The sequence below is a fragment of the Mizuhopecten yessoensis genome, unplaced genomic scaffold (assembly GCF_002113885.1).
Source record: "Mizuhopecten yessoensis strain PY_sf001 unplaced genomic scaffold, ASM211388v2 scaffold6211, whole genome shotgun sequence".
Classification (NCBI taxonomy): domain Eukaryota; kingdom Metazoa; phylum Mollusca; class Bivalvia; order Pectinida; family Pectinidae; genus Mizuhopecten; species Mizuhopecten yessoensis.
In genome coordinates this window covers 271,864-335,651 of record NW_018406436.1, presented here as the reverse complement: position 1 = coordinate 335,651, position 63,788 = coordinate 271,864, and the positions used below count along the sequence as shown (strand labels likewise).

At 36.9% G+C, this 63,788-nt stretch overlaps 1 protein-coding gene across 1 annotated transcript; it reads right to left on the bottom strand.

The window, feature by feature from the left end:
- Window positions 1-3,049: 3,049 nt before the first annotated feature.
- On the bottom strand, window positions 3,050-45,933 carry LOC110451833 (peroxidasin-like). Its single transcript, XM_021500044.1, has 14 exons — window positions 45,860-45,933; window positions 43,630-43,894; window positions 42,196-42,337; window positions 30,400-30,638; window positions 27,408-27,593; window positions 25,889-25,946; window positions 24,456-24,565; window positions 22,267-22,368; window positions 18,711-18,812; window positions 15,727-16,198; window positions 14,958-15,179; window positions 10,242-10,429; window positions 5,716-5,815; window positions 3,050-3,300 (listed from the first exon to the last, which is right to left on the bottom strand). Exons 2-14 carry the CDS (start codon window positions 43,889-43,891, stop codon window positions 3,228-3,230), a joined length of 2,256 nt encoding a protein of 751 aa, XP_021355719.1. The 5' UTR covers window positions 43,892-43,894; window positions 45,860-45,933; the 3' UTR covers window positions 3,050-3,227.
- Window positions 45,934-63,788: the final 17,855 nt, after the last annotated feature.

The following is a 63,788-nucleotide window of genomic DNA, read 5'->3' as shown; positions in this document are numbered from 1 at the left end:
AAAACTAGCATAGCATGGAATGAACACGCAATAGATTTGTAAACGAGTGCAACAACACAAATGTACATAGCATGGAAAAAGACACTTATCAACTAGGGAATTAATACAAATGAACATAGAATTAATACAAATGAACATAGAATTAGATTCAAAACCAGAAGTAACTAATTCTATAACTTATCAACTAGGGAAATAATACAAATGTACATAGAATTAGATTCCAAACCAGAAGTAACTAATTCTATAAAAAATAATTATGGCGGTGATCCCCTTCCATAGATGTTGACCAGTTAAACGTCCCCGCACAGGACCGTGTATGTTATTAGATGTATGTATTAGGTATTTCATCGTTCATGTTCAAATGTTTCCATTTAAAAGTCATTATTACACATGTTTTGACCGTATTCATTGCTATTTTTACTAATGTGAAGAATAATAACGGATATATTTAACATTTAATGGCCTGATCAGGATGTCCCCGCACATGACCGTGTATGTTATTAGATGTATGTATGAAGTATTTCATCGTTCATGTTCAAATGTTTCCATTTAAAAGTCATTATTACACATGTTTTGACCATATTCATTGCTAACTTTACTAATGTGAAGAATAATAACGGATATTTTTAACATTTGATGTCCTGTTCAGGATGTCCCCGCACAGGACCGTGTATGTTATTAGATGTATGTATTAGGTATTTCATCGTTCATGTTCAAATGTTTCCATTTAAAAGACATTATTACACATGTTTTGACCATATTCATTGCTAACTTTACTAATGTGAAGAAAAATAACGGATATATTTAACATTTGATTTCCTGATCAGGATGCCCGCTCAGGGCCGTGTTTTTTTGTAAGATGTATACATTCAGTATTTTGTAGTTCGAGTTGCATCTTTCTTTTTTGAAAATCATTATGACATATCTTTTAACCGTGTTCATCACTAGCTTAACTTATATGACGAAAAAGGCCGGATATTTTTAACATTTGATTTCTTCATCAGGATGACCCCGCTCAGGACAGTGTTTTTCGTCATCCATGTTACCTATTTTTTCTTTTAAAAATCATATTGACACATCTTTTAACCGTGTTCATCCCTAACTTAACTTATATGACGAAAAATAAACGGATATATTTAACATTTGATTTCCTGATCAGGATGCCCGCTCAGGGCCGTGTTTTTTTGTAAGATGTATACATTCAGTATTTTGTAGTTCGAGTTGCATCTTTCTTTTTTGAAAATCATTATGACATATCTTTTAACCGTGTTCATCACTAGCTTAACTTATATGACGAAAAAGGCCGGATATTTTTAACATTTGATTTCTTCATCAGGATGACCCCGCTCAGGACAGTGTTTTTCGTCATCCATGTTACCTATTTTTTCTTTTAAAAATCATATTGACACATCTTTTAACCGTGTTCATCCCTAACTTAACTTATATGACGAAAAATAAACGGATATATTTAACATTTGATTTCCTGATCAGGATGCCCGCTCAGGGCCGTGTTTTTTTGTAAGATGTATACATTCAGTATTTTGTAGTTCGAGTTGCATCTTTCTTTTTTGAAAATCATTATGACACATCTTTTAACCGTGTTCATCACTAGCTTAACTTATATGACGAAAAAGGCCGGATATTTTTAACATTTGATTTCTTCATCAGGATGACCCCGCTCAGGACAGTGTTTTTCGTCATCCATGTTACCTATTTTTTCTTTTAAAAATCATATTGACACATCTTTTAACCGTGTTCATCCCTAACTTAACTTATATGACGAAAAATAAACGGATATATTTAACATTTGATTTCCTGATCAGGATACCCACGCTCGGGACCGTGTATGCTATAAGATGTATATATAAAGTAATTCGGCGGGTTTTTTATGCCTCTTTTTGCATTCAAAAGTCATTACGACATCTCTTTTGACCGTATTCATTGCTATATTTATTAATGTGATATAACGGATATAACTAACATTTGATTACCTGATCAGGATGTCCCCACATAGGACCGTGTATATATTTAGTATTTCGTCGTTCATGTTACTTATTTTTATTTAAAAATCATTATGACACATCGCTTGACCGATTCATTGCTGCTGACTTAACTAATGAGAAGACTGACAATGGATATGTTTAACATTTGATTTCCTGATAAGGGTGTCCCCGCTAGCGCTCAGGACCGTGTATTTTCGTTGTTAAATGATCAAAGGGAGGTAACTGCTATATTCCTACACCGCATTATGAGTTCTGCTACACTTTTTGTATTAAAAACAATGATCATAATCACTTTGTCTTGATAATTTGATGCTGACACTTTCCCATGCTAAACATTAGTCATATATTGATACAAATCATGGCAGACTTTTGCTAAAATAAGTGTATGAAAACGCCACAATATGCAACGGTCCTTGTCAGCGACGGTCCCCGTCAGCCCCGGTTCCAGTGAGGACAGCTCAGCTGTTAGACACTGTTGAGTTAAACATTACTACTCAACAGTCGTAGCAAACACTAGTTTATCTCGTTACCTGTCAACAGTCGTAAGTTACATGTAGCAAAACTGCGCTTGTTACGTTTGGCAGTTTAGAAGCAAAACGGTCAAAACTTCTTTTTATACAATTATATAAAGAGTCGGATAACAATATTGCTAGCACGTCGTAGATCAGGTAAACAAACACTGTACATAATCAAATAGATTGTTTTGTTTTCAGTTTGACAATCTCGAAACAGTTTAGATCATATCAACTCTTGTTTTCACAGATAATTATTTCCTTCCACCCGGTTTCTATTGAAAACGGGCGTATACGTTCTTACCGTCGCCAATTCAAATCTGAACGTGAAAGTTTCTTTTTCATTTTATGTCATACTTTTTTGGTGAGGATTCCATGGGCATCGGTCTTCATGACACCTTGGCTGTTGCGAGAATATTAAACTCTACACATACAAAGGTATGGTTTTGTTATGTACAAGAAATAATATCATTATTGAACAAAACGTGTTAAAAGTGCATGTACTATTTCATAACAATAATACAGATGGCGATTTCAAATAAACTTTATTTCAAATCGTTTTGCATGCTTCATAATATTTACTAGGTATTAGACAAGAAAAAAAGCTGGAATATTGTTATAAAAACTGATAGCATAGCATTTGCAATCAAAGCATACTACTTTATTAAGTTTCTACAGGTAAGCTTCTACATAGATGAGTACGGCCTGGACATCAATCCTCCCCTTCCTTGGTCCATGGGGTCAAGTCAAGTCCAGGTATATCTGAACAGCTTTTTCTATCACCACTGGAAAATAAAACAAACAATCGGCATCAGATCTGCGCTATCGCAAATACATATAGTACCCTGCCTCCTGTACAAATGCATATAGTACCCTGCCTCCTGTACAAATACATATAGTACCCGGCCTCCTGTACAAATACATATAGTACCCGACCTCCTGTACAAATGCATATAGTACCCTGCCTCCTGTACAAATACATATAGTACCCTGCCTCCTGTACAAATACATATAGTACCTTGCCTCCTGTACAATTACACTCATGCTTGCATATTAAAAGGACGTTTAACCCTATCAAGCCTAAAATCAAAACGCCAACAGATGGAGGACGGTAAAGCAAACCACCAGAGAGTGTGGGATTCCAACACATTACAACCTAAAGTTGATAACAGTAGGTCTATATTTGTTATCTCATGTGTGACCTGTACGGTTAAAAAACGTAAGACAATTATACTGTATTTTCACAAAGTGAAATGTTCATCATATCTATCAAGATAGATGACCGCATATTTTCTAAAACATTACAAGAAAAAGATAAATTATTGACGACGCTTCTGACAAGATCATTTACTAATTGAGACGAAAAATACAAAGAATAAATCTATGTTTAATGTTCAGAATCGTTGAACATTTTCATAACAACATTAAAACTCGTTACGGGCAAAAATGCTTAGTTTCTATAAATCTGATAACAATGATCGGCTATAATATGCTATTTTCTTTAATGGAAACATCAAGATGCGTTTTATCAAGGAATTGAATTTTTCCCGGCCACTTGGAAATGGGGAAAATTGATAAATTCAGTAAAATAATGTATATTTTGACCAGGTTTTAACAACAATCCAGTCATAATATATTCACTTATCTTTGCGAAAATTCCCATCAATCAGAGTACAGTATTCGTGTCGACTATGTCTAAATACCCAACCTTTGTTTTCATGTAAAACAAATTATTACCAAGATTCATCAAAACCAAGTAATAATTATTAAGCGGAAATTAAGTGGCCTTATCTGAAAGCAGCTGCAGTTAATGCTAATTATTTCAAATTTTCAACAGAGATTTTGTCAAATTTCGGCCTTAGCCTTTATTTTGGACATATAAACATTGAAGTTAATATTATTGTGCAAAAACTATAACCCAATCATAGGTAAATATGATTGTTATTTATGTGAGGTCAACTTTTAACCAGGCTTTAATCGTTGTATAATATGCTTGGGATATTTCAGCAACTTATCCTGCGAAAATGAAAGTGTTGTTAAAATATTTTGACGTGCATATCAAAAGAAAATAAAGAAAAAGAGCTTAAGTGGAGTGAGCAAACAGGATATTTTTATCAAGGATAATCAGTATAAGGAAATTCCATAATAAGTGTTCTGTGCCAGTTTTCTGACCTGTATTTGACTTATGACCAACAGGGACGGGATACCACAACGAGTACTATAAGTGGAACAATTTTGATGTTATAGTAACATGGATGTGATTGCTGTTAGACACACTCATATAACACGGGATTTCCAAAGATGCAGTTAAATAAGACTTTGGAAAGATGTTATGGTCGTCGCTATATTGATCTCATAGGGGAAAGTCCTATATCTTTGTATGATATCATCGTCGATATTTTTTTAAATTCATTTGTGTACCTTTTTGGTTCGTTGTATAAACCACGGCTCAGAGGATGTGATATTTATTTTATTTTTACATCAGATCCGCGCCATCACATAGAGGCAATTACACCAACATACCCTCTCTATCCTGCACACATTCACGTATGCACGCATACACAACACACATGAAGGCGCGTCCTTAAATGACCTTGGCTGTTAATAAGACGTTAAACAAAATAAAACCAAAACATTGCGAATGTTGTCGATGAAGCGGGAGGCCTGACCCTTTTAGACATCATGGTCTTATTACCCTATTACTTTACACCAATTTCTCGATGTAAATCTATTCTTTGTTCATATTTTGCCCTTGTGTCTATCGATTTTAAGGTCAGGTTACGATCTGGTTGAAGCTTTGGATTCTTCTGCTGTAACTTTATATAAAAGCGGGCCAGACCCAATTATTATTTCTTAAGCGAATCAATGTCATATATGTAAATATTACTACATTGCTTTGTATTGATTCTCTTTTAGATTTCACGTCGTCACAGCAAAATATAAAACAACCTACTTATAACCAAAAAAATCGTTAAGACACATTGCCTCCCATTTTATTGCTTTAGTTCTGTACAGTTAACAGTGTTACTCCTTTTTCACTGTATTTCACACAAACACGCACGCACGAATAAACAAAAACATACACCAACATTAAACATTGAAAAACTACATTTTTTCGCAGAATCTAGGGAAGGAAAAGACCTTAACAAATCATCATTTTGGTATGGATTGCAGTTACAGTACTATGTAAGAATACTTACACTCCAGGTTGTATGAATGCATCCTCTTGTATTTCAGTTAGGCCGTAGTGCTGACAGATCAGTTTGGATAGCTTCACCTCCCTAATTGCCTCAATTTGAGCTGAATATGTATAAATTAAAGAATGTATAAGAAAACTATAGATACGGAATATCAACAAAGAAAGTGTGCCGCAACATAGGAGCTTTGCACCTTAAGCAGTAACACTGTTTTGATAACCTTCGATTCCAAATAAAACAAGGGAAGATACAAAGAAAATAATTAAAAAATCTTCGAGTTCGATTTTTTGTTCATGCAATAACAACGCAATCAATGATTTCAGCTGTTGATAGGACCTTAAGTTCTGTACAACCAACACAGAAGAGGTTATTAAGGTCAATAAAAATTAGATAAACCATGATAAAGGAAATTACATTAAAAGAACGAAATGTAAAAGACAAACGTCAAAAGATAAAGTTGCTATGGTAAGTTATATCTTACTGAACAGATGAACAGTTTTTAAGTAGGTAAACATATTTTAATGTTAATAGGACTTAGTGAAAAGAGAAAACTTGCTTTACTTGACGAACTTAAGGTGACTTATACATATATCGTTATGACCGTTAAAAGGGCTGATTTGAATAGGAATAGTTCCCGTTTGTCCATATTTCAAACCATGAAAATAGACATTGGCATGACCATTTTTACCAATATTCGTTCCTTTTTACATCAGTCATAACCAGAAAATTGCTTATCAATAACTAGCAAATATGCTTTAGGATTAGTGTTGATATTGACTTATCAGAATCATGTCATGTGCGGAAACTGTTGACGAATCAGATGGCAATATGCTATAAATACGCTCATTTGGTTCACATTAAACTTAGTTTTTGGCTTTTTGTAATATAAATATAGACCAAGTTACACAAGAAACCAGTCATATTTTCCTAAGTTATTCTGCAGAAACCGCCAACCAATTGGAGGAGTGTAGTACACTAACTAATTATGCGTGGATTTTGCTTAACTTCACACTTTCCCCCAGTCTTTGCATATTATACACGTTTACCAGGTTTTATATATAAAAAAAAAGCAAATTATCTTGCGGAAACGGAAGTGTGGCGGTTGACCAACCAGAGAACAGTATGCTTAATAATTAAACACCGAGTTTGCTCAACTTAAAACTTTGCCTCAGATGTACCGACTATTGCGAGAATACATCGATTCTTTAGTAAGTTACCTTGCAAAAACCGATATATGAACGAACGGACAGACGGATGCTTACCATAACAAAATCCGTCCCATCAGAATGTTAACAGTGGTTAAAAAAAATACATGTAGCAATATTCTTCTCGTACAACAGAGCAAAACATGCATCTCTTACAACTGCAGGCGTCCTTCATTTAGTACCAGACAACAACAGTGTCTAGTTTTCAGCTCACCTTGAGTCATAGCACAGCGTCAGTCGTTTGACCGTCTGTCTGTCCGTTATACACTTTTCCTTTTAACGACTTCTTCTAAATAACCTAAAGGTCAATAATCTTGATATTTTGCTGGTAGCTTTCTTAAATGGCGCCACATAAAGTTTGCGAATAACACTGGCCTAGATGCTTGAATTTTAGCGAATAGCTTCATGGAAACGATCCTCAAAACTTTCCGAATAAAAACACCTACATTCAAGGTCATTTCGGTTAAATATGCCAACATCTTTTAACAAATGCTCCTGATGACCCGAAATATATTCTGATGGTAGCTTTGTTGGTTGGTTCATGTACATGTAAAGTCTTAACAAGTTTAAGGATAAAAATGATTTATTTTCAATTTCAACCTTCAAACAACTTCAACTGAAGGACCGTAATGCCTTAAATTATTATATTTTGCCATAAGAGTAAGCTTCTGTAGATGGTGCCTGGGAATGGTTTGAACAAAGATGACCATTTCAATCTTTAAAACACAGCGGTCAAATTTGTAAAAAATAAAAGAATATAGGACTTCTTTAGAAGAATGAAATGTCTTGTCCTAGTTAAGCCCTTTGTCACAACATGGAAATGTTTTACATCACTTTAAAGGAACAATTTAGTGAAGTAAGGTTTATTTTTATTTTATAAACTTATCACAGAATTTTTCAGAATTATATAGTTTGATACTCCTTGTGAACAATTCATGTCGAGAAATTGAGAAGAAACGATGTTTCTTAAGCGTTGTGTATCAGTAATGAAGAAATCCTTAAATGTACAACCGTACGTTTTAGCAATAGCTGCCAGTGAATTTCTAGCTAACAAAAATATCTTTCCAGCCGAGGAGAGAAGGTGAATTCTCGTGTTTTCACCTAACTTCTTCGGAATCCGAATCAAGGGCATCTTCCAAACAACATCTCAACCATCGCTATAGATTAGAAATCTATTTTACGTCTAAACCTATTGATATCGTACTTTCTGCAGTTTGAAATTCTCCCTGCGGTACCCTCTCAGTGCTTGCATACTCTAATTAAACATGTTTGTTTTTATTCAAATCCAACTTTTAACAGAAATGTCTGATTAGATTTATGTATTATGATACTTACAATTCTTGGCTGCGATGTATAGTGTAAATTCAAAGTGACAAGAATGTGTTACCTGTGAAATCAGACTCAAAACTGACATTTTGCTGTCGGTCGACATACATGTTTACTTCCCACTGAAAGGTCCGGATATTGCACTATTTCGGTCGTAGCTATTTTTATAACTGGCTTTCTCAAAAGATAACACTGACCACACTGAAGGTTGGCTTCAGATCATGTCATTATAAACCACGTAAATATTCGTTAAGAGATATATATTTTCAGTATAAATTCGATTTTCAGGTTGTCATTTTTTAAATAGCCCCTTTAATATTCCTGCTAACCGCCATACTGTCATACTGCAATAATTTTGGTTTGGTTTGGATTAGTATTGTTAAACATCCTATCAACAGCTATGGTCGTTTAAGGACGGTCTTCCCTATGTGCAAGATGCATGCGTGTAGTGTATGCGTGTGTGTTTTGGGAGGCTGTGATATGGACGTGTTTGTCTCCTTGTTATAGCGCGGAACTGATGCCGACTTTATAGTGCTACCGCACTAAAACATACTGCCGAAGACACCCAGTAGGACACCCAACCCGGTCACATTATACTGACAACCCGCAAACTAGTCATCCCACTCTAAATTGCTGAACGTTAAGCAGGAGAAGAAACTACCATTTTTACAGACTCTGGTATGTCTTAATACTGCAACACTACATGTCCTAGCGAGTACAAGTCAGAAATAAGTCATCAATGTATTTGTATATGCAACGTATAGACATTTATATTTAACACAACTAATTGTGACAATTTGGATCTAATCCAAACCGGTATTCCTAATGTTGATGTTCAATCTTTTTAACACCACCTTACTTTTGTTTGAGGTGTAACGTCCTCACATCTTAGGGAGACAACGCCACCGACCGAAAAAGAAACTATATCGAAATTAAAGAAGGCAGGAAAGACGTGAAGCGAAAACGATCTCAAGTGTTGTAATCAGAACAGCAAATACATTTTGGTCTCCTTCAACTCCCCTGCGTAGAATGTGCAGAATGTCGATTAATTAGAGAGGTGACTTATATTTTTTATATAAAGTGTCTTATTTGCAGGTTTTTAGTATGTGTAACTATGTGAGGAATTTAATGCTAAATTTAGAGTGCTGCTTCACTGACATATCATGACGAGGGCCCCAGCACAGTACCCCACCTGACAGCAAATTTTTAATATTGTTCTGATCAGTTTTAGCTCATCTGGTCCGAAGGACCAATGTGAGCTTATGCCGTACCGTGGCGTCCGTCCGTCAACAATTTCTTCAAACGACTTCTTCTTAACCACTGATTGGAGTTTTGACTAAATTTGACTGGAAGCATCCCTAGGTAGTGGGATTCAAAATTGTACAAATGGTGGGGCCGAGACAAATGGTGTCATGATATTAGCACTGATCCCGGGATCTGCCCCACCCTTGGAACCTTTACCCCTTGGTCATTACGTTGAAACGGTTGAGATCCCCACCCCAAAACTACATATACATTTGTTGGGCATAAAGAGACAAAAGCTGTCATGATATTATAATTGACTCCGGGATCTGCCCCACCCTTGCAAACTTAACCCCTGGGTCATAACTTCGAAATGGTTAAGATCCCCATCCCAAAACTATATATAGAAATGCTGGGCATAAAGGGATAAACGCAGTCATGATATTAGAATAGATCCTCGGGTCTGGCAACAACCCATTGGGACCTAGTCGCAGCTTGGAAACATTTGAGAACCCGACCACATAAGCATACATAAAATGTCTGGGCATGAAAAATCTAATACATAATATGCTACAAGGATTAGCCTAGGGGTCTGGCCCATTCCCTTGGATCTTATTTAGACAATATTTTGCCCTGATGCTTAGATATCCAGGTAAGCGATACAGGCTCTCTGAGCCTCTTGTTCAAGTATCAAGTAAATAATATTTCAATGATCAAAATATTTTTCAAAAGAAGAAGAAAATAACATGCACTTACAACTCTTGAATGGGGCTTTAGAACCTGGAGTTGCTTTTTTATCGTTTTCATACCAGAACCGGTCACCGAACTTGATACGTTTGAATTGGTCCGCAAAGATACAAGCAAATGTTGGACCTAACTGGCCGCCTTCATCAGTAATCGTCTCTGATATTCCAGCTGGAAAAAGATCTATGTCCTTAGCCGACCTATGGAAGAAAGTATATATTAACAATATCAATACAGTGCAGTTTAGTGAATAACGTTAATATTTACGTTGGATCCGATCATCATAGGATCTTGTATATGAATACTGGCAAAATTAATTGATTCAGAAGATGTTTATTTTGCTCGTTCACCAAAATAAGGTAACGGATATGAAAACAAAGTAAACCGAAAGAACATTTATACGAAATGTTTTAATGGTAAGTGCAAGGATTGATGAAGCACAACCAACTAGTGTTTATATGTGACGTTTCGATGGTTAGTACGGTATGTACGCTGTCACGTTCATCAGACAAATGACCAGTGAAGCGTACGAGTTTTCCACAAATCGATGTCGATTCGGCTACGTTGTAAGCGTATGTACAATGAGTTGTTATACCGAAATGACCCAATTCAGCTACACTTTGTTCAATACTTGGTCATAGATGTGCGATAGTCTATGAACCGCCTCATCTCGAACTAGAACTGGCCAACTGCGGCGTATCCTGATGGCTTCCTTTATCTGCCGCTTGAACAGATTGCTATTATCCCAGTCAACATCATGTGATTGACTTGGATAACTATGTTGACTGGGATAACTCCAAATTATTGGACAGTTTAATTTTGTTTAACGTCCTATTAACAGATAAGGTCATTTAAGGACGTGGATTGGTTTGGTTTGGTTAAGTATTGTTTAACGTCCTATCAACAGCTAGGGTCATTTAAGGACGGCCTCTCCTGTGTGCAAGATACATGCGTGTGTGTTTTTTGAAGCTGCGATATGTTCGTGTTTGTGTCCCTGTGATAGCGCGGAACTGATGCCAACTTTATTAGCCCACCATCATCTGATGGTGGGCTATTCAAATCACCCTGCGTCCGTGGTCCGTGGTCCGCCTTAAACAATTCTTGTTATCAGTATTTCTCAAGAAGTAACAAAGGGGTCTTTCTCAAATTTGATATGTAGGTTTCCCTTGGTCCTTAGCTCTGCAGACTGATCGGATAAACAAAATAGCCGACAGGCAGCCATCTTGGATTTTGATAGTGAAAGTTTGTTATCGCTATTTCTCCGGAAGTACTGCAGGGATCCCCTTGGTCCTTAGCTGTGCAGGGCAACTTTTGAGACTGATCGGATAAACAACATGGCCGACAGGCAGCCATTTTGGATTTTGATAGTGAAAGTTTGTTATCGCTATTTCTCTGGAAGTAGCAAAGGGATCCTTTTTCAAATCTGATATGTAGGTTAGCTGTGCAGGGCAATTTTTGAGACTTATCGAATAAACAACATGGCCGACAGGCAGCCATCTTGGATTTTGATAGTGAAGGTTTGTAGGTTCCCCTTGGTCCTTAGCTGTGCAACAGTGCCTGAAATGGACGGTCTCCCGCTCGCCAATGGCGATTAAAAGTCTCGCTCGGACGACTAAAAGTTGTCAAAAGTGAGGTAGTCACAGGCCCAACAACAATAGTTTGGGTGACTGTTGAAAAATTTATGAATAAAAGAACTTATAGTTCCTTCCACATTAACTAGGGGGCAGTACATAATTCAGTTGTCATTACTTCGATTTGAATCAAACTGTCCGGGACTTAGAAAATGTGATGATTTTTTTTCTCTCCAGATTTTCTATATAAAATAAAGCCAGGGTGTCTTCTTTGAGGTGCGAATTTTGTGTATTTCTTTGGGGAACATGTCAGGTTTTAACTCGGGTTGAAGAATTAAAAATATAATGTTTTATTCTGTTTTACGTATTACAAACATTGTCATGTTACATGTAATTTAAATGTGCTGAAGCATTGTGTTAAATGCTGTGGAAATATTTCTTCCCAAATTCATTTGGGCCACCAATATGTCATTTGGGCCAGCGCTTCCAATTTTTTACTCGACCAAAAAATATATTTTGAGCCAGCCAATGCAGATTCCCCACCATCCTTTATTGTTCATGTTTACTTTTGAAACTGATCAGTTAAACATAATGGCCTACCGACAGCCATCTTCGATTTTTGACATTGAAGGTTTGTTAGTACTATTTCTCAGGAATATTTTCAGGGATCTTTCTCAAATTTGATATGTAGGTTCCCCTTGACCCCTCGTTGTGCATGTTATATTTGGAGACTGATCATAAAAAAAAACCGGCTAAAGCACGAACTAAGCAGATCTTTCTCATATTACAATAATCGATTCTATTTCTTTCACATTAAGTACTGTACTAGTAACTATGTGAAATGACAAACTCACTTTGAAGGTTGGCTATCATACACATCAGTATTAAGTTTAGATGAAAAGTTACCTCAAGGTGCTTTTACTGTTAACATGACTCGATCAAACAGATTAGAGGAAAAAAGAGAAAATATCGAACTGACAAAGAACTAATGAAGATGGTACAATGGTGGGAACCAAGATCCCTCTGGGATCTCTTGTAGTACTACGTCATTGAAACATACTTCCGAAGATACCCAGGAGGACACCCCACCCGGTCACATTATACTGACAACGGGTGAACCAGTCGTCCCACTCCTAAATTGCTGAGCGTTAAGCAGGAGTAGATTAAGCACGTGTCTCAATGTGTGTAGTGTATGCTTGCTTGCGTGTGTGTATGCATTAGACATGGAATGTTTGTGTGCTTGCCTCCTTGTGATATTGCGGATCTGATGCCGACTTTATATTGCTATCTCACTGAAATACCATACCGAAGGTACCAAACACAGCATTCCGCCCACTCACATTATACTGACAACGGGTGAACCAGTTGTTTTTATTCCGCTAAATGTTGAACGTTAAGCAGGGAGTGACAACTACCATTTTAAAGGACTTTGGTATGTCCCGGCCTGGGACAGATCTCATTGCCTTCATTACCTGGGCGAACGCTCAACTTTCAAGCCAAAAGTAATGTGTTGCCAAGCAAGGCGTTAGGACATAAAAGGTAGTAATAAGTTGAAAGAAAGATAAATATCTCAAATATTACAATGGACGCAGTAGATTTATTGTGGTCGCTTTTGTGTCCCCAAATAGAGGACATTAATACAAATCCCCAATTCTGCACGAGGTTCGCGCATTAGTCGCCTACTACTATACATGTAGTGGGTAACAGCAGATGTATTCTTTTCCCGATCCCCCACCTGCTGGGATGAAGTATTGGACAGAGAAATACAAAGATCCCAAATAGTATATTGATTGTAGCAGGTATAGTCGCTTTACTGTCTCGCAGACGAGTGTGCAACATGATCTATATTATATATATTTACTTTTTGCAAATCTCCTACCTGCAGGTTGTTAGCTATTATTTATTATCTAAACAGGGTAACATTTTCTTGCTATCTGTTTCAGGGACTTTTGCCATCGTGAAATTTTGAGCATATGGCTACTACAGTTGTGGGATCGCACAACGTTACACGATGTGCGGTGTGCGCACGATGTGTGCACGGTGTGTGAACGGTGTGTGCACGATGGGCGAACGATAAAAAGCTGAACGATCATTGCTTGCGCACATATGTGCGCACGATGGACGGACGTTGTGCGATAACAATCGTGGTTGGTGTAAATTGAGGAATGCCTTAACAATTTATACGGTTTCTTGTTAAACATATAAACTTGATGTTTACGTATGTTTCTATATTCTAGCAACATCTATAAACTTATCTTTCTGTCTATAAATTCTTATATTTAGGAATTGTGTTTTCTGTGTTTTTAAACAAACTTAATCGACACATGTAAAATTACAACACAACCCCGTATACAGGTAAACATAACCATTGTGTACATGTACCTGGACCGTAGTTTTCTCCCCGCCTGGGGCATTTACGTAACTCGTCGGGTAAGGCCGGGGGTGTGAAAATCCAGGTGAAGGGGAGCTATATATAGGTAAACGAATGCAAATAACAAATCCTTTTTATTACGGTCAAACGGTATCGCATATCAGCTCTGTGTGTCAGGCACTGGTCAGGTAAAACTCCGGACACTCATAAAATTGTTATTTACCTGTTCTGTTACCTTGGAGCCAAACCCTTTCTTGACAGCCTAACGGTCACTGTAATACTGTGTAATACGCATTGTGAAATTGTATAATCTTGATTATTGGGATGAGAAATTACAGATATATACACAGTGTACATTATCGCATACAAGCCTTCCGTATTTTTGTCATTCCGTAATTTTGATCTACAAACGATACCAAATCGCACAGTTGTGCGGAGAGAAGCGCACAACGGGGCGAACGATTGCTAAATCGCACAGTTGTGCGCACCATGTGTGGACGATGTGCGGACGGTGTGTGAACGATGTATGCACGGTGTGCGCACGCCATTTTTGGTGCGTTGTGCGGTCCCACAACTGTACGTAGCAGAATTAAAATTTTAGTCCCGCACAACTGACAAGCCCATTACGTGCATGAATTGGGGATTTGCGTTAGTGGCCTCTATTTTGGGAAACAAAAGCGATTGGTTTCATTATACAAACTTCTGTACTATACTATATATAGATAAGTGTTTTGTTTGGAAATAAAATCCATTTAAAAATCTTTCTATATATTAATGGATGCTTACACGCCAGGATACGCTTTCTTCAGAGCCTCCCTTACGTCAAGGGTATGATGATTCAGGCTGTCCCAGTCATCAATAGTCCCAAAGCCACATTTCTCATAAACGTCCGCATATGAAGCCAACCCATGATCACGCCCCCTCTGGATATTCAATGACATCAGATCAAGAGGGGAAGACGCATCCACGTTGGAGAAAAGGAAATCGATAAAGTCGAGGTTGATAAACCTGTAAATAAAGTGTATACTGGTATGTTTTCAATTTGAATCATTAACCATGTTACCGATAAATATCCCTGCAATCTGGTGATTGTGAAACCATAAGTTATACATTATATTTCCCATCTCTGTAAATAAGATAAAAACATTGCTTTCCATTGTTTGACGATTTAAAGACATGTTTGCACTTTAATGTTATTATACAGCATCATTGAAATTTGAAGGTAAAATATTGCAATAGGAGCTGAGTGACACTTTGTAAAGGCATTTCTGCAAAAACAAACGTTCTAGAATTATAATCTACGTCGTTATACATTTTACCTCGTTATCGAAACTGTACATGCATATTTGTTATCATCATTTTCAAAGATGTTAGAACTATTGTTGTATTTTAATGTTAAAGCTACTATGTTACATATTTCTTCTTTTTTCGAATCCCTTATTAAAACTACAAACACATTTAATCAACATGATTTTTTGTAAAGGTGAAAGCATTGTATATGATAATTATTATTTAAAGATGTTAGCATAATTATTATAATGTGTTATCATTCTACCTGTCGCTCTTTTGTGCTGGTGCTGTTGTCATCCACCTCATGACCTCTGGTGCATTCCTGAAGGTTAGATAAGGGTCCAAAAATGCGTTTCGATTCTGTTGTTCTTCCATTATGTCGAAAGAACTGTTCATTCGCTTCATGGAGCCTGTAACCAGGGTATGACCGATGCGAAGGGCCGCAGTGGCGAGTTCGTTAGTTATAGAGGGATTCAGATTTTTGTCATACCGAAACGGTCCCCCAAGGGTAAGTTTGTGTTTCCTCATCATGTCCTGTCCGATGAAGAGAGGAAGCCACTCGTTATAGGTAATCTGTTGAAGGATCGCACCAACAATCTTCCTCGCCTCCTGGTATAGCCGTTCGGGTTTCCAATTGGAATGCATGTCCTGCAGTTTCTCAACGAGATCATTGTGAACTCTCAAAAAGAGAACATGGTAAACGGTCAGATGAGAGATGTCGCTGGATCTTCTATCTCCTGCGGATTATCAAACAAAAAAAAAAGGTATCCACTGTGTAACGAAACACTTATTTTCCATGGTTAGTATAGGCTCACGGGTCTGAAGGATCAAGTTGAGTTTATGTCATACCGTGACGTCCGTCGTCCGTACGTCAACAATTTCTTTAAACGACTTCTTAACCACTCATGGAATTTAACTAAAGTTGACTTGGTTGTGGGGATTCCAAATTTTACAAATGGTGGGCCTGAACCCCAGGGGGCTGAGGGGCGCGGCCAAAAGGGGGCAATTCGACTATATTGCTATAAACGACTTCTACTGTAGAAAAATGCACTGGATATCAATCATATTTGATTGGAAGCTTTCATTGATGGTGGGGATTCAAAATTGCACAAATTGTGCGCGTGACTTCCAAGGGGGCTGAGGGGCGGGGCCAAACAAGGCTATTTAGCTATATTGCTTTAAGCGACTTTTCCTCTGGAACTACATGACGGATATCAACCATATTTGATTGGAAACATCCATTGGTTGTGGTGATTCAAAATTATAAAAATGGTGTTGCTGAGAGGCGGGGCCAATAGTGAATAATTTGGCTATATTCCTCTAAACGACTTATTCTGTAGAACCATGCACTGAATATTAATCATATTTGGTCGGAAGCATTCATTGAAGGCGGGGATTCAAAAGTGTACAAATGGTGGGGCTGACCTCCGGGCTAAGGGGCGGGACCACAAAAAAGTGAATAACCTTGAAATGGTTGAGATCCCCACCCTATAACATATATACAATTGCTGAATATAAAAAGAAGAATGCACATATGCTTGAATGCTTGGAGACATAGGCCCTGGGTCATAACGTTGAAACGGTTTAGATCCCCAAACTATGTATAAATACAATTGTTGGGCATAAAGAGACGAATGCAGTCATAATTTTATAATTGATCCCGGGATCTGGCCACAACCCCAGGGACCTAGTTTCTGAGTCACATCTATGAAACAGTTGAGATTCCCACCCCATAACCATACATAAGAATCTAATACAGAAATGTTACAAGCACTTGGATCTCGTTTGGAGAATATTTTGCCATGGTTACTTAGCTATCCAGGTGAGCGATACAGGCCCTCTGTGCCTCTTGTTATTTTAATGACTGTTATAAATAAAATAAAAAGGATTGTGAACGGCTTCGCTTGGAGTGAAAAAGAAGACCAGCCTCAGCATTAACTTCGGTACTTTAAGTCTATTAAGGATTGAAAAACAGAAAACATGGATATTTATATAGGAGCAAATTACTCATTGTGCTTCTATTTAGCTAAACCCCTGCAGGTTGGGGATCGGGAAAAGAATACACATGCTGTTACCCACTGACGTACCTGCAGGTAGGGCGTAAGAATTATACATGCATGATCGTAAGAGGCGACTAAATTTGGGATATTATTTTTTCTCTTCCTTCTAAACAACTTTCTTTTTACTAATGTCTCCCTTGACAATGCCTCACTTTTGACCTTTAGTTGAGCGTTCGACCCTGTGAGGAAGGTTCTGTCCCCTGGCCGAGACATACCAGAGTCTTTAAAAATGGTAGTTTCTACTCCTGCTTAACATTTGAGATATTTATCTTTCTTTCAACTTATTACTACCTTTTATGTCCTAACGCCTTGCTTGGCAACACATTACTTTTGGCTTGAAAGTTGAGCGGTCGCCCAGGTAATGAAGGCAATGAGATCTGTCCCAGGCCGGGACATTTTAGAGGTGGGACGACTGGTTTGCCCATTGTCAGTATATTGTGACCGGGTAGGGTGTCCTGCTGGTTGTCTTCGGCAGTATGTTTCAGTGAGGTATCACTTAAAAGTCGGCATCAATTCCGTGCTATCACAAGGAGACAAACACGAACATATCACAGCCTCCCAACCTACACACGCACTCTATATTACACGCACGCATCTTGCACACATGGGAGGCCGTCCTTGCATGACCATTGCTGTTGATAGGACGTTAAACAATGTTAAACCAAACCAAACCAGCCTGTTACCCAATGCATATATCTTAGAAGGCGAGTAATGTGTGAACCCACTGAAGAAATAAATATGCTGCACCCATTGCAGTATTTGGGATTTTTTTATCTTTCTTTTTACTTCTAACTTGCTTTTATTTTGAGCGTTCGCCCAGGTGAGGAAGGCAATAGGTTCATGTCCCCAGGCCGGGATATACCAAAGTCCTTAAAAATGGTAGTTGTTATTCCCTGCTTAACGTTCAACATTTAGGGGAATGAAAACAACTGGTCCACCCGTTGTCAGTATGTGACCAGACGGAAAGCTGTGATGGGTGCTTTCGGTATGGTATTTCAGTGAGATAGCGCTATAAGGCGGCATTATATCTACGCTATCACCAGGAAGCAAGCACACCAACATATCATGTCCCCTGCATACACACACGCAAGCACGCATACACAACACACATGGAGGCACGTCCTTAGTTGACCTGAGCTGTTAATAGGACGTTAAAGAAAATTTAACCAAACCAAACTATTTAGCTTACCAGCCTTAGGACAGTAATAGTTCTCAAGAGTGAACTTCTTAACACATGCATCTGGGTCTGTATCCTCAGGAGGGAAGCCAGGTCTTTTCTCCAACAGTTTGCCTTTAGTAAAAAAAAGTATGACGTGTTATTTCCATCAACATAGTAATTTCCAAAGGGCAAATAAACCTTGTTCGTAGGGTAGCGTCCCTTGGTCGTCTCTCCTGTGGGTTTTCGCGCACGGTGTCTGCTCGATATCTAGAGCAATTTCCATTGCATTAACTTACAAATGTAAGAGGAAGGTTGATTCATCAAAAGGTTGGACGTGTTTGGAAAGAACCACTAACCGACCGTATTTAACGGAGTTATGCCACTTTATTCTATTGCTAAAACGATGTCCTCTCGAAATCTTCGGATTAACTTCAAACCTCAAAGGAAGGTTGCTTACCACAAAAACTCGGACAGGTTTAATAGCTACTATTATCCTATCAAAATTTACAGTGATAGCCATTTTTCAAATTCTGAAACACTCTTTATCTCTAGTCATTTTCAACGCATTAACTTCAAACTTCATAGGAATGTTGAATACCACAAAAGCTCACAAGATTCGATAACCATCAACATCCGTTGTAATATTCAAATGTACATTGTCATGCTACTTAATTCAATCGCTGTAGGAGTATCCGCTTGTTATCTAGAGTAGTTTGCAACAGATTAGGGTCAATCATCAAAGGAAGGTTAATTATCAAGAAACTTCAGACGAGTACGATAACTACTACATGTATTATCCTAGTGTAATTTACACAGTAATGCCGCTTTATTCAATTGTCGAACAGTGTCCGCTAGATATCCAGAGTAATTTTCAACGGATTAAAATGAATTTGAAACTTAAAGGGGCATCACGCTGAAGTAACTATTTTTTTTTTTATATCAAATACTACATAAACATATCAAGTGAGACTCCTTATGGAAAATAACGATCGGATTTGGCTGAAATAGATTCATAAAAATGATAAAATCTAAGATAATCATCGGTATTTCTACCTGTCTGACCAACGTTTTGTTCAGGGATTTCCCTCTACTAGCGCATGCGCATTGCACACCATTTCTTTGTAAACAAAATGACTGCCCGTGTGAAGTAAGCCAAAAAAAAGTGTTGTACCGTGTCAGCTACGAAGCGAAAAGTTGCCAAATGTTCAAAAGATAGCGCAAGGAGTACATTACGGAATCATTATTACAGGTGGGAAGTATTCAAAGGAGAAAAAAACTGCCCTAGCAGTTAGTACGATACATGTATTCTTCCGGATAGCTGGTTAAGCTGAAATGGAATCGACAGAAATGCTAGCGCTGTTTATGTTATGAATAAATATCTAAAACTATTAACCTCGCTAGTATCTTTGTCTGAGTTTGAACACAGATGAACTTAGTTTAATATGTCGATGGGCATGTATCGGAGAGAGTTTACTTTGTGTTTCTATAATTATACAGTGGTTCATGCGAAAGGAAGGGATAAGTGACTGGTTAGTTTGATTTTGTCATGAGGCCTCACAAGGGTTAACTGTTGTGATAGCCACTCTGTCGGTACTCGTGATCGGGGTCAAATGAGATACGTGCGCTTTTAGATTTACATAATTTATAATATTACCGGGTTCAGTAAAATGGTATGATTTAATTATATTGCTCAATTAAACGATTTTTTGTTTGTTTTTGCATACAAGATTTAAATTAGTACAAATATGAATACCCGGCTTCCTCTGGCGCGACGACGCAATATATATATTTTTTTATCTCGTCGTCAGAAAGCTACATTATCGCAGCTAGATTAAAAATGTCAAAATGAAGGGCCATGATAAATAACTGAGGAAGGAGAACCTACTTCTAGTAAATAGGATCGCGTAACATTTTTTTTTTAAATCTTAATTTTTCAACAGTTCATGTTTTCATATGTTGTTGACTTAGAATGTATGATCATGTAACAACCTTTTCTCTATAAAGAATTAATTTTCTACTTCAGATAGAATCGGAATACGTATTGAAAACAGGGGAAGAAACATTTGTTTACGTTGTAAAAATGACGCGTGCTGCCGATAACTACGGCTTCTGACTCGGACAAAAATGAAATGATTGATAAAAAGTTGGCTCAACTTAAAAAGGGTCCATTGACAAGAATGCTTTAAAATCTATGAAAAGTATTGAAAAAAAATAATTATCAAGTATCTCAACACGTCCCATATCGGACACATATTCTACATGTTCACGTAGTGGTTTTGCCATACAGTTAAGTGTGTGTGATGGCTAATATGACTTACTAAGTGTTAGCGTATGGAGACAGTGAAAGTGGGCTTGTAGTTTGTCATTGCATATATGCACTTTATGAAAATATTTGAAAAGAGATATTCGTCACGTGATTATTCCTTTTTACAGAAAGGTTTGTCCCATGGTTGAAGAAAGGTGTTTAACCCCGTACAGATGTCACATTCCGGTACTAAATTCAATATATATTTATATATATATATACTTTATGTTTATGCCTATTGTCATTGTTGACATTTAATTGTAAATGTATGACGGGCGAAGGCTGTGATAAATTGTAAAAACATGTGCCCCATCCCATGATCAACTTAATTGGCAACACATGTGTTTAAAGCTAAATAAATTTAAATTCTGAATATTGGCAAGTGTGCAATTAACTTCTGATGATGAATAACTATTGTTCAATAAGTTTTAATACGGGCTTAGAAAGCATATTACTTGGCTTCATAGTGCGGTAAGAAGTTGCAGTTGCCTGACGCCCCTCTCTGGGGCCCCCTTTGGAAACCGTTTCATCTCGCCCAGACCGCTCGCGTTTATACTGCCTAGGCAGGTGACGTTATCGGCGCTATTTTTAGCAGGGCTTTCCCGAACAATTCAAGTGGTCAAACTGGACATTTGGAACGGACTATGAATATGGGGATAGCGAGGTAACATAAGTGGAAGTTCATACAATACATACATACATTCATTAAAAAAATATGGCTCTTCACGTGATGTCCCTTTAATAGAAAGCTAAATTGCCATGACAGCGCAGATGAGTTCAATAACAATAATTACCATGCAGTTATGGCCCTGTATTCTATTGCTGAAACAGTGACCACTCTTTAGCTTGGGTAACTTTCATCGTTTATTCTCCGCCTTCATAGGAAGGTTAATTACCTCGAAAATTTGAAAGTGTTTCAAACCACCATTATCTGACTGTAATTTACAGATTTATTGCCCTTTTATTCGATTGCTGAAACAGTGTCCATTATATGTTTCGAGTGATTTTCAAACAATTTACTTGAAACGTAATAGGAAGGTGATTATCTCGAAAGCTCGGACGAGTGCGATTCCAAAACGTATAAAAAGTTGAAAACTTGGCATGATGATAGAGTAATTGAAGTAAGCTTGTGTTTTGTCATCCTGATTGTATTGAGTTTCATAACTATTGATCAAATTGTAATATTATAGACGTTAGATGTAGGTTGCCAATAGCATTGAATAACATGCAAGCAATATAGGCCAATGGAGATTTTTTGATGATAACGTACAAAGAAATTACCTGTTGTCTTATCCTTTAATTCGTCCGCTCGTTCATCTTCACTGCCGTAAGAACTGGAACCGTCTATGAAGGCTGTGATGTCATTGATCTGTTGTCTGGGACCTATCATACAAAATTGTAGGATCGACTTGAATTCTTTTTATCCGCTGTAAATCAAACGTACTAAAAATATGCATTTCTGTTGTACATCATACAAGTCCTTAAACGGTAGTTGTTATTTCCTCCTTAACGCTCAGCATTCATGGTAATGGCGACAACTGGTCCACTCGTTGTCAGTATAATGTGACCGGACGGAATGCTATGCTAGAGTTGTTGAACAGCACAACACACATTGTGCGCACAACCGTGCGATTTAACGTTTGCCCCGTTGTGCGCTACGATCCCCACAAATGTGCGATTTTGAACAATTGGTTTATCAATAAAAAAAAAATCAGTAAGAATCGTATGAAATAAAATAAGGTACTCTGTATATATTATCATTTCTTATCACTGTGGTTAAGCTTATGATCTGTTTTACAATGCGTGTTACACAGTATTATTACAGTGACCGTTAGATTGTCAAGAATGGGTCTGGCTCCGAGGTAACACGTATAGGTAAATAACATTTTGATGAGTGACCGGAATTTTCCCTGACCTGTACCTGATACAAAGAGCTGATATGTGATACCATATGACCGTTATGAAAACACAAATGGACGTTAAGCATTAATTAATTACATTAGCTCCCCTTCACCTGGATTTTTAGACCCCAATGAGTTACGTAAGGTCCCTTGGTGAGGAAAACTACGGCCCAGGTTCATGACAAAAGTGCCTATATGTTTAAATGTATACGAGACCGTGTCTATATTTGTTGGATAAAAGAAAGTTATCGATATAGCTAAAATATAGTAACATAATTATGAAAACTCAAATTTAAAGGTTTTTAACACGAAACCGTTTGTATTGAACCATTCCTCAATTTTCACCCATCACGATTGTTATCGTACAACATTCGTCCATCGTACACAAGCAATAATCATCCAGATTTTTATCGTTCGCACATCGTGTAACGTTGCGAGATATAATAAATGTATTCAGTGAGATAACACTATAAAGTCGGCAACAGATCCGCACTATATCAAGGAGGTAAATACACTAGCATACCCTGTTTCCGACACACACACACACACACACATGCACGCATACACACATGGAGGCACTCCCTTAAATAATGAAACTAAAGCAAACGAATCGTATTCCCTCTATAGATATGCTCCCTCTATAGATACGCTTAAGAGATGCAAGACTCGACAAAGTTTAACAAATATTCATGTTTCCTGTGAGAGATCGCAGCCAGGGGCAACATTTCTGTACTAACAATTATTTAAAATTTGAGCTTTATGAACAATAAAATTTGCCTGTATATGTATGTGTCATGATTTTATGCTGTTCTGTGTTTCAAATACACTAACTAAAATACAAAAAAAATGAGATAGCGGCTTTATTTCGTTCTAAAGTAAGCACCTTGGAAATTTATTTAAATTCATCCGGGAAAATTATTTTTTGTAAGGGTGACCTGACCTCGATATAAATAGGATAAATGCATTTCTATTTCTAGGAACAGTGACCTTGAGCTTCGACAAAGGCAAAGCGCTTATGGAATTTTCACTTCTATTTTATGACTTTACCGCAAACTTGAATCGATAATTGTTTTTGGAAGCACCAAAAAGTCAGCACACATACATGCATCCTCTCGCAACTGCGCATAATCCATACCTACATCACACATGGCTACATTTTGCGTAAGGAAGACCAGCCTTGTTGTCATGCATGCGACCAACCATTTACAGTCAAACACTTTATGATTGAATGTGCTGATTTCAAACAAATACGTGACAGGTGTAATGATGTACCGTCTATGAAAAGGTTATTCGATACAATTCCTTTGCAATTAATATATTACTATTAACACTCTGATGTGTTTATTTTCGTGAATTTCTCTTGTTACAGTGTTGTTGGCCCTAAATGACTCGCATTGTCGATGGACGGTAAACAATACACAAACAAACCAAACAAACAAACATGCATACGTTACACACATGGGGGTGCGTTTGCTGTTAAACGGACGTAAAATGGATAACATTAAACCAAACAAAAGAAGGCAAGGAAGGTATGTTTCTAAGAAAGCAATAAATAACAAACAACCTTACCTGGAACTCTAAAATCCGTTAGGGTCCCAGCTGACCGGACACACTCCATGCATGAATCATTTGTGAATTTCGGATCGTCCTCGGGAATGGCGATGTCGATACACTGGGGCCTACAAACATGTTTTTAGAAATCTGGTAGGTATTTTTGTGGGATTTTTTAAATAAAAAAAACATTATAGTCAAATAATATGATAGATGATATAACTGTAAATCTTTTGAATCAACCGTTGTATTCATAAAAATCTTAGCAAACCTTATCATAAAAAAGGCATGCATCGCCACGCACATTCTCTCGAATAACACCGCAAACCTTATGAACCATTTACAATCAAACACTATAACAACGTTTCATATCTTCAAACTCTTTTCGAAAATCACCTCTTTACAATTTTAAACTATCTGAAAGCTGTTGGTCATTTTAATTAATTATTAGTCACCATAGCCACTTTTAATACAAGTTGATGTTTTGATATCTAGAGTAGTTTGCAACAGATTAAGGTCAATCATCACAGGAAGGTTCATTATCAAGAAACTTCAGACGAGTACCATAACTACTATTATCCTAGTGTAATGCACACAGTAATGCCGCTTTATTCAATTGTCATTTGATGCTTTTACTTTACATTATTTTGTCGACCATTTGTTTGCCCTTATGGTCTGTCCTGTGTTGCTAACCATTTGAGCAAGTATATTAATTATACATTTAATCCGATTACACAGACCCTTAGGCTCAATAAAAGATAGCGACTTGTGTAGTATTGTGATAAATATAAGAAGTAATAACAACAATGGAGTTATGGACAGTAAGTAAATACATTTGGGAGTCCCTTCAATATAGCTTCAGCTTAACATTATTTTATGAACTGTTAAAGAAAATATACTTGTAGGATGGATTCAGAGAAGTCTTTTAACGGTTTTGTACCCTCGGTGACTTCTTATGGCCCCCGCTCAACAGCAATTTGGGAGGTCAGCCCCTACTCCGGTGTAGATTATGATTCCCACCATTGTCATATGATTACGACCAAGTTTGATTTAAATCTTACACATATCTTCAGGAGATAAATATGAAAAAATACTGTTGATTTAGTTTTTCAACAAGTGACCCCCTGGGGGGCGAGCCCCTTCTATGTTCTTAGTTCTGACCCTCATCATCTAAGCATCAGTTTAACGGAATATTGGAGAATGTCACCTACCAAGATTCAGAGAAGCCATTCAGAGGCTAATGCACTCTGTGGACTTCAATGGCCTCGCCCCTCAGCCTTTATGAGCCGTGAAGTCCCTTCTAACGTATAAATTATAATCCTCACCATAAAAGCATCATTTTGAGAAAAAGTTTGTGAAAATGCACTTATAGGTTTCACAGAAGTCTTTCTGATGTTTTACACTCTGGCTTCTGACTATTCAATTTTGTATTTTAATACTAAAATGAGTACCTTTTGGCTCTCTCTTCCTTGCTAAGTGGACAGCATTCAATGACAGCTCCACCGTAGCCTGTGGATAACAGCGGGTTTTTTCATTCAGTGTCCGTTTTGTATGTGTTTGTCGTATGCTATGAAACAACTGTAATATACTTGAACACATTTTAAGTTTCGAATTTGTTCTGTTTTTTCTCTGAAACAGCATCTGTCTAGGAAACAAAAAAGATTCCCTTTTTTGTATCGGAAACGACGATATTTGTTTTATAGCAATAATGCGTAAGAGAGAGGTCAGTGTGTACAGAAAATGATGAAGACAAGGGACAGATGTGTGGATTTTTAAGTCAGTTTGAGTTTAATTTTGTAAAACGTATGAATAATGTCTATATGTACATTTATGATCTTACATATTCTTCATGTATAGTGAAGTGTTAACATAAGTATACATTTAAGCGTTGTTTTGTGCTGCAAACGATAGCGTTATAACAAATACACGCGTAACATTTGATAGAACGAATCAAGATCAACTCCATGTTCAGCGTTTGCCCAGGTGATGAAGGCGATGAGTTCTGTCCCCAGGCCGGGACATACCAAAGTCCTTAAAAATGGTAGTAATTCCAAGCTTAACTATCAGCATTAAGGGGAATTGCAATAACTGGTTCACCCGTTGTCAGTATAATGTGACCGGGCGGAATGCGGTGCTTGGTGCCTTCGGCATGGTATTTCAGTGAGATAGCACTATAAAGTCGGCATCAGATCCGCGCTATGGCAATAAGGCAAGCACACCAACATATCCTGTCTCCTGCATACACACACGCATACACTACACACATGGAGGCACATCCTATATTGACCTAAGCTGTTAATAGGACGTTAAAAAAATAAACCAAACTTTTTCACGAACACGAAGCAGGGGTAGTGGACAAAGTCCACTGTTTATCGGGATTTTAATATAGATTATGGGAATAAAATATGTGCGTATAGAAAAACATTGAAAATTGTGGAGAGTTTCACCAATAATATGAGATGGTTTTATCGCTTAAAGGAATCATATCAAAGATCTGGAATAGATATATTCCGTATCGGATTTTATTAGGCTTAATATTAGCAAATCTTAAACCATATCACCGAACCAATCCTTCTAACTTTGATGACTTTAATAGAGACAATTGATTTTTTTGAGAGATAGCAACACCTTGCTGGTTAATTCAGAGGACATGAAATATTTCAAAGCCACTGTTTAAAGAAATAAATATGAAAATCACAACTATTTGAAAATGTCATATATATTATACCTTACCATAACATTTAAGTCTCCACTATTAATTATCACGTCTGTTTAGATGTATTTATTATGGAATTACGAAGAGTATCAGTATCAAGTATAATATGAGTAAATTTTTAGAAAATTCTTTTAACGATATTCAACAATAAGATGTTACGGATTCATACAAAAACAGTACATAGAGATGTATAATAGACAGGTACAGATGCTAATTTATAAGTCAAAATATATATTTAAATTATGTATACTTACCACTAGACAGTGCTGTATCGGTTATTTCGTGATCGAGGTACTGACCCCATCCGGTCAACGCTACTGTTCTCAGGTCATCAAGTGGGGTATTTTCCAGGTCTTGTGTATATCTCGCGAACGCTATACTCACACTCCGTGCCGATGGGAGTTCGTTACCATTTTTGGCCTTTCGCGGGCTGGTAAGGCCTGTGGAAATCAAACGTTACGTAGCAAAATTTCAATATAAAAAATATGAACGTCATTAATATAAAAAGTAAAAATAATTACGAACGCACTTTATGAAAACAATAAAATCCCACATTGAATCTTTCGTTCATTCTTATCGAAATTGCAGTTGAAAGAGAACGAATTCAATTATTTTACACTAAGGGTTCGTAAGGTCGCCGCAGACATAGTTACAAAAGATTTCACTATTGGATGCCGGTTACCAATGGATGTGTCATTATATTCTGCGAATGCCATGCTATCTATCATTCATTTGAACATATTATATCAAAATATGTACCAATGTTAATCATATATTCTGATTTCCGGTCTGTTTTGATAGCCTAAGCAACATAAATTTTAAAAAGGCTTACATAGTTTGACCTAAAACTGTCATATTACATTATGTTGGGTTCCCGGACATGTGCGAATACCCGGTGACGCAAAGATCCCACCGCCAAAGCGGCTTTATCATCAACTGTTAATAACAAATTCTCAAATGGGGAGAAAATAATTACACTCAATGCGTAGACAACATATTACACTCTACAAACCATAAACCGGTGAATGTTATCCAAACAATAGTGAAAACCGCGGAGACGAGGTTGTCATTGCCCGTCTTTGGATCGGTCATTCATAATAGAATCCATCCCTGATGCGAGGAGGTATGGATAAGGCTATTCAAACTCAAGGGATAAAATATTGAGCAGGAGACCCGAGGCTTTGCCGAGGGTATTTTGCTCAATATTTTATCCCGAGGGTTTGAATAACCTTATCCATACCTTATATCGGGGATGTATTCTATTTGTTGCTTATTACCTGTCTGCATATTTCTCATTTGCATATGAAGCCCGGATGGCAATGGTTAGTGACGTCAATGACCCTGAATGACCCCAACACGTCATAAAATGACGTCACGAACAATAGCGTGACCCCGAAAGGTCACTATAATTCCCCCGCCAGTCTGCGCGTGTAAGCAATCTAGACCCGTGTGTCGGATAGAATTTTCCAGCACCGCCGGAAATGCGGATATCTCGGTCCAGTATGCAAGAATAATATAATCCATCCCTGATGTGAGGTATGGATAAGGTAATTCAAACCCAAGGAATAAAACATTGAGCAGGACCCCCGAGGCTTTGCCGAGGGTCTTTTACTCAATAGTTTATCCCGAGGGTTTGAATAACCTTATCCTTACCTCATATCAGGGATGGATTCTATTTCTTGCTTATTACCTAAAACCCGTAAAAACAGCTGCTCTTCTAGTAAAATTGTAAACTGTCCGCACATTTCTCATTTGCATATGAACAATTGTTAGTGACGTCAATGACCCTGACTGACCTCAAAACGTCATAAAATGACGGTACGAACAATAGCGCGACCCCGAAAGGTCACTATAATGCCCCCGTCAGTCTGCGCGTGTAAGCGATCTAGACCCGTGGTTCGGATAGAATTTTCCAGCACCGCCGGAAATGCGGATATCTCGGTCTAGTATGCAAGAATGCGTATCCATTCTTATTTACTTAAATGGGAGGGTGGCCACAATGCATAGCATTTCACGAGCAATTCATATCAGAACACTTGTTATTAGATTATATTGACCTTCACCGAAAAAGACAATTTCTTATTATAAAAATTCTTAGTTTATTTTCGAAACGGTAAATAGCCCTACAATGCTAGCCTACCAACAGTAGTCAGTTCAAAGTCGTTGCTTGTTTTACTATTCAATTTAATGTTTGTTCGGTGGTGCATTGGATAGCGCACTTGCCTTTCACCAAGGCGGCCGGGGTCGATTCCCCGACCGGATATGAAAAGGTTTGGGGTCATCTGGCATTTGGTATTTACGCCGAAATGATTCGTAAATGAGCAATTGAAACCCTTTTTTTTGGGGGGGGGGGGGGGGGGGGGGATTACGATGATTACGACCTCGCAACAGCTAGTGTCTTACGGTTTCGAGGGACATAACAAAGGAATAATAGAAGATGCATTTTTATATTCCTTTAACACCTATCGACAAGTAGTTAAGGGCCACAACATTAAGGTTAGATAGTGTACCACATTGCACATTGTACATTTTTCATGTATTTATCTAAATTCACCGTTTTCCATCATGATGTTTTTGACTGTTTAAATGGTTTTGAAATAATGGCAATAAGGTTGAATTTCAACTTTTTATTTTTAAATATAAGCATATGTAATGTTAGTATGACTTATGCGTAATAAGAATACGAATGTTTAATAATTTCTTGATGTTAGTTAAGTGCTGCTTCAGACCAAACCAAGAGAGTATGGGGAAGCGGATCCCAAGCTGGCATCGATTTAGTTTTTTTTCGATTTTTGTTTCTTCATCAGCGGTTTGATTGCTTCTGAGTTTTCGTATTCGCCACAGGCAAATTCCTAAGACGGTGTCTCTGGATTATTAGCCACTAAAAGTGCCATCTCACTTAAATGTCATTACCCGGTAGAATACATCGTATTCATTCTGGTCAAAGTCACTGGCAACGGAATTACAAGTTATCGCGACAATTTATTTCAAAGCGGAAGTTCTAGTAAAGACCACCGATTTTAATGGGTTGTCTTGATCTAGGGCGAACGCTCACATCACTGCAAAGTGCGCGGCGTTAGGAAACCAACACGAAATAGTTTAAAGGGTAGACAGGATTCCTTGTATTGTAAGGGTGAGGCAGACTCATTTTGGTCGGTTTCGCGTTCTACAGTAAAGGGTACAACAATTAATACCCCATTCGGGGTCTGTAAATATAACACACAAAACAAGTTTTGGTTTACCTACCATGCTGGTCACTGTAGGCTGGCTTCGATATAAACCGGCTTCTAGCTGTGATGGACTTTCCCCAATCATAATGGTCAACGTTGTTACAAGATCCGTCAATAGGCCGATACGCAGCGTTTTTTTCTTCGACTGTACATTCACGGTATTTTTCTGGGTGAAATGTTTTTTCCCATGCCTCAAGGATTCCCTTCTTATACTGATGATCAGCTTTTAACAGGTCGTCCAGGCTTATATCAGTTCTGAAATATAATGGTGTGCTTATAATTTATGTTGATATTAAGTCAATTTTACCATTAAAATTAATGGATTGATTGGGAAGTGATATATGGTACCGTCAGTAACAAAGGACATGTCAGAATGGCCTCATCAAAAATCTTTCATATCTGGAGGACTTTTTTTAAAAGATGAATAATTCTCGGCTTGCAGAATGAGAGGTTTTCGTTACTGCAATACCCGGCTTACCCGTAGTCAGTATAATGAGACCAAACTCTGTGTTGTGTGCCTTCGGTCGGTTGGTTGTACATTCATAGGGTTTAACGTCCTATAAACAGCTAAGGCCATTTAACGACATGCCTCTTTGCGTGGTGTGGGTATACTTGCATGTGTGAATGTGTCCTAGAGGCAGGGTATGTTGATATACTCTGCTCTTTGAGATAGCGCGAATCTGATGCCGACTTTAAGTGCTACCTCACTGAAATACCATACCGAAGTCACCCAGGACAGCATTACGCCCGGTCACATAATGATTTAACGGGGGTACCTTCGACATGGTATATCAATGAGGTAACTCTCTAAAGTCGGCATCAGATCCGCGCTATCGCAAGGAGACCAATTACTCATTTCAGAATATTTATTGTTCAGATATATTTGATACCAATGCATTGGGCAACAGACATGGCCTATGTGCGCCACTGCTAACAGTGATAAGCAGCTTACGCACAGAATATTGTAGCAACGATACATGATGTATATATAATATATTAATAATTGCATGTCATTGTTCTTATTTTTTAAATTGTTGATAAAGAAAGTACATTATGGAAACATCAAATATCAGCCAAAACGGTGCTGGTGGACAGCACACTCAATGGAAAAGTAGTCTGTGTTAGCATCATTCCACACGGCAAGGTCACGTGATAATAAATATACAAATAAGTGAAATCTAGTAAAAGCGTCTAGTATCTCTAATGAATCTCTGAGCCATCTTTAGAATACTTATATTCATATTGATATGGAGTCTTTGACATCCAAAGAGAACGGTCCGAATATTTAATGTAATAGTAGCAATGTGAGCAGATATTGAGTCCAGAAGAAGCTGCCTTCGAATAGTATATATATTACAGAGGAGGAAGAAGTGATCACAATCCTCAACAGGGGAAAATATGGCATTTGTTTATGGAAAACACGAACGTGTTTGATTTTTTTGATTTTTTTTCCCTGTCGAAAGATTTGACTGCCGAACGAGTTAGGAAAGACAGTCGGGTAAGATTATGACGTCATAAAGCATGCAACTTTAGATGATCCTGCCAATTTCACGACTGATTTCATTATATGTATGTGTTTCATGGGCCGAACTTGCACCGGTATCATGGTCCGAACCTGTCCGGGCCTAGATTAAATTCCTCGACATTTTTTCGTGTGAATGCCGAAACCAACTTAACAGCTATGATCCTCAAAGTTTGTAAATATTAGTTTAAGACCCGAATAGCAGGGGTGGCCGAACTTCCCAGTCTCCCGTATGCAGAGTTGTTGTATCATAGATGATTAATTAGAGGTTATTATATGACCATTTTGATATCATATCCCTTATCAGCCCGAGAGTCCCGATATCAGCCCGAGGGTCATATTATAAACTTTTTATCATATGTTCAAGTAATATAAAAACAAGTCAACAGGAAAAACAATTAGATAATTTAATCAACAATGTCAACTGAAACAGATTATTACAAGATGATATTCAGTGCATTTTCCTTATCAATGAGGTCATCCAATTCAAGTATTCTAGACGCTAGAGAATTAAGTATTTCCTCTCCCTGGTTTATTAACATTTTGTTTGTTGACGTCTGCTCAACACACTGTCTAAGCAAAAAAGCAACTGACACTCGGGCGCTTCCCATATCCAATACAGAGGTAGAGGTGTTCCGAACAGGGGGTGCATTACGAGAATTGTTATCGCATGGGGGGTGTGCATTACGAGAAACTTATCACACGGGTGACCGGAAGTGGTATCAGGAGTGGTCAGACGTTATCAAATATGCAAAAACACTCATATTCTGAATAAACATATGATAATATGTCATAATACCGGCTCTCCCGGTAGGAATATTGATATTAGTAGGTTTTCACTCCAAAGCATGTCAATTCTTATATAACAGCAATTCTGATTTTTGATTGACATTTTCTTTTAATAAAACAGTACGTAAAAATGGTAAAGATTGTTCTCCTTATATGTAGATGTACGTGTGTTTATTGAGACGTGAGTGTCTTTGGTACACATTTTTTTTTTCCAAACTAAATATAGGGGTAACAGATATTAGTCTATTACCGTTTTTTAATAGGACAATTTTCAATAATTCGGAATTGTGCGAACATAAGCGTATTTCAATTTTATTTTTGAATAAAAAAAATAAAAAAATTGTATTGCAAACATATTGAAAGTAGATAGGACAGAAGGAAAGTGGACCGGAAAGATACGACACGATAAAGATACTGACGCGGAAGAAAACCCCCGATTCTGCAGGATGGGGGCGCATATTAGTCGCCTTTTTCGAAAGCAGGTCTATTCTTGGTTTGCTCGATGCACCCTATACAAGAGGCGAGAAGGAAACCACACCTAATTCTGCCAAAAAACTTATCAGTGCAATGGTGCATCACAAAACGATAGCAATAACATGAACTCCTTCATATGAAATTTGAGTAAAATTGATCACTCTAAACTTTGACCAATCAAAAGTAAGTACTTGGCAGATATTTTGTCCCATCAGAAAACAGTGCCCCATCAGTGTTTGCAGAACCATTATACACCTCTTTAACGCAATTTGTTTGCTATTGATGATATTGACATCTTTAACTCATTAAAATTATAAAGGGTTGGTTTGATCGAACATTTTTACCAGTGAAATATTGAAAAGTATCTATGCTGTAAAAGTTATATATCATCTATGTAGTTTGGCCCTTGATAATTCACATAGTCAATGTACTGTTAACAAAACATACCACATTTAAGCAAAATCTAGCACTCTTATCGACCAATCAGGAGCCGTGACAAGTCTGCCATTTTGTCCAGTCACAAAACGATTTCTGCAATGTGTTTACAGTATTATGGTATACGTCCAAACCAAATGTTAGTGAAATCTGCGAATAGCTCAACTTCGACTAATGATAAAGGCCGTCGCTATTACAATTTACCTGGATATGTAAACCAGAACAGACCGGTGTGTTAGTTACGATGACCATGATCGCTATGGCTCCCCATCGCTATCAGGGGTGGCCTTAGCTCAGCGGGGGTGCACTACCTCTCACCGGTATACGTACCTCACGTTTAGCCCCCTGGGCATCCCAATTTCAGTAAAGCCAGAGCACACGCATGTGCGTACTGCTTGGTCGTCTACTGAAAGGTCGCAAGGCCGTACGTATAATAGCGGACGTAAAACCATCAAAATCAATCTGTATTGGCTCTTATTAAGATTCAGCTACCGTTTTTTTATCAGCACGTCAGACCAGAAACGTAAACGTCTATGATCAGACACTTAGTTTAAAAAAGTTTTGTTTTAAAAAATAAACATCGGGCGGTTCAAACAGAGGCGTATAAAACCAGTATATACGCAGTACATACACTATAGTATAGTAACTCGGTAGTGAAGCGGAAGTAAAACCTGTCAATCAATCAATTATAGTATAGTATATATGTTTCTGGTTAAAGGATTTTAAAAGGGGATGGCCGGGGTAGTTTTTGGAACTGATCTCTTCTGTGTTGTGGTCCTTACGCCAAAGGTACTAACTTTTTTTATGTGGGTCTAGATGTAAATTGAAGAATTTCGTCGGTATCACCCGGGACAGTTTTTGAGTACAATTTATTTTTTAGGTTTCTTCAATGTTAATCGTTTTTTAATATATGAAGCATAACTTGTACAATGGAAACATAGTGATGGACAAAGTCTAACGAACGGGACCTACATTCCGATTTTTTCAAGATTCAATTAAAACTTTGTTTACCTTGTCCTCCATGTTAGATAAAAAGTCGGACGGGCCTCTCCGTTAGTTGTAGCGATTGTTTAAGATCCCCGATGTACACGAGAGAACTATGTACGTGCGTGAAAAAGGTTTGGAGGAATGAAACACTGCTGGGGTGGGTCAACCCGAATACAGTTTATAAAAGGCGTTTGAATTTGTAACTAAATCTGTTTCGCTTTACGTAAAACAGCAACGGTTAAATCATGAGACATTTGCAGTTTTGATACAAATAAACATTTATATTTCGATTTCTATTCGCAGACAATATTCCCCATTATGTAATTTTCTTGTGAGATACAATAATACGTATTTTATTGTGTATTATTTGCTAGTAATCGTGCAAAATAATCAGGAACCGCTTGAATACTATAGAAAATAGCACCTCCATACCTGAGGCACGTGTCAACGTCGTAGCTGTTGGTTTGTATACTGGACACGTCGATTAATACCGATAGAAACCAGTATGTACCCTTTATGGAATACAATATAGCAGATATAAACTATTTCAAAATAAGTACAAGCTATATAGGAAAATTACATGCAATGACTTGTTTATAAGCCTTTCCGGAACCTACCACATAACTGCTAATCAGGGATGGGATCACCATTCCAGATTTCCAATTTTGTGGATACATTTGGACTGAATCAACCAAAAAAGTCTCTGCTAATATTCCTCAGTTTCATATTTTTCTCTAGTTATCGATGTCGAATTCGAATTATACTTCGATATTCTCTATCTCTTTTCTATACCTCAGCGGGTTGAAACATTGTTATTATATATAATACTTCTAGAAATGTATAAGCTGTAGTGTATCAATTCATAAAGAAAGCTCAATTGCTGTATTAATGTACCATTACTTCCTTTACCACCTATATATACCATCCTATATCATCTATACTTCCTAACCCACCTATACCTTCTTACGTCATCTATACTTCCTATACCACCTATACCCTCCTACGTCATCTATACTTCCTAAACCACCTATGACTTCCTATATCACCTTTACCATCCTACATCATCTTTACTTCATATACCACCTATACTCTCCTACATCACATTTACTTCCTATACCACCTATACCCTCCTATATCACATATACTTTCTATACATTCCTACGTCACCTTAACTTCCTATACCACCATAACCTTCTGCATCACCTTTACTTCCTATACCACCTATACTCTCCTACATCATATATACTTCCTATAACCACCAATACCCTCCTACATCATATAAACCCTCTTACACCACCTATACCCTACTACATCATCTATACCCTCTTACACCACCTATATTATCCTACGTCACCTTTACTTTCTATACCTTCATACGTCACCTTAACTTCATATAGCACCTATACCCTCCTACATCATCTATACTTCCTATACCACCTATACTTCCTATACCACCTATCCCCTCCTACGTCATCTATACGTCATATACCACCTATATCCTCCTACATCACCTATACTCTGTTACACCACCTATACCCTCCTACATCACCTATACTTCCTATACCACCTTTATCATCCTACGTCATCTTTACTTCATATACCATCTATACCCTCCTTCATCACCCTGACTTCCTATACCACCTATAGCCTCCTACATCAACTATACTTCCGACATTGCCTTTACTTCCTATACCACATATGCCTTCCTACATCACCTTTACTTCCTATACAAACCATACCCTCCTACATCACCTTTACTTCCTATACCACCTATACCCTCCTACCTCACCTTTACTTTCTATACCCTCCTATGTCACCTTAACTTCATTTTCCACCTATACCCTCCTAAATCATCTTTACTTCATATACCACCTATATCATCCTACACCATCTTTACTTCCTATACCATCTATACTTCCTATACCACCTATACTTCATATACCACCTATACCCCCTACATCACATTGACTTCATATACCACCTATATCATCCTACACCATCTATACTTCCTATACCATTTATACCCCCCGATGTCATCTATACTTCATGTACCAACTATACTTCCTATACCACCTATATTCCCCTATCATATACCATCTATACTTCCTATACCACCGATAAGCTCCTACATCAACTTTATTAACTGTATCCTCCTACTTCACCTCTACTTCATATACCACCAAACCCTCCTACATCATCTTAACTTCATATACCACCAAACCCTCCTACACCACCTGATATACTTCCCATACCATCTATACTTCCTATACCACCTATACCCTCCTACATCATCTTTACTTCATATACCACCTATACCCCCTACATATACCACCTATACTTCCTATACCACCTATACCACCTATACCACCTATACCCTCCTACACCACCTATACTTCATATACCACCTATACCCCCTACATCACATTGGCTTCATATACCACCTATACCCTCCTACACCACCTATACTTCCAATACCACCTATACCCTCCTACATCATATTTACTTCATATTCCCCTTATTCCCTCCTACACCACCTATACTTCCTTTACCACCTACCCCCTTCTACATTACCTACAAATGTCAACTGTCTTTACCATTTATACCCCCTGCATTTATTTAGTTATTTTATTTAAGTAATTGTGTTCATTTATTTATTTCATTTTATTGATTTATTAATTAATTGTTTTCTTTATTCAATTCAATTATTTTTGTTTCAGTTTATAGATTTATTAAATAATTTGTTTTATTTATTCAATTTAATTATTTATTGATTTTTTTTTTCACTTGTGGCGGTTTTTGCCATTCGTGGTTTAACCATAATCACGTTCTTTATTAATCGTTTCAATATTTTAAATACTTAGTTGAATACTCATCACTATTTTATTAAATGTTAAAAGATAATGATAATGACATTTGTGTGTTCTTGATTCAGATTAAAGAAATACCGAATACCCGACCACTGTAGTAAAATTGCTAGGTCTCAATGGTTTTCAATGACGTAATCAAAACCTTGGCAGGGGGTCTTGTACCTCTCGAACCTCACAGGAAGCACCCCCGATAATTATTGCGAGTCGAGCGCAGGACTTACATACTTCGACCTGGACGTAAACAAAACCCACAATATAGACAATTGAATTAACGAAAAAGCATACACACATAAAGATAAAACTACAAATATTTCATAAAATGAAACTCGCCGTTTAGACGCACTAATTATAAGCCTCTCTTCAATCCAGACTACCCTGGTGTCGTTACGAAACCATCAGCCCATGCGTGCAGTGATGGAAGTATTTGTAGATTTAGTTGAATTCGATTCATATATTCATATGAACAGAATGATATAAGTATGAAAATTAAATATCTAGAATATATAAATAACTAATTACTCAACTATTTTCTACTTATAATTTTACTGGCCAATTAAGGTACGTGTATAGACATGCACCCATCAATCAGCACACGACGCTGCCCAAATATTCGAATATAGATATAAGTCATTGCTAAACTTCCAACCGATTATTTCATGTATTTATCTATTTTATTTGAATATTTATTTTTCTTTTTAATTTGCAAACTTTTTTTATACATATAACTATTTTTTTTTCATATTAAAACATTTCAGCACTCAAATATTCTTAAAATAACCTATACATAGCCATCGATCGTTTTCTTAAATAACCAGAAAAACGCATATTCAACGCACATTCAACGCTTAATTTAATACGCACTTCAAACGGTCAACGCAAACGCAACGCAAACTCAACGGAAAAGCAACGGAAACGCAACGGAAACGCAACGCAAACGGAACGCAAACGCAACGGAAACGCAACGCACTTTTGGTAAAGAAAAACGGTCCAGGGTCTGTACCACCCGAGTGTCAACAGCCACTGCCGCACGTAGGCTATTGACACTCGGGGCATCTTCTCTGGAAAGCGGTTACCGGGTGTAAGGTTCCGGATTTGCACATCAATTTTTACGTTGCTTTGTACCTTTGTATTCAGAAGTTCACATAAATTGTATATTGTAATTTCATGTACAAAATAATGCCAGCTTAATATTAGTTTTATTTTTTTAATTTTATTTCATCGACGCATTAGTCGATTAAATGCTGTTAAATTAATGGTTATCAGTTTATAGTTATGTTTATATTGCGACTAATAAATAATGATAATGTAATTAAATGATTAGTAAATAAGGACATATAAATGTGTGTAGTCAACTGTATGTATGTTGGATATATGCATTTATCATACCCCGTGCATGACGTGACCGGTTCAGATCGCAAGCTAAGTAATATACAACATGGCAGTGCATTACTTTCGCTTTGCTGGAATAAGACGAATCTTTTGAATTAATTCAGTTGATAGAATACACGGTTAGGAATTATTGTCGGACACCTTATGATGCTATTTGGTAACTCTTGGGCAGTTAATTAACTGATATTTGACTGAATAATTCGTTACATTCGAGCTGTATTATGTACATGTATATCATCTAGGGACCATTCAAGTATTGCGTTGTTAACAAAATCCGTGTACGTGGGTAAACGTACAGATATAAGTCTATTACAGGTGTGGCTAGTACACTCTGTATGTATCTGTTGTGACTAAACGGATTCCTAATAGTTAAATTGAAAGATGCACACTGTACATACTTGCAAACTTTCCCTTTTTTGGAGGGAGACTCCCGGTTTTTGAAACCAAAAAACACCCCTCCCCACACGCTGGAAATTTCAAAAAGGTGGCAAGTATGTGTACTGTGTATATACATCATTTTGTATTTGTGATTTGACACAAATATACTGGTTATAGATCTGTAATAGGAGAAGAGAAAGGTACGACCAGACTGATTCGAACCTGAGACCCGCCGAACTCTAGACAGAAATCGAAGTTCTAGCAATTAAAGATTGACCGGCCAGTCCAGTTCCGCAAGAATCAACAGTCTAATTATCTAACAAGAATCTAATGATAAAATGAATGGCCCATCAAAACAGAAGTGAAGAGAAACATTAAATGAAACACAAGCTGTAACGAGCTATTAAGACCGTCAGTTATGCTGAATTTCTGTATCATAAATGATTGGTGATCACAATATAATTTTTTGCATGAAAGACACCATTTAAAGTAGAGATTCCTTCTTTTGTGTAATTTATAATGTGGGTCGGATGGCGCAGGAGAAAGCGCACCCGTCTTCAACAAGATCACAGTTACCTGCCCGACCAAGTGGGATTTCTCAGGAAAGTCCGGTTTCCTCCCACATTAAGACCATCTGCGCGTTTCAGTCAGGGCACAAAAGCAATTATCAATGTAAGTTGGAAAGAAAACCTGTTTGATAATTCTTATAAATCAATAAAGTTCATAAAATATATTTTACGATATGTCCGTGAAAATGTATACGAAAAAGTGAAGAGTGTAATTCTTTAACGTAACTGAGATGGTCGTTGTATCCCTATGCCAATATATAGTCTAAATAATTCTTCAATTCTGAAACAGTGGGTCGAATTTCAAATTTTGTTAGACACCGCGATATGCCTAATGAAAAAAAATAATAAACTTCATTATATTTTCTGTCGGTACCTAGTGGTATATCGGTACGCGACGTGAATATTAATAAAGTTACTGAACAACGGCGTTAATACTCCTGTTGATGGTCTGGAAAAAAGCGTTGTTGATTTCGACATACATGCATTATCATCTGTTTCTTTCATGATGTATAAATCAATTATGTAAACCTAACAAGACTTTAAAAAATATTTATTATTTCGTTCATATTCTCAACAAATTGTAATCAAAAGCTGAGGAAATTTAAGATGTGACAAAATAAATAGGATAGTAGCCTTGGTTGATGACAAACATATTATTATTCCGCATTTTTACTTTTTGAGCAGGTGTCAAAAACAGAGAAAAATAATTGTTTTGACGCATCAGCAAAAACAACAACGCAACGGACATCAGCTCCAAGATTTTTCACAAACGGACGAAAACAATTATTGGCAACAAGTAGCAAGGAGGGAAGTAATTCTTTACGCACGCATGTGTTACAATTAAAGAGTAAAGCTCTGGCGCCTTTTAATTAGTTACTAGACTACGTTGACCTTCAGCCAGCACAACAATATTTTTATTATATAACAAATCTCAGATTTAGAAACATAAAATATTTCTACAATTCGAAACTGCCTAAAGAATGATGGTCTGTTCAGAAAGGTTTGGTCTGTTCAGAAAGATTTGGTCTGTTCAGAAAGAAACTTCTTGTCCAGAATATTGTGTCAGGTGTATCTTATAAAGTAAAGATGGCTTTCGCTTAAACTAAATATATGTAGGCATTAGGTATACTTCCCTTTAACGCGATGTTGTGTCTTTTTGTATGTCGTCAAATTAGGACTATTATCTTAGAGTTATGCCCCTTCTCATATAACTTAGGGCTAGAAAATTATACTGTATTAGTCATGTATTTATGCGACGAAGCATGACTGTCTCACATATTGATGGAGTGTGCGGATGTTAGACGGATGTTAGACGGATTCGAGACCAATATTATGACGTGCCTGATATAAAAACAGGAACAATACACTTAGTACAATGTTGATCTTTACGAATATCTGCGTGAAATTGGTTCATACAGGAACATTTGAAATTTCTTAATTCTTTGCTTTATAACTTCAGACCATTTTCCTGTGTACTTATGCGTACAGTTTTTAAACTTTTACTGTTCAGTTTCTTTTTCAGTTATGCAATTGTCCCTTATTATTATCGTAAGGCCCGATATGACTTCACCGTTGCTGGACCGTTAAGAAATAAACTAACTTTATTATATACCCCTTCGGAGGTATGTACCGATTTCAATGGTATCTGGTATTCAGAACCCTTATTGTGCACTGAGGAAATGTAAATAAAGTATATAGATTGGAATTACTTCTTAAATTGAAAGAGTAATGCCAAATTGATGAAAAACATATTCCCAGAGTGCTCATATAATGGTGCATTCGATGGAGAAGAAACTATAACGAATGGATCTACCTTCCAAAGATATAAAGTTATGCCCCTTTGTTGAAAAACATTGTTTACACTACTCCAGTACTCCATTGATTTAAATTATACTTAATGCACAGGACCCATGCATAGATGGTACTTCAATTTAAGGAGTTATGCCCCTTTGTTGAAAAACATTGTTCACACTACTCCCGTACTGCATTGATTTAAATCACAGGACGTATATAGATTGTAGTTTCCTCTCCAACTTAAGGAGGTATGCCCTTGTACAAGCAATGCTTATTTTGATGGTGTGTGAATACCAATGCGGGAACCCCTCCCAAGGTTAAGCGCAGATTTCATAGTTGGTACTTCATACATGGAGCCCCCCTTATAGATCCAAGATCGAGAAAAAAATGTCTTCAAAACAATGTTTTTAAAAGAACAATTTCTACAATTTTTAATGCAAAGGGGGTTGTTAGTCAGTTTACGTTTTGTTTCTGTGATGATATTTCTTTTAAGATTTAGTTTCGACCATGTATTGACCCTAATGACCTCTTCTGTATCGTTCGTCTCTTCAGAATGTAATAATACCATTTTTTTGCATAGCATAACTACTTTTAAACTATTTACTTACTCGTCTAATATATATTTCAGTGCATTGAGGGCGACCGTCGTCTTATTGTCAAGCTCCTCTGCATGGGCTGGGGTGTAGTCTATATACGCAACAGCGGCTTGTGCATCAGCATAGGAGGTGCCGTCAGAGAGCTTGTCTGTACCTAAAACAAATATAATGTTATTGACCATCTTGCTCATCGTTCAGTTTAGTATTAGTCGTCTCTGTTGTTCGTGTTATACATAAAACATTAGGATACATCTTTGCTTTAGAACCCTACAACGATATAGTCCTATCGGGCCTAACAAGACTAAGAGGGAGCACGTGCACACCTTAACACGCAAATACAAACTCAATAGTAAAATGTTAAAATATGCATACAGAAGTACACAGCGAAATGGTCGGAATATATTGTAAGTATTTCATTTTTTTTTCAAAATATTTCGGACAAATATTACAAACGTAGATGCACTTGACACGTTAATTGCGCAGACAATGTTTTCTTATCGGGCACTTCATAATATTAGTACAATCGGCACATTTGATCAGAACGTGACGAACTGTACATGTATGTCCTGTGCGGAGTCGTGAGAGGACGAATTTGATCAGAGATTTTTAATTACAATCGGCTGACATGCAAAACGTTATTTGTTAACATTAACCGCCATGGTCGATGCCATACATTTTAAGAAATTAGCAGCATCGGGTCTTAAATCAAAGTAAGGTCATCTTTGGTTGCAAATTAAGAATGACTACTGCATCTTTGTCGAAACTTTTCTTTCGACATATCCCGACATAACTAGGGACCAAAGATTTATTTTCAATTGCAATATTTGGCTATGGGGTTTATATGAAAAATAAACAGTTGAAATTTGAAAATGTTACCCCTTGAAAATTAAGAGACATGCCTCCATGTGTATTAATGCATGGTTGTGTATGTGCTGGAATTGTATTAGATTCCTTGCAATATGCGGATTGATGCAACATTAAACTGCTAGCTCGCTCAAAAAATATTTTGCACAAGGCAACAATCATAGTAACAAGTTATTGTCATTAACTGAAAAAAACGTTTAGCAGGGAATAGTATCTATTAGTTTTGGGACTTTGCAGCATGTCCCTGTCTGGGGACAGAATGCTTAACCTTCCTCACTTTGGCGAACTCTAGTGTCGAAAGTGAGATATTGCCACGGACGGAAGGAAGAGAGAAAGCATCAAAAATTTTGCAATGGATGCAGCAGATTTATCTTGGTCACGTTTGTGTCTTCAGCACACATACTCACATGTACGCATTCACAACACACATGGAGGCACGTTCCTAAATTACCTCATCTGTTGACAGGTCGTTAACCCATATACAACCAACCAACCATTCGTAGAAACCATGTTCATAAAACCATGTGGAGGTAATACCTATGTATGATAATGCAGGCGGGGTAACGGGCATCAAGTACATACCGGTAACGTAATGATGATATTTTAGTTCATAGTCTTCGGTCAGAGCCTCTTGCCCTTTTCTTTCTGCTTCAGCGACTAAATCTTCTGGTGTTTGGTCGGGATATTTCTTGTTCATCCGCTTCTCATTATCCTCTAAGAGATCTAGTATTCGTTCAGCCAATTCCAACTCGACCTCCCTCTCATGTGGAATATTGGCATTGTTAGTAGCAATGCAGCAAAACAGCGTCACCGCTAAACAGCACAGAGACACGTACGCCATCATGCACTGTGTAGATAAAGATATGATCATATACATAAATGTTGTCAACAGCATGCGGCTATAAAATGGTAGTACCTGGCATAAAGAAACAAAAATAAGCGGCAAAACTGCTATAAATTAAGCAGAAGTTCAATCTCTTTCCGAATAGCCACTAATAATATTCAAGTTCGCGTTTTTTTTTTACCGTTTCGTTTTTTTGGTGTCACTTTCCTTTTATATTTTTGGCCCTAATAACCTCTCCTTTGCTGATAGGCTGTTAAACACGTAAGTATTATAAACATCTTATCTGAACTTCCTTTAAAAAAACATGCGATGATCTGTACCACTAGCTGGGCAGTATATTATTTGTTTCATTTTTCTACAGACCGACTCATCACAGAGCTAAGTCTTTCGATGTGACATATACATGATATATTGAATATAAGAAATGATACTTTCACATTGGAATTCTCGATGGAAAATTTAATCATGCTTATTTTGTTTAAAGCGGTACCTAAGAACTTGTACATTACTACCGAAAATCAAAAAAAATATTTAAAAAAACATTGTATTTTGTGGATAAAAAGAAACGGTATTTTAAATTAAAATTCTTGATATTTAGGAGGAATAACGTATCAATATATGCGTTTAAAAAATGTTACAATTTGAATTCAGATAAAAAAAGAATTTCAATACAGAATATCAAAAGGGTATTATCGATGCATTCGTACATGTAGCTGTTCAATTATCAGACAAGTGGAATAAGTTTAAATATGCATTGTTCAGACCTGTCATGTATCAACAGCGACAATTTAGATAAAAACATACCCAGTTATTTGACGTTAAAATAATATCTGCGTCATCGTAACACCTACTGGGCTGTCAATACTATGACGCATATACAACGTTTTACTGGTCACAAATGATCGGGTTTTATTACAACGTTCTAATGTCCAGCAAGGATCCTTCACCGTGATCACATCACCCACACACTGTTTGCTATACCTATTTGGTAACGTATTCCCTTAGATTTATTGGTTCACAGTGCAAACCATTATACAAATTTCAAATACATGAACAGAAAAGTCGACAGGATCAACTCCCTTAACAAGGTTTATAATTGAGAGCGTCATGTTATCTATCATCCGTACTGAGCAATAAGGTCACGTTCTTTATTACATCGGGGATTCATCATTTAATAAAGTGTTTTGTTTACTGCAATGAAAACTGTTAAGCTTTTTTTTCATATTAATCTAATAAAAAAAGAATCGATATCGTCAGCGTTCATTTTGTTGACGCAAATATGTAAGTAATTTTAAAAGAGAATTGAAATTATGCACCGTCTTGCCTCAGACTTGACTTAACCGATTTATATTTTCTTTAACTCATATCAATACATCGACGTGTGAGGCCGATATTTTGACATTTGTTCATAATGCCATGTTTATGTCTCAGTGCAGTGGTCCAAAATTGTTTTGTTAAACAGGATTTGTGTGCAGTTTTCAATTAAAAAGTTATAGTATCAATTTAAAGACTAAAATTATTGTTTGCAATTATATATCAATGAAGATGAAGTGTGAAAATAATTTACTGATGTAAACGTATTTCTAAACCATGCTTTAAAATGAGATATTGTATTTTTCTGGAACGTCGTTTCAAAGCATATGGTAATAGATACGAGCAAAAAATTCCGCGCATGTGCAGCGCGGTATATTATCAAAACAGACGTAAGGTACAGTGTACAAACAAAAAACGAAAGAAAAAATAACGCTTGAGTCGGTGCTGAGCAATAATTACATATAAATTATTGTACATTGTGTATTTATATGTTTATAATACTTTACAAATACGGATCTAACATAGTTACTTAAATTAATTGGAAGTAAATATATTTAAAACATTAACATTAATGATACGGTAAAACATTTACTATATCAATCAATTAGATTTATAGATTTCGCCTCATCAACAATACAGCAAAATATAACTTACCTGTTGCACAGTTGTCCTCAGACTTTATGCAGCTACAGTGGGACCTGGTATTACATAGACATGGTTCCTGTATTTATAGGACAGAACACATAGTGGGTAAACTCTAAGCCGCGCCCCTAAAATTCATTGGCTACTGAACCGCAGTCTTTGGTTCACGTAAACTGAACCTGCGTCGATACACAGCATGTTGAAGTTTTTATGTTTACAAGTGATTTAAAGGAATGTAAAATGTCCACCTAGTCGTTTATTTGATTATCTATGATAAGAGCAAAAAATACATTTGGAAAGGGTATATATGTGTTGTAAAGTGACAGTGTTAACAAAAGTGTTTTACTTCTATTAAAACACCATAGCACGCGTCATGTATTCCTAAGATTCTTGGAACTCGTAACCAGGAAGATGTAATATTGCCGTATGTCAGAAGAGATTTGAGGCATTCTCATCAGGGTTATTCAATATATAATAATTGTTAGAAGTTATTGATAATGACTCGTTAAACATTAAGAACAGTATTGTTAGTGCCCTTGGTTATACTCAAAAAGCGTCTTTTCTCTCCATAAAACACTATTATATTAATATATGGTGTTTTTAGGTCACTTTAGACTGACCTATTGCGATCGACTTTTGTCCGTCGTCGTCCGTCGTCCATCGTCCGTCGTGCGTCCGTAAACAATTTGCATTTTCGACTTCTTCTCCAAAACCCCCGAACCAATTTCAATAAAATTTTGCAAAAAATCTTCCATGGCCTAAGGTCAACAAAACTAGTGGCTGATATGGTCCCTAGCCCCCAGGGTCCTGAGGAACGGGGCCAAAAAGGGTCAAATTGAGTAAAATTTCAGGTAGATTGAAGGTTCTTAAGGTTTATGACCCTAGTGTCTCACGTTTACGTTTACGTGCGTCCGTAAACAATTTGCATTTTCGACTTCTTCTCCAAAACCCCCGAACCAATTTCAATAAAATTTGGCAGACACTTTCCATGGCCAAAGGTCAACAAAAATAGTGGCTGATATTTTGGGGGCAAAAAAGGATCAAATTGACTAAAATTTCAAAAATCTTCTTCTCAAGACCCAGATATGGTACATGTAGAATCAAATACTGTTCATAGCTGGAAGGGACTTAAGGTACTTTACCAAAGTTGTGAATTTCTTGACCCTGTGGTCTCACGTTTACACCTGGGGAGGGGGTAAACTTTACTTTAGTTTATATAGGGAAATCACATTTTGAACCAACATTTGTTTAATTTCCGTTGGAAGTATATTTATTATGGCAAATGATACTTTGAATATTACATGTTGATAACTTGATTGGAATTTTAACCCTGAGTTGACAGTTTGATACTTTATAAAGTTTGAGCCAGCTCTACCCCCAAGGGCGCCCAAAGGAGTCAGTGTGCTCAAATTTCTTCATTTTCCTTGTTTAGAATCAGAGGTGCTAAATTTATATACTTTTCAGTCTTAAATTTGTATGCTAGATATTGAATAAGGTTGTTTTATTGTTTTTTCATCACTTTGAATAATACTTCTGTTCATGTTTTAAAAACAATAATCAACTATCTGTATAAATATATCATTACTCGGGTGACCGTTAAGGCCCATTGACCTCTTGTTAAGTTTAACTTTAGAGTGCTATCTCACTAAAAAAATATGCAGAAAGCATCCAGCAACGTATTCCATTACACTCACATTATGCTGACAACGCTCCTACAGACTAAATGCCCGTGCAGGTTCGGGAAAGAATAGGCCTAGTACATCCCACTGCATGATCGTAAGAGGCGACTATTGGGTCAACTACATCGGGGATGGTATCTTCCTCATTGGTGTGAGTTTGGTTATATTCCGTTTGACGTCCTATTAACAGTCATTTAAGGAAGTGATTCCATGTGTGTCGTGTTTGCCTGTATGTGTGCCAGAGACAGGGTACGCTGGTGTAATTGCATCCTTGTGATACCCGGATCTGATGCCGACTTTGTAGTGCTATCTCACTGAACACCAAACACAGCATTTTGCCCAGTCACATTACACTGACAACGGGTTAACCAGTTTTTGACATTACCCTAAATGCTTAACGTTAAGCAGGAAAAACAATACCATTTAAAGGACGTTGTTATGTCCCGGTTTTCGGAAAGAACCAATTGCCTACCCAACTTAGCTGGCATCATATTTAGGTAAATGACAACAACATTTTGACTCCTCTTTAGTATAATGTGGGTGTCTTCAGACTGGCATTTCAGCGAGGAAGCACTCTAAAATCGATGTCGAATTCTTACTATCACAAGAAGGAAAATATACCAGCGTATGCTGCCTCCAGCATACATTCCTCCACGTATGTTTACAAACATGGTAGCGGGTTCTTCAATGACCTGAGCTGTTAATAGAACATTAACCCCTACAACAGCCCCAATGGGCCTGTAACACCTGTTATTCATTTCACATTAATGACCATCGTAGGGAGATCAACTCAAGTTAATTTAAATAGGCTATAGTATGATAACATTACGGTTCTTCAATGATTTTATAACTTGATGCTCTTAATTTTACGTGCTCTATTTTGGGAGAATACAAGCCTTCTTTCATGACTGTAGACTTTCCGTTCTTCAGAAGTCGTTTGGCGTTTTTAACATATCTGCTCTCTGTGACTTTAAGAAACCTGCGGGTGGGGGATCGCGAAAAGTATATACCTGCTGTTTACAAATGCATGTTCGGATGAGGCGGCTATTGTGGGAGCCCCTTTCAAAATTGAGATTTTCTTTTGTGCCCTCTACCTTCGGGACATAAAAGCAACCCAAATTAATCTGCTGCACCCATTACAATATTTGGGATCTCTGTATTTGTTCTACTTCTATCTACCTTTTATTTCCTGGCGCTTTGCTTGGCAATACCTTTTAGCTTTAGTGTTCAGCGATTGTCAAGGTGGGAAAAGCAATGGATATGTCCGCAGTCACGGACATGCCAAAGTCCTTAAAAATGGTAGTTGTTATTCCCTGCTTAACGTTCAGCATTAGGGGGATTGATAACAACTGGTTTTCCCGTTGTTAGTATATGTGACTGGGCGTAATGCCATATTAGGTACCTTCGGCATGGTAAACATGGAGGTACTTTTACATGCCATAGGACGTTAAACAGAGTAAAACCAAACCAACCCCCCAAACAAAGACTTGTGTGACGTTGAAGATAGGTCAAGGTCATTGCTATTTGCAAGCTTTGTCAGTCTTTATCCAAGGAAGCTACCAAATTGCCACATAGCATTACTCTAGGCTTTTCGGCTGTTCAGAGGTAGTTGTTAACAGGAAAGGTTGACCTTAACTGGGAGGACGACAATCGCCGTGCCAGTGTGGAGATGGAAACAAGAAAACTTTGAATACAGATAACATCTCCAACTTGCAATTAGCTGGGTGCATCTAAATGTTTTCACGAGAAGTTAATAAAATGAGTCATTTTTATACACGTTTTGGCTTGGTTCGATCTCTCTGAAGCAAATCATAACGATTACTTCTTTTTTATAGTTCATGCTTCATGGTCCCTCGACACAAAACGGTCGGTTTGGGCATTAAAAGTCAAACATAGACGTTACACACTTCAAAAGCTACTAGAAAATAAGGTAGTAGAAAGATTATTAATATTTATACTGTAAAAGTAAGTTAAACGATATATATTTAATGATTGTTGCTCGTTTCTGTTCTGTACAGATTACAAGTAATATTATCTAGAAGGTACACTTTGACATCGCAAAGGTGACCAATCACGTGATATTGCTAAAATACACCTGATCAAAAGATCACCATAATGCCGATTGCGCTGAGTACTTGTACTGGGTAGGAACGGTTAGATGAAAAAGGCAAAAGTTTTTTTTTTGTGTTTTGGTTTTGAAAAATGCATATGTAATTGAGTGGGTATGTATAAAACAACTAAGATAAAACGACCGTCTTTAAAACTAGAAGCTTTCGTTGTTCACAGGGCTATTAAGAATACATATATTTGTTAATGAAACAATATTTGTTGTGATGCATTTATGTATATTTTAGAATGATGCAACAATTTTCACATTGTAGGAATGTTGATAAATATTGGTAAAGCTCGGTATATTTATGTATTCAACTTGTACAGAACTTGTTTATATTGTTATTGAACGGAGCAAACATGCAGGTCGGGAATTGGATAATTAGCCTGTTCAACGATGAACGGATTATCGAAGCAAAACAATAAGGTTACTGTTTGCCCTTAATCAAATCCTCCTGTTCATATAGTCTCTATGATGATGATACCGTATTCATAGTAAAGGCTCAATGTTGTCAGTGACACTCGGTGTAGTGTGTCCGAGTGAAATAATGTGCTTGTAGCCTACGCCATTGTTTTTCAGTGGTTTAGCACTCTGAAGTCTGCATCAGATCCACTTTATTGTAAGAGGGGAAAATAAAAAAACAAGACTACTTTCTGCACACATGCTTCCAATACACTGATGGAGGCACGTCCTTAAATGATCTCAGCCCACTAAACCCTTTATAAAATGCTAAATCAAAATTCCAAACAAATCTGAAAGTACCTTTGTTCGACTAGTCATGCTATAAGAAGAAGGGCATAACACATTTCTTAAAAATACGGTAGTTGTTATTCCCTGCTAAACATTTAGTACTAAGTATGAGAGTACCTCTACGACTTGTTTACCTGTGGTCAGTATAACGAGGAACAAATATCGACTTACACGACTGATATCGTGGCCCGTTTGTCACGTCACACTGACGTACACGACTGCTCATGCGGCCCGTTAGTCAAGTCCCACTGACGGCTGATCACGACTTCTCATCGGATCATTCGCCAGTAACATTGACTTCAAAGGGTCTATTGCTGATTGCAATGGTTGTTCAATTAAATTTGACGTAAATAAAATCTGATAAAAACTGCTACTTTAAAAAGTTTATGTATGCTAACATCTAGTAAGTTAATTGTGAATATTTATAAGCTGCGTAGTAATAAACAAAATGAAAAAAAATAAAAATATATATATATATCGTGATAGTTCGCCCATTTCTCAGTACGCTGCTTTCGTTTTAGTGAGATTGTTCACAGATCTCAAACATTAATAAGAAATATCATAAAAAGAAATACCTAGTAAATGTCAGAAAATATCTAAATCGATGTTAACATGTTTGAACGAGTAAAAATGGAAACAATAAGTACTAACTTTAATAAAGTCTTAATCACAAAGTGCAAAATGAATATTTTGAATACAAAAGTTTGAAATGTCATACATCAGTAAGACAATTTCTATTTCTGTAAACTGTACAAAAAGCTAAGAAGAAAAAAAAAATATGCTAAAACCCTTCATTTCACCATTATGGTAAAGTGAAGCGCCCTTGGCCCACCCTTGATTTCTCTACCCCAGACGTATTTTTTGTGATTTTCATATTCAGGACATCAAACTGATGTAATCTAAAACAGATTTGGTATTAAAAAAAAAGTCAATTAGAAAAAAAATGCTTAACCCCTTCATTTCACCATTATGGTAAAGTGAAGGGCCCCTGCCCCAACCTGATTTTTTCTACCCCAGCCATAATTTTTGTGGTTTTCAGAGAGATTACATCAAGTTGAAGTAAACTTAAAGAAAATGAATGGAAAAAAGTTTGTCAGAATAGAAATCGATGGAACCCTTCATTTCACCATGGGGCGGTTCATATTACCATAATGGTAATATGAACCGCGGTTCATTTAACCATGCTTCACAATACCATGCTACACCGGCACAACTACACTAATGCATGCATACACAACATACATGGAGGCACGTCCTTAAAAGATATTAGCTAATACATTATTTTTTATAGGAGGTTAAACAAAATAAAACCAACAACCAATTGTCTCTCGATCGATTTAGACCTTGATTTGGTCGGGGGTCACCGGACCGGTCATATAAAACGCAATCGTTCATATCGTTTATCTCTTCTAAACCAAGGAATTTTTGTACGCTCTATCTTGGTTTAAGATGTTGGTCTGTCCTGAAAGATAATAGTCACTTTAGTCACCTTTAATGTTAAAGTTGACATTTTTCTGGTGCCTTTGTGTCGGTTTTTGTGTCATTTTTATTTTACATTTTTTTGTACTGACCATTTATAAGATGTTATGACCTCTCTTGTGTCGATGGGCCGTTAAGCATGTAATAGTCATATTTGCACATGACAGTTTGTTAAAGCATATCGCCGAGTACCATGTGTGCTACTCAGTATATTTTTATTATCCCCCGCTTTCACCGAAACGGGGGATATTAGTTTGGGTTTGTCCGTCTATCGCTGTGTCTGTCACGCTTCGTTTCCGTGAAATAACTACAACAAATGTTAACCGATATTCTTCAAACTTGGTACCAGGTTTGAATGCCTTAAGTGCTCGGCCAAGTTTGATGACCACTCTCATAGGACTTTATTTGGCGGAGTAATGGCCCCTTGAATGAAGAAAAACGTCATTATCTGCCGTTTCTGTTCATTAACTCTCGCAAATATTATCCGATTGTCTTCAAACTTAGTATCAGGATTCAACGCATTAAGTTATGTCTCAACAGTACGTTACTCACATGTTTAAACCTAACCTCAATAATGTTACCTACAATATGTCCTGCCAGCGGGGGATATACATTCCACGAATTTGCTTGTTTGTACCATAGTATAGGCGACTCCTCCCAACCCCCTGAGGGAAGGCAACTTCCCTCACACCGACTTCCGTCAGCGACATGAAACCCGCATTGGTGGAATCATGTAGACGAAAAAACCCGTCAACCAACCAACCAATTGTTTGTACTTTTTTTTTAGGTCACCTGAGACAAAGTCTCAAGTGACCTATTACGATCGCCTTTTGTCCGGCGTCGTCCGTCCGTAAACAATTTACAATTTCGACTCCTTCTCCAAAACCCCTGAACCAATTTCAATGAAATTTTGCAAAAAATCTTCCATGGCCTAAGGTCAACAAAACTAGTGGCTGATATGGTCCCTAGCCCCCAGGGTCCTGAGGAACGGGGCCAAAAAGGGTCAAATTGAGTAAAATTTCAGGTAGATTGAAGGTTCTTAAGGTTTATGACCCTAGGGTCTCACGTTTACCCCTTGGAAGGAGGGAGGGAGTAAAATTTATTATGGTTTATAATGGCAAATGATACTTTGAATATTACATGTTAATAACTTGATTGGAATTATAACCCTGAGTTGACAGTTTGATACTTTGAAAATTTTGAGCCAACCCTATCCCCAAAGGCTGTAGGGTGGGCCCAAAGGAGTCAGTGTGCTAACATTTCTTCATTTTCATTGTTTAGAATCAGAGGTGCTCGTTTCAAATACTTAAATCTGTATGCTAGATATTGAATAAGGTGGTTTTATTGTTTTTTTGTCACTTTGAATATTATTTCTGTTCATGGTAAAAACAAAATCAACTCTCTGTATAAATATATCAGGTGACCGTTAAAGCCCATGGGCCTCTTGTTAATCTTTATACTCTTCCCGTATCTTCATCGAATTCGTGGCTATATTTCAGAACGTTTGTTCATGCAGGAAGAGCTATGTTTCTCTACTCTGACACTAAACTCTGAATCAAGCTTCTGTCACAGGTTCAGATGTACTGTGGTGGAAAGTTTTGTGTAAAAAACATACCATTAAAATAGGAATTAAGTTTCTAAAGCAGATATACAACATGGTTTTTAAACCTATGTTACATACGGTCAGTTAAGTCGGGCTACTTAATTGCTTTTAGAGTAAACATGTTTCAATTTGCGTTTTAATACACTCCACATCACATAAATAAACACTTTTCTAAAAGGGACCCCCATCCCGTCATAATTGATGTTGGATATTTATGTTGATGGTTGTGTAGCTACCTGTGAAGATGTCATAGGAGATATTCTTAATATAGTGTTAATAGTGTATCATTGCATTCGCTTCACAACTGAATAGCTCCCCTGGCACGATATGACCCGAAGACTAATGCTCCTGGGGGGAGCATCCGCTTTCTGTGAAAGGGTGGTTCGGAGTTTTCATTATCGAGGTCAAATTTCGAATAGCAAGAAAACGAACAGCAAATTAGAAATCGTAACAAGTTTTCTTCATACCTAACTATTTGTCTAATGACCCATTGCGCGTGCACAGTTTCCTACCCTAGACTCACTTTTAAAATTAGGTATAGTAAAAAAAATAAACAAAAAATGACACTTTTTCAATGGTATAATTTATATGTATGTATGTGAAATAAAAGTTCAATAACGAAACCACATGTTTTTCCCATTCAGCTTGACTTTAATTAAATATTTTTTTGTTTTAAAATGAGCATACCATATCTATTTAACACTATTACTGTTTTAAACGTTTGATTAAAATTCGAGGTTCAATTCATAATAATAATATTTAATAATAAACAACATTTGATATAACGCCCTGTCTAGCTAAAATAAGCCACTCTAACGCGCTTTATAGTACATAGATGTACGAGTAATACAGTTAGCATATACATTAATCAATACAATTTTTGAGGAATTCGCATTTGTTTCTTTATCAGGCGCTTACTACTGGTCATATGCCACCTGGCTAATATCTCGCTATGTGTGTATGCCTGCGTGTATGCTGGAGATGTAATGTGTCCTTTTTGTAGTGGGACCGTGCTTCCAACGGTATAAATTATAGTGCCACCTCACTTGAACGCTACAGCGCAGATACCGCAACATTCACTCCTGACCATTTTATATTCCATCTGGGTTTTTGGAGTTGTATGGGCAGGAGAAAAACACTTTCCCTGAATATTCCATGAGTACGACGACTTCGGGGATCGAACCCCTGCCGCATGCGTGGAAGGCCGGAGTGTTACCGTCCATTTACAAAGTTTAACAAAAAGCACGTTAAATAAATAACAATATACGCGTATTCAGTCTGATAAAAAAGGCTATTATACCTGAAAATCAATCATGGACAGCCTGACGTAAATTTATTATTACATGTCAATGAAAAATCTTAGTTTCCAAGTTCTGAAAAAGAGCATTTTTAATGTCGTTTAGCAATTGCAAATAAACTGCATCATTTTATACCTTGACTTTCCATGGCTGGTATAATGTGACCAGGCGGGAAAACTCCCCTGAATGCCTTCGGCATGTTATTTGAGCTAGGTAGCACTGCAATGTCGGCTTAAGATCCCCGCTACCACAATTACAGTAGGCAAATACAAAATATTGCCGTCTGCAGCTCGCACGTCCTCAAATGACCTTAACTGTAAATAAGACACATACATCCAATAAACCAGAAACATACACGAGTACACGGACATGTAGTATTTACGGTATGCTTTAATATTAATATTTCACCGGGTTTTAAAGTTTGTTTCAGATAGTCAAACATGTTTCCAACCTCGATATACGATGCACGGTGTGAGGTAAATGTTGTTTATCATCATGTCTTTAATTGGTATATAAACCACTTGGTTTAAATGTTATTTATTTTCAGTGTTATGATTGACAGTGCGCTTCACATGACGCACTAAATAGATTCCAATAAAAATGTCGAAGCGAGTAACAATATTAGAGTTTTTCCCATCGATATAGCTGCATGGACGATGCACACAGGATGAAACAGGGTTATTAACGTACAAGTTAATGCCTGATAGCAAATGTTATTTATTACAATATAATTATGATGAGTGAAAAGGGTTTTTGAATAAGATGATAGTATGAATTCGCGTGTTAACATATTTAACCAAAACTGCCATCCAACCAATCTTAATAAAAAAAATCAAAATTGCTTTTAAACGATTATCATCAAACGGTAGGTCTCCCCCAGAATTATCCCCTTTTTCAGAGCTTCACAGTTTATCATATTGATGAAAGTCTATCATTCGGAATGCGTTGTTTACATGTAATTATATTCTATACAAATGCGTCCATACACGTACATGTACATCCGATTACACCAGTTGTCGTCAAAAAGACTTATGGATACTTGGCAGTGTTAAAGATTTTGAGCGGTTGGTGATTATCATATATGTTTTGAAGATAGGCCATATATGAAAGCAGTTTTTTATGAGATGGAATACAAATAGAAAGCAGGTGGTTTAATTCACCTGTTATTTTAAAAACAAAAAGTCATTTTATTTGTTATGTGTGTGTTTCTTGGTGTATATTCTTGGGCAAATGTTCAATATTTACAGTGGTGCACTTCTCCAACACTCAGCATTCGAATCTTTATTACCCCTTCTCCGAGTCAACTTTTGCTATAGATATATGTATGTAATTTTTAAAAATTGACTTGCTGAATTAAATAACTTGATTTTTTTTATAATTTAATTAGATTCTACAGCAGTTGGCGATAATCATATCACTCACCGTTAATACAAAATTAAACCTAGTACATATGTCGAGCCTTGAACTGAATTTCAGTCCTGATATTAATGATTATGATTTTTGCTTGAATCCTCGCATGCCCAATTTGATATCCCTAAATCTATTTTGAATTTTGACGTGTAGGGTTATTCAAGGCAGATTTTAAGCTTTTTTTTTTCAATTTCCGATTCACAATTTTCCAAAAGGTGGTAAGTCAAGGTATCAAAAATATTACAGACTGTCCAACTTCAAGTGAATCGTTATCCACGTTCAGTATGCTCATGTATCCATGGTTATCATACTTCTGACTTCCGTTGTCCTAGTACTATTAGGTGTTTTAAGCAAGTTGTGCAACTTTCTTTTCATCAATACGAAGGATGAATTTAGTTAAGGCGTCTGACATTATGCTAACACTAGCCCTCCACCACTGGGTTGCGGGTTCGAGACCTACGTAGGGCAGTCGCCAGGTAGTGGATGTAGGTCGGTTGTTTTTCTCAGGCTTTCCTTTACCACCAAAACCTGGTACGTCCATAAATGACCAAAGCTGTTAATAGGACGTAAAACACAAATAGACTAAACCAAATTGACATCCATGATATTCAAACTTGATCTTGATATCTATGAGTGTTAGGTTGGTGTTATTCAATAGGTGTCTGTTGAACATTCAAATAAGATGTGCATCTGCTGTCAAATATGTCCAGTTTTCGTTATATGAATTCATGTCTTATACAGATATCCAGTTTGTCTGATTTCACTCTTTAGAGATCAGATATCATGGGGTATCCAGTCTCTGTCATTAAAGTTCCCTCTACTACATCGCCCTACAGGTGTTTCCTCAGTTGTCGTATTAGCATTATAATACATTAGCATTTCCTCTACAAGTTCCCCTATAAGCATTACCGTAAGAAATTGCATTTATAGAGCAAATATTCATACAAGCATAACATTTAAAACAATGTCGTTTAATCATTATCTACTATCTTTCTTTAAATATATGACAATAGTATATGACATTTTCTGTGTGGCCTATTCTAGCTAGATAGGCCGCCATATCAAATGTTGTATATTTTTAAATTATTTCAATTGGTCAGGGAAGCGAGACATATGTTTCACATAGAGATATCCCACGTGATACCCCGTGTTAGATTTTTCTATTTTGTCCGATCTGTCTGGTACCTTTACGCAACATTTCGTGGAACTTTAACACAGCGATGTATTCATTCGCGTGAAAACGGCTCGAAATTGACAATCTGCGTTATAGATTTTTATAACATCCAAACCTCGGTTGGTTTTAAGTTACAAAAGCTAAGCCCTCAACTCGATTTAGCTCAGTTATAGTAACATGTGTTATCAGTCACTTTTCCGGTGACTGCGTCATCAACGTAAACATTTGGCATTTGCTGTTTCTAAGTGCTACGCGTTTTTAAACTTGGACCGTAGTTTTATCACCCCTGCAGGTTGGAATCATAAAAGAACAAACCTGCTGTTACCCACTGCCTGTGTCGTAAGCGCCGACCAATGTGGGAACCCCCTGCAAAATTGGGGAATTATTTTGTGCTTTCTACTTGGGGAAACAAAAGCGACGAAATGAAATCTGCTGCACCCAATGCTTTACCTCTCTTGGCTTCAATGTTGAACGTTCGCACAGGTCAGGAAGTGGTTGTTATGCATGCTTAACGTTCAGCATTTAGGGCAATGGCAACATCTGGTTCATCCCTTGTAAGTATTAGGAGACCGGGCTGCATCCGACAAGGTAATTCAGATAGCACTTTAAAGTCGGCACCAGGTCCGCGCTATTACAAAGAGGCAATTACACCAACATACTCTGTGTCTGGCACACATATACGTGTGAATGCATACACAACATACATGGAGGCACGTCTATAAATGACCTAAGCTGTTTATAGAACAATGCTTCCTTATTGAAATCAATGCATCAGAAACTGGATGTGGTAAGGCATACAATAGCGTTAAGTCTACCGTAGTTAACATCATGTACGGTATATCTTATTTTAAGCAACAGCTGCTATGTTGATCCTAGGTTTTACGGTCTTGCCAGTTAGAGAATATTGGTTTTCTGCACCTGCCATTGAAACACTTCTTTCTTTTCCTTTTTTTTTCTCCTGTCTTTTTTTTCGTGGTGTCTCTCCAGTCATTTATCTTTATATGACATTATCTGTTGAAAGAGAACCCCCAATTAAAAAAATTACTTTAATTGAATAATAAGAAGAAATTCATTGTTCGAAAAATATACACATTACAAATAATTTAATTATGAATTAACCAGTACTCGTCTAAATCAATGGGTTTTACGGACCTGTCCTTCTGTTTCAACAGAAGTTAAGACAGTTTGTGCTTCGGACAGATTGGTTCCAAGCACAATTGATAAGTGCTAGAAGGACGGGACAGCTGTATGTCTATAACCAAATTATAAAGGTACAGCCACTTGTGTGTTTCACCTTCATCTTAAAATACTCTTTCAGTCTGGTACTGATATTGAGGAATAAATGATATATCTTTGCTTAATATTTTCTTTCAATTTACGTTTAGTTTATTTCGACAATTAAATACATTGTAGTTTCTTATTTGGCATTTCCATGAAATAGTTACCTTAAGTCAATAATGTAAACGTTGCTTAAAGATGTCAACGCATTACTTAAAGAGGCCATGCAAACCGCCCGTTTTAACCAGTGTCTCGCCCATTACCACGTGTATTTACCTACCGAACAGGTGTCCATCCACTGCTACGATCGACAGAAACGACTTTTCTGTCAAAACCTGTTTTGCAATATTTTTAAAAGAAGTGAATGTAATTTGATCAAAATGATGATTACCGGAATACATTAAAACTTGTTCACGTTGCTCATAATTTTTAATTTCCCAAATATCGAAAGGTTCCTTTTAAGTTTAAAACTCAGTCTTGCAATCAAATAATTTAAAAAAGAAATCATGTACGGCACTTCTGATGCAGTTAGTGTAGAAATTTAACACAAGTTATCTGAATAGATTGCCTTAAAGTGGGGGCTTCATAGATAACCCCGCATCCTAGTTTTTTTTCGTTCAAAATGAAACGGTGACGCATCGCCTGGATTGTACTGTCGTATCAAATCGTATGTCAATACAGGAAAAGGAAGCAAATGCATGTATATACTCCGGACATTGTGTATCGTAGACAAAGAAATTCAAACCGAGTTCACCTTTTATTAAGTTTAACAGGAGGCTTTCCTGAGTGTTAAACTATAGCAATTTCTCCGTCTGCATCATACAGGATCAATTGGTTATTTACCTCCCATGCTTTTTAACTTTGTAAGATAAGTTTAACGCTGGCATGAAATAGGTGATAAGGTAGTGACGTAACTGTAGTCATACTGCATAAATAAATGACGCATGGTGACGTTTTCAGAATAATAGGGCGCGTGTGGGTTGAATTTCCTTAGATGGCTAAAGATTAACGGTGGGCAAGGACATTTCATATTTATCAGGCAAAACTAGGAAGGCAACTTAAAAGTGTGGTAACAGTTATCAGTTAAGAGATGATTTTACTCGAAATTAATTTCTTCAAAATGTTCATTTTTAAATAATCTGCTTTACCTCCGGACAGCTCATGTCACATATCCGTCAAAAATAGTCCAGGCGCGTGTGCACGTTTGCTGAAAATAAACAGAACTATCCAGCGCGATTATTCTGTTTATCTTTTGTCAAGGTCGTAGTGAATCAGCGTTGAAATCTAATGTATGAAATCGTGAAAGGTTAATAAAAAGTTAACTATTTTTAGTACTTCAAATACAATTTGAATAAACAAGACCTTAAAATAATTTCATTTCGAGATGACTCAATATATTTTGACATCAATAGATAAAAAAATGATGGATTTGTTTACCTATTTAGCGATTATATTGTATAAAAACGCGCCATTTATGATGTTTTCGTTTAAGTGGGTAGTTATTTAAAACTGGCTCTTGTAGATAACTACTCATTAAAAAATATTTAACACGCTTAGTTCTTTATATGTGGATGCTTTGCAACGTTTTCAATGATAATCACTCATGTGTTACGTCTCCAGCTGTTTACTATTAAGATCAGTTTAGATTATAAATACCTTCTGGCGTTTTATAAGGTAAGACCAACGCATGGCATCCTTTTTCTCGTGTGAAATCAAGTCGTTTTACATGCAAACTGATGACAAATGTGTGAGAAATGCATGAAAAAACAAGCAATGCACAAATACTTCAGTCGCAGGCTAAACTAGGCCATACAATTTAACTACTGGTCATTATGATATGGTATCTATAGAGCTCAATATGACATTGTATTTGTTCTACCGGTACTTATTTAAATAAATTGTAGGTGTATAAACAACTGATATAACATACTTTCGTATACAGGAACAATAACACAAATCAATGTACCAGCAACATTCAGGAACAGCTCCCCCTGATTTGGTGTACATGCAGATGCAGAGAACGTAGGTGAACGTACAACCACTAGAAATTGAGGGGGTCAGGTTTCGGCAACGACAGAAATATACATTAAAAGTGCCTTATTCAGCAAAGTGCAAATGTGCTTGCGTAACTTCCCAACAGAGCCGTGTAACGTGAAGCAGAGAATTACAACTACCGTTGTTAAGGACTTTGGTATGTCCCGGCCGGGGGACAGAGCCCATTGCCTTCCTCACCTTGGCGAACGTTCAACATTTAAGCCAAAAGTGATGTGTTGCTAAGCAAGGCGCTAGGAAATGAAAGGTAGTAAGAAGAAGACAGAAATATAAAGAACTCAAATATTGCAATGGGCACAAAAGCAAAGCCCAAATTCTGCAGGTGGGCGTGGGGGCACATCGGTCGCCTCTTACAATACATGTGAAAACAGCAGGTGTATTCATTTCTCGCTTCCCGACCTGCATGTGGTTCCCTAATGCCTTGCTTGGAATTTACTCGCTTTTAGCCTTAATAATGACAGTTACATAATGTACCAAGTGGGGTTAGGCCTTAATAGCGGTAGTTGCCATTGCCTCGCTTTACGTTCAGTACATAGGGTGATCGCAACAACTTGTGTATCTTTCGTCAGAATAATGTGACCGGGTGGAACACTTAACCGGATGCCTACGACATGGTTTTTCAGTGAAATAGCACTCTAAGTCGGCATGAGATATGTGCTAACAGAAGAATGCATATACCCCAACATACCCTGTCTCCAGCATACATACGCACATGTGCGCATGCATGAGGCACTTCCTCTATGACTCCTGTTCGACTGCACTCTAATTTTTCGAACATACAGTAACCTCCCCTTATATCCGTTTTTCAACTACTGTAACTGTAGTTCGGCTATAGGACATTTCCGTTGACAGCGTAGCTCATTCAACTGGAGCGACAGTATAACAACTCTATTTGCAGAGTTCGAATCTCTGTCTGGCCGCGATGACTACTTTTAATTCAAAACACCGTTCTGTTTATATTCTGATTATTTCAGCTTTATAATTTTTCATAAAAATCCCCCAACGTATGATTGTTTTTCTGAAATTAGTTTATTAAAGCTGTAACCATGCCGGAAAAACAGTTCTAATGCATAGTAACAGTTTTTGGAAGTTGGACAGATATCCTTCGATGACATTTAATATTAACAGAGGTCAGCAAAGTTTTTTAATAATTTCATGTAATTGTTGCCTCTGATATTGGTACAGAAGAATCTTTAGTGCCGATGAGAATTTTTGTTTGTTTTTATCATGTTTCTCCTTTCGTGGTTGAAAAGGCTATCTAATTCCATATATGTATTAATACTATAATATATTTTTGCAGCATCTTTATCTTATTTTAATTTCATACATTCTATAATATACAACACTTCACAAATTTGGTTAATTGATTTCGGTATCATTTTTTTTTTTATTTCACACTATATTAGTGTATATTCTGTAAATTTTTACTCTTTGCTGTACAAGTACTGTATGTTTATCCCACTTGACAGTATTTTATTCATAAGTCCTTAATACACTATTTACTATGTCTTTTATTAACTTACTCTGAATGCTACATTGCATAAACTTTATTTTGCATTTATTCAGTAAATACTGTCTGGGGGACCTATATTAATCTCTTTCAGACAGTGTAGGCTATTTTAATCAATATAGGCTATTTCAGATGGTATGGGTTTTTTCAAATAGTATACGCTATTTCACATAGTATAAGCTATTTCACATAGTTTAAGCTATTTCAAATAGGATTCGTTTTTTCAGATAGTATAGGCTATTTCGAATAGTATTCGCTATTTAGATAGTATAGGTTATTTAAAAAAAGTACAGGCTATTTCAGGTTATTTTAAATAGTATAGGCTAATCCAGATAATACACGCTATTTCAAATAGTATACGCTATTTCAAATAGTATTCGCTATTTCAGATAGTATAGGCTATTTCAGATAGTATATGCTATTTCAAATAGTATATGCTATTTCAAATAGTACTCGCTATTTCCGATAGTATAGGTAATTTATATGCAAGATCACACAATTGTGTTTTTCTAACGAATCAGAAAGCACGAGTTTATTGCGCGGACGAATATGTTTACGTCCGCGCAATAAATGAGTGCTTTCTGATTCGTTAGAAAAACACAAGTGTGCGGTCTTGCTTTTATCACATACCTTCCGATTTTGGTAGAGATCGATACAAAGATTTTATAAACTTTGATATTTTTTGCAAATACCGGGAACTTATCAGTTCGCCATGACAAGGGAATTCCCATAATACAACATACCGTATTGCACATGTGCAATACAGAACGTTGTATTTCATGGTCTGAAAAATGCTTGCTTTACTATAACAAGATTCAACAGGTATGTGATAAAAGATAGTATACGCTATTTAAGTAAGAATATGGTACTGCAGATAGTATAAGCTATTTCAGATAGTGTGTGCTATCTCAAATAGTACAGATAGTACGGTAAGGTGCCTCGCTAGCCGTGATCACTAGCACGCTCAGTCATTTCTACTGTGTGCAATCAAGCGTGAGCTTCATACCTCTCAATTCAATTCAATTAGTTTATTTTGTAAGTCTTACGACTTATAAGATACAAAACACAATAATAATACATATTAACAGGTTAAACAGAGTAATGATGTACAGGAGAGTGATAATTGTATGTAATCGTATCAGATTCAGATTGTTTTATTCCCTGTGTAACACACATCGGAGAGTAGCGTACAAATAGCACAGTATATTACAAATTTACAATGATACATGTATACAATAATATTCATTAATCTTGCAGTACTTCAAAATGACATATAATAAGAGACAGCATTTTACACTGCAATACACCAACATCGTAAGGTTCCGATACAGTGCAAGCAAAACAATAGTATAACTTTCAACGACGTACGTTACAGGTAATGATAACTGGATTAATATAGTTACATATATTGTATCGCACATATGTCACGAATAAATACTCTCTGGTAGAACAGTAAAAAAAAACCAATAAAATACACTGCCATAGTGTAATAAATACCATGTTACACCCGACGTTAGTGACAGTGATATTACGATATAGAAAATACTCGTCGATGTTTCGAAGTTGTTAATTATGATTAATTTACCATATAATTTATA

Bases quoted from the DNA above. Each gene is read 5' to 3' on its own strand.
- LOC110451833 (XM_021500044.1), bottom strand. From the start codon at position 43,891: ATGATGGCGTACGTGTCTCTGTGCTGTTTAGCGGTGACGCTGTTTTGC. The intron at 30,639-42,195 runs GTAAGTAAATAG...ATTATATTTCAG, and splicing joins CTGAAATATATATTAGACGA to AACTGATATAAGCCTGGACG. The intron at 25,947-27,407 runs GTAAGTATACAT...TGTTATCCACAG, and splicing joins CGATACAGCACTGTCTAGTG to GCTACGGTGGAGCTGTCATT.